The 65335-nt window shown below is 32.9% G+C and overlaps 7 protein-coding genes and 1 long non-coding RNA gene across 17 annotated transcripts; 4 read left to right on the forward strand and 4 right to left on the reverse strand.

Moving 5' to 3' along the window:
* Positions 1–4076: 4076 nt before the first annotated feature.
* On the forward strand, positions 4077–13671 carry LOC133679139 (probable leucine-rich repeat receptor-like serine/threonine-protein kinase At3g14840). The gene is made up of 24 exons (XM_062101648.1): positions 4077–4384; positions 4586–4760; positions 7317–7388; positions 7496–7564; positions 7666–7737; positions 7834–7905; positions 8025–8096; positions 8184–8255; positions 8352–8423; positions 8503–8580; positions 8678–8749; positions 8919–8990; positions 9167–9232; positions 9638–9691; positions 9803–9838; positions 9977–10020; positions 10314–10690; positions 10802–10997; positions 11433–11585; positions 11731–11849; positions 11969–12179; positions 12333–12570; positions 12812–12962; positions 13048–13671. The coding sequence occupies exons 1-24, from the start codon at positions 4294–4296 to the stop codon at positions 13435–13437; spliced, it is 3024 nt and encodes a 1007-aa protein (XP_061957632.1). The 5' UTR covers positions 4077–4293; the 3' UTR covers positions 13438–13671.
* Positions 13672–15475: 1804 nt separating this feature from the next.
* Positions 15476–19778, reverse strand: LOC133674917 (large ribosomal subunit protein uL13c-like). Its single transcript, XM_062096215.1, has 4 exons — positions 19415–19778; positions 19015–19200; positions 17429–17599; positions 15476–15907 (listed from the first exon to the last, which is right to left on the reverse strand). Exons 1-4 carry the CDS (start codon positions 19688–19690, stop codon positions 15791–15793), a joined length of 750 nt encoding a protein of 249 aa, XP_061952199.1. The 5' UTR covers positions 19691–19778; the 3' UTR covers positions 15476–15790.
* A 5751-nt stretch (positions 19779–25529) lies between these two features.
* LOC133686918 (protein VTE6, chloroplastic-like) lies at positions 25530–31289 on the forward strand. 6 transcript variants are annotated; one of them, XR_009840284.1, is made up of 6 exons: positions 25530–26085; positions 26724–26977; positions 28437–28560; positions 29528–29680; positions 29897–30001; positions 30793–30811. XR_009840284.1 is itself a non-coding variant. In XM_062107005.1 (6 exons), the coding sequence occupies exons 1-4, from the start codon at positions 25702–25704 to the stop codon at positions 29675–29677; spliced, it is 780 nt and encodes a 259-aa protein (XP_061962989.1). In that variant the 5' UTR covers positions 25530–25701; the 3' UTR covers positions 29678–29680; positions 29762–29798; positions 29897–29959. The 6 variants fall into 6 exon arrangements, 3 of the variants coding, with proteins under 3 accessions (XP_061962989.1, XP_061962987.1, XP_061962990.1); XR_009840306.1 differs by having other exon boundaries at positions 29660–29680; XR_009840290.1 differs by lacking the exon at positions 30793–30811 and adding an exon at positions 29762–29798 and having other exon boundaries at positions 29897–29986.
* A 115-nt stretch (positions 31290–31404) lies between these two features.
* LOC133686902 (protein ROOT INITIATION DEFECTIVE 3-like) lies at positions 31405–32910 on the reverse strand. Its single transcript, XM_062107002.1, has one exon. It carries the CDS (start codon positions 32863–32865, stop codon positions 31483–31485), a length of 1383 nt encoding a protein of 460 aa, XP_061962986.1. The 5' UTR covers positions 32866–32910; the 3' UTR covers positions 31405–31482.
* A 1981-nt stretch (positions 32911–34891) lies between these two features.
* Positions 34892–40160, forward strand: LOC133702660 (mechanosensitive ion channel protein 6-like). Its single transcript, XM_062126970.1, has 5 exons — positions 34892–37242; positions 37741–37864; positions 38415–38708; positions 38816–39018; positions 39644–40160. Exons 1-5 carry the CDS (start codon positions 35423–35425, stop codon positions 39921–39923), a joined length of 2721 nt encoding a protein of 906 aa, XP_061982954.1. The 5' UTR covers positions 34892–35422; the 3' UTR covers positions 39924–40160.
* A 3540-nt stretch (positions 40161–43700) lies between these two features.
* LOC133693914 (B-box zinc finger protein 22-like) lies at positions 43701–47978 on the reverse strand. Its single transcript, XM_062115299.1, has 3 exons — positions 47402–47978; positions 45572–46003; positions 43701–44282 (listed from the first exon to the last, which is right to left on the reverse strand). The coding sequence occupies exons 1-3, from the start codon at positions 47582–47584 to the stop codon at positions 44004–44006; spliced, it is 894 nt and encodes a 297-aa protein (XP_061971283.1). The 5' UTR covers positions 47585–47978; the 3' UTR covers positions 43701–44003.
* A 4036-nt stretch (positions 47979–52014) lies between these two features.
* Positions 52015–55232, forward strand: LOC133703977 (E3 ubiquitin-protein ligase CCNB1IP1 homolog). Of its 5 annotated transcripts, none has more exons than XM_062128734.1 (8): positions 52015–53041; positions 53135–53207; positions 53574–53619; positions 53784–53814; positions 54036–54291; positions 54382–54548; positions 54734–55019; positions 55152–55232. In XM_062128734.1, exons 1-8 carry the CDS (start codon positions 52972–52974, stop codon positions 55156–55158), a joined length of 936 nt encoding a protein of 311 aa, XP_061984718.1. In that variant the 5' UTR covers positions 52015–52971; the 3' UTR covers positions 55159–55232. The 5 variants fall into 5 exon arrangements, with proteins under 5 accessions (XP_061984718.1, XP_061984726.1, XP_061984742.1 ...); XM_062128742.1 differs by having other exon boundaries at positions 54752–55019; XM_062128758.1 differs by having other exon boundaries at positions 54782–55019.
* A 231-nt stretch (positions 55233–55463) lies between these two features.
* LOC133704013 (uncharacterized) lies at positions 55464–56413 on the reverse strand. Its single transcript, XR_009843980.1, has 3 exons — positions 56268–56413; positions 55973–56095; positions 55464–55599 (listed from the first exon to the last, which is right to left on the reverse strand). It is a non-coding gene; the product is annotated as an uncharacterized LOC133704013 (long non-coding RNA).
* Between the last annotated feature and the right edge of the window lie 8922 nt (positions 56414–65335).

The raw sequence follows: 65335 nt of genomic DNA on the forward strand, positions 1-65335 counted from the left end.
CGTTGTCGGCGGGTCAATTTTACAGACAAAATTCCAGACGGACCGCACGAATTTCAAAGGGTTGTGCATTAAATGCATCTCTGACCGCGTCATATTGCCGACGGATTTACCAACAGACCACGAAAAATATAGAAGGTCATTGAAAAATTTGGTGCAAAATTCAAAATTTACCGACGGATTTTTAACACCTCATCGACGAATTAAATTAAAATAATAATTAATTTTAAATCCGTCGGTAAAACTGGCATTTAAGTCCCCTCGACCGCCTCTTCAGTTCATTTTTTCTTCTCCTCAATTTTTCACCGATTCTTTTCCTCTCGGTTCTTCACTCCGTTCTTCAAAAGTTTCTTCAAAGGTTTCACCAGCGATCTCTAAAATCTTATCTCGTGAATCTCCATCAATTTAAAAGGTTTGTATTTCTTCTATTTCATTTTACTTTAAGGGTTTTTTTTTGCTATTTTTTTGTGATGTTTTTTGTTTTGGTGTATTTTTTGTAATGTAGATAAAGTCTATAGTTCTTTTTACAGAATTCATTGCTAAAGTCTATAGTTTTTTTTTTAATTTATTGAATATTTTTTATTGTTGTGTTGGCATAATTATTAATAGTTAATTTGTTGAATATTTATTGTTAATGTTGAATTTACCATAGAATTAGTAATTGAATATGTTGGAATAATTATTAATTTTACTCTATTATTGCATGCTTTGTGTTTAATTTTTTCCATTTATTTTGATTGTTATTCTAGAGTTTTTTTTTAATTTTTTGTTTTGTTGTATTGGCATAATTATTGAATAATTTGTTGAATTGTAATTCTTAATGTTGAATTTACCTTAGGATTAGTAATTGAATATGTTGGAATAATTATTAATTTTACTCTATTATTGCATGCTTTGTGTTTAATTTTTTCCATTTATTTTGATTGTTATTCTAGAGTTTTTTTTTAATTTTTTGTTTTGTTGTATTGGCATAATTATTGAATAATTTGTTGAATTGTAATTCTTAATGTTTAATTTACCTTAGGATTAGTAATTGATATGTTGGAATAACTAGTATAGATTAGGTAAATTGGTTGTGGTTATTGTTAACATGTGCATGTTTGTGGATTTGGGTAGTATTCGGTATAGGGGAGGTGCTGTCGATTTTTTTTTTACATTTGAATTTAACTATATAATTATTTGTATAAAAGTGTGTAAATGCGTAGAACGAAAATCAGAGTTGGTCGCTCAAGTACGGTCGCAGCTAGTTTGTCTAGCAGCGACGATGATATTTCCTTAGGTGCCTCTCAAGAAGAGGCACCTACACTACCTGCGCCGTCAACCGAAGCTGCCTCTTCTAGCGGTACTTCACAGTGCAGAGGTGGCGTGCCTTCGCAGCGGAATCAATTTACCTGTAAGTATAAGGCACAGTGGAAGGACGACCTTTCAATGTAAGTTTGTTAAGGTTTTAGTTTTTTTTAAAAAAAATTACAACATAATTTATGAAGTAATCACTATTGAATTTATTTCATTTATTTTTAGGTTCACAAACATTGAAACCGCCTGAGTAATATCATCGGCGTTTAAATCATCGATGGAGATTCCATTGTTTCAATGGAGTCAGATATCCAAGCATCCTAAATGGATGCCTCAAATCAATGCATGCCTCAAATCAATGCATGGTTTAACAGGTTTGAGGTTGGTATTAATTTATAATTTTCAGCTTATTAATATAATTGTAAATAAATTATTATTTTTATTTAAACTTGTTTATTTATACACAGCACAAATTCTGTTGGGACAGTGAACATAACACTGTTGTGAGGAGGGTGTGGGAAAATCACGCGGCACCTAGGTAAGATAAAAAACAATACAAGATTTTTTTTAGACAAAAATTTATGTTTTGAAATGTAATTTTTGGTTGCGTGAAGTAGGTTGCATGATTTTTGGTATGAAGCACAAAAAAAGGCAAAAAAAAACCGTGAGGGATAAGGGTTTCCAAGGCTGAAACGATGTTGCGGTTTGGAGGGATTTCAAACCGATATACATCCCGAAAGATATATGGCCGCACTATCTTGAGCATGTGACGTCTGAGTGGTTCACATGATGCTCAAAATCCGGTGCTAGCAACCGAAATCGGCCAACTCATGGCGTGGTGACAACACACACTGGTGGCTCCGTTCTGTTTGTTGCACATGCGAAATGGATGGTAAGATTAATTTAAATAAAATATATCGATAAATTCAGTTTTTGTTAATATATCTTTTTTCATTATAGGTTGCTTCTCTTGGACGTGAGCCGAGCCTGATGGAGCTGTTTGTAGAGACGCACGTGCGGAGTCAAGACTGCCAGAAGGGGGCGCAACAGTTCGTTGATAGCCGTGCTCAACATTTCGTGGTATGTTTGTTCAACCATTTTATTTTGTAAGTTATTATGTAAGTTATTATGTTTATTGTATTGAATATGATGATTATTTTTATTATTATTTTCAGGAGACCTATAATAATCAGTTGAGGGAGAGATGCAGGGACGATATTTTGACCCATCTGGAATTCGATCCGGATTTGTGGATGGAGGTTGGCTCGTCAGGTAGACCCGATAAAAATCGGGTTTACGGGCTCTCCAACACTACGGCCGACAACTTGCGGTCGACCCGTAGTGTTTCAACCGTTGGGAGCTCCCAATCAATATCGAGCTCCCAATCTAAGGAGTTCGTGGCCTTGCAGCAACACACGACTCAGCTCACCGAGAAATACGATAACCTATCAGCAGAGTACGCACAACTCAAAGCGTCTCATGCACAACAAAGAGCGGAAAAAAGAGTCGAGTCTGAGCAAATCAAAGCGTCTCAAGCACAACAAAAAACAGAGTATGAACAACAAAAAGCGGCTTATGAACAACAAAAAGCGGCTTATGAACAGCTTCGCGAAATGATTATGAACATGGCAAATAGTGGAACATGTGCGCCTAATCTTTTTTGGCCGTATAACCACCAGCCTCCTCCAGGATCTCCTTCTCCTCCTCCAGCTCCACCTTTATATTAATTTGTAATAAATATTATTTACCTTTAAAATTTCATTTAATATTTTTTTGAAACATATTCAGTTTGTAATGAATATTATTTAACTTTGTTTTTTTTATGTTTAATATAAATTTTATTTGCATAATTGGTTTGTATTACAATTAATTTATATAGTTTTATATTATATATCCTAAATAAATTTTTAAAAACAAATTCAGAAAAAAACTATTACCAAGGATTTTACCGACGGATTAATTCAGTCAGTATTTTAAACACTCACCGACAGACTTACCGACGGAATTAATCTGTTGGCATTTAACAGTAGCTGCCACTAGTACCGATGAATTTATAGACGGATATATTCGGTCGGTACACTCACCGACAAATTTACCGACGGTTAGTTTCCGTCGGTAAATCACAATATCACCGACGGACTACAACTCCGTCGGTATATTTCAAGCGGAAATCTTTTTTTTTACCGCGCAAATTCCGTCTGTAAACCCATCGGCAAATGGTTTTTTTGTTTTTCCGACCGATATAGCGATGGAAGGGGGAATCACCAACGAAAGGAAAGCCGACGAACGTAATCCGTCGGTGATGACGTCGGTAAAAAAATCACCGAAGAACTTCTAATCACACTCCGACGGAATAATTCCGTTGGTAAAACTATGAAATCTTGTAGTGTAATTATGTAAAGTCGTTAATATATTCATAATTCAATTATTTTGTGCATTTTTTTTCTTTTTTGATTAACGTGAGTGTCCAAGTCAACTTGCGTGCACCTCGACTAATTCAACGAGCTCTAAAATTAATGATCATGTAAGCCTCCAGTGACTCTGAGGTTTATAAGACTTAAACTGATGATCTTTAAAGGATAAATTTAAAACTTGACCAATTAAACTATACTTTTAAAAGTTATAATTGTTTTTTTTTTAATGGCAACCAGTGAAGTTTGGGTTACGCAATGAAAGTAATTCTCCTATTATATATAATAATGATATAAATTTAAATTATTAGAACTCAAATTTACTTTATAAAATAAAAAAAAATAGCATGAAGGATGGATAGTTGACTTGGTTTCTGTCACTTCTTGCTTAAAGCAAGCCTCTCTCTTTCTTTGTTTCCGTACTCCTTCCTCCCTTTCTTTCACACAAGATTCCAACTCCCAACATCATTTCCTACTGCAAATTATACCCATATCTGTATCAAAATCAGTCATATCTGACAATTCTGTCCACTGTATATTTTCTCTCGAATGTGACGAGGTTAATACGTCCAGCTCCTTAACAATTATCATGTCCTTCTCGAGGCTTCTTTTTGCTTCACTCGTTGCCTTTTGTCTCGCAACATTTGCTTCTGGGGCTACTCGTTTACCCGACGATGAAGGTATGTTCAAGGCAAGATTGAATTAGTGATTTTGGAGTTTTCTTGTTTTATATTATCTCGGTTGTTTCAATCATAGCTATGGAGATGAAGCTCTTCAATAATTTAATTATATATCATTATTCTGGAAAATAATAAACCTTGTAATATATATATATATATATATATATATATATATATATATATATATATATATTCTTACAGTTGAAGCTCTGCGTGACGTAGCAAAGACAATAGGCAAGACAAATTGGAATTTCAGTGCTGATCCTTGTGGTGGTCAATGGGGTTGGGTTGATCCAAATCCGGTGAAAGGGAATGAAAACGCCGTATCCTGCGACTGCACCTTCTCAAATGGCACCATCTGCCATGTCATTAGCATGTAAGAAATCTCTCTCTCTCTCTCTCTCTCTCTCTCTCTCTCTCTCTCTCAAAGTCTTTTGTTAGAAGGTGCGGATGGCCCTTGATTAATTATCCCAAGCCAAACTCTACCTCAGTAGATTATCTTCATCCTCTTAACTACATGGTAATAGTGCATCACTACGATATACCAATAATTTTATATTTACTATATATTGATAGAAACTTTAGAGATTTCTTTGAGACTCTGCATATTTGATTCCAAAATCTGCCTTAAAAAGACAAATTACTCACGAAAATTGTGCATCTGCAAGTTATGTGGGAGGTAAATATTTGAAAATATTGAACTTATTACAAACCTCGATATATATATATATATATATATATATATATATATATATATGAGCTCCATTGTAGTTCAGATAAGGAAAAAGAGAGGGTATTTTTAATATTCAATATGAGCTTGCTCAACCATATAAATATTATACTCTAATCTTTAAAAGCTGTTCTTCTGCATTTCCCGGAACAAGACTAACAAGAAAGATATTAAGATCCCAAGAATCAAGATATGATAAATGTCAAGAGTTGAATATTGGTTACGACACAAAAATCCCTTCCAATAACGACAAAACTTAAATTTCTTTTTAGAATAAGAAAACTAAATGCTAAATCAACTTTATTAATCAAACAGCGTGGAGAAGTGTACTTTTAGTAGCCGTTCGTTCAGTGGCCCTTTGTTTTTGCTGTTGAAACTAGGTTTTATGATTTTATAATTTTCTGTACTGCAAGATTGTTTTAATATATTAATGTTGGAAATAATTTTTAAAAATATAAAAAATATTATTTTTATATATCTTTAATTAAAAAAATAATTTAAAAAGTAACAAGGAACCCACTAACCACTACCTCACAAGTCAAACATGCTATAAGCAGGGTCTACCTTGACAAGACAACGTGGGCATGTGAAACGAAGGCTGTGCAAAATCAGATTGTTAATTAAGAAAAATGAGACACAGACAAGGAAGAGGGCTGTATATGTCGGCCCAGTGGCCAAGTTGTGTAGTAATTAATTTTAGTTTCCTGGTGTTGACTTTGACTTGTAAATGACAACCAACACTTACGATGGCAATATTAAATATTATATGTTATATGATGGCAATATTTTAAAAAAATACATATATTAAAATAATATTTTTTTATTTTTAAAATTTATTTTTAATATTAAAATTTCAAAACAATTCTAAAATAAAAAAATATTTTTAAATAAAAAATACTTTTTTAAAATTTTTAAAAACACCATTACGACACCGCTGTCCTGGATCCAAGCAGTAGAAATGTTGACATGATCTTGTGTTTATGTTTCGACCACACATTGTATTGATCAAGTAAGACTAAACACTTTATTTTTTTTATTGTTTTATTATTATTATTATAAAAAAACTCAGCACCTTTTCAAATACTATGTTGTAATGGATTTGAGGAGTTAATTTGGGATTATAGAAATAATTATTTTTAATAATATTTTTTTTATTTTAAAAATATGTTAAAATTATATATTTATTAATTTTTAAAAAATTATTTTTAATATAACATTTTAAAATAATATAAAAACATCAAATTAATATTAATTAAAAAAATTTAAACGCTTTTTAAACCCAAAAAAAAAAAACACGTTCTGTTTATTAAAAAGTAACAAGGCTCTTGTGCTTTTCAACTTTGTGATGTCGTTTCAAGTTATCAAGGGAGAAAAAAATTATGATGGTGTTTTAGGGTTCCAGCTTCTTTCAATTTAGTCTTTTATATATATATATATATATATATATATATATATACACGATTAATTATTTTGGTTTTTTATAAAAAAAATTCACTCTCTTTTGGCTCCCCATAAAATATTTTATAGAAAAATATTTTTTAAAATTCTTCTATTTTTATTTCCCAAAAATATTTTTCTGTGTTAATATCCCATTATTTATTTTACACAAAAAATCATCAATGAAAAATATCTTATAATCCTTTTAAATTTGATTTATTTACTAAAAAATATTTTCAGCTCAAAAAAATTCATATAATATTTTATCAATAATAATTCATTTATAATATAACCTAACTATTTCTACCACCATCACTATTTTTTTTCTACTATCATTTGTTTTTTCACCATCAAAACCACCTCATCTCCATGTTTTCCATCATTTCACGACATTACCCTCACAATTGTTTATTTCAATTTTTTTAATTTTTAAATTGCTTTATCATCAATGTATTTTAATTATTTTAGATTGATTTCTCCATATAGTTTTAAAAGTGATTCAATAAATACAATCAAACAATTAATGATAAAAAACTACTAGTTTAGTTGAGTCGATTTAGGTCATGAATTAATGATTAGAGGAAAAAAATCAAATTCGATAATGGATATAACAACAATCATCATGCATGTGTTTGTGTGTGTAAATATGTATATAAATTATTGAGAAATTATAAACCAATCATTAATGTTGCAGTTTCAATTTTAAAAAAAAATAAAATATTGTTTAAATAAAGGTTAAGATCCTTAAATATTGTTGAAGCACAGAGTTCTGAAGACCCAGAATCTTGAAGGCAGTCTTCCACGAGATTTGGGCAGGTTCCCTTACCTCCAAGAAATGTAAGCATTGCCTCTTAAGTTCTTTACCAAATTTAGCCCAAAATCATTGTTAAACATATGATATGGAATATTAATATCATTAAAAGTCATGGCTGCAACCTTTACAGTGACTTGTCACGTAACTACCTCAACGGTACCATCCCTGCAGAATGGGGAGCCACGCCACTGGCTACCATGTAAGATGCTTTTTCTGTCATATACATGCATGAGTTCTTGAACAATGATTAGTTGTACAGGAAATTAACTGAAAAAATGAGTTTATACATGTCATATGCAGTTCTATTATAGGAAATCGATTAACCGGCCCAATCCCAAAAGAAATTGGAAACATCAGCACTCTTGCAAACTTGTAAGACAAACAAGATCGATCCTTTTCTCCTTCAATCTATTTACTAAGTAATAGTTTTTTTATGGGTGTGATGTTTTGAGTGAAACAATCATGCAGCACTGTCGAGTTTAATCAGCTTTCAGGAGTTCTGCCACCAGAGCTTGGAAATTTAACTCGCTTAGAAAAAATGTAAGTCCTTTCGCTACAAGTTTGTGTGCTATGCAATTTTTAAGTTACTTGTTAGAGCTTTGCTTGAAAAACCAATGAAACTTTATTTAGTTATAATTGTTTTTGCTCTGATGTTATAGGCATCTATCCTCTAACAACTTTACTGGACAGTTGCCAGCAACATTTGAAAAGCTTACTACACTGAAGGATATGTAAGTTTTTGAAGTATTATTATAATTATGACACAAGTTAAATGTTCAGTTTTGAATCAAACTGCAAGATTTTATTGTTTTTTGCAGCCGAATTGGTGATAACAACTTCACAGGTCAGATACCGAATCTTATTCAGAAATGGACCAACCTGGAGAAACTGTAAGATTTTCTGTGGTTCGTAATTGTATGAATTATTTTACAGTTTGTGTGGCCTATCAGATTATTTATTTGAACCAATATTTAACTGCATGATAGAGTGATACAAGGCAGTGGTCTAAGCGGGCCGATTCCACCAGGCATTGCTCTTCTAGAAAAGATGGCTGATCTGTGAGTAAAGCTCTGTTGTTTGATAACTTACATAAGAACAATAATAAAAGCTCTTATCCTTAACCGTGCATATATGCAGGAGAATAAGTGATCTGCAGGGAAATGGAACTGAAGCCGCATTCCCACCATTAACTAATATGAAAAACCTAAAAACACTGTGAGCTAGATGCTTTCTTATCAATCATCATGTGATTATTGTTTTGCGTTGTTGTTTCTTCTTTATGTGATTCTGAAAATTAATGTTTATGTTGCAGGATACTGAGGAGTTGCAATATTATTGGACGACTACCTGACTTTGTTGGTGAATTGCCTAAATTGACAACCTTGTCAGTTCCTTCTATCAGCTTCTTTATATACCGTTTTGGACTTTGTTAGCATTTACCCTGTCTTGTATTTGCGTGCTTGGCAGTGATACACTGATGTTCTCTTAGTTATATGACCATTTTTCTTCATTTTCTAGTAGTATGCTGAGCTCTCTTTATGGTTTCTTTGCAGAGACCTCAGCTTTAACAAACTTATCGGAGAAATTCCAAGCAGCTTTAGTGGTCTAAGAAAAGCTGATTACATGTAAGCAAATGGCTTTATATTTGTTCCTTCTTACATTCAGCTTGAAGATCCCGAGCAGTTCTCATATTTCAAACCAAGTCTTGCAACTGTTCTATAAGCTACAGGAACACTTGTTCTATACGGTTTTGTTACCTTTGCTTGAAATCCACTTTCATTGATTCACTACTTCTTTCTAGATATTTAACGGGGAATCAGCTAAATGGAACCGTACCGGACTGGATATTCAAGGATGGAGAATCTGTGTAAGGTTTCTTTTCCTGTCTAGATTATTTCTGATACGTCTAAAAGTTATTTATTTAGTTTTACAAATATGCTACATAATTTACCTATTGTTCTCTTGATACCGCAGCCATTTGAGGAACACAATTCCATACCATCCCTAGATTGTGTTCAGAAGATAATAAACTTGGTTTGGGGTTTCGATTGCAGCTCACTGATGAATTATTGCATTTGGAAAACCAAGTCATCTAGCTACTTTTTCTAGATTTGATGCCTAAAACTAAAATCTCCATGCATTAAGGGGTAATGAGAACAGTAGAAGGGTTCATAGCCACTAAGAGTAATTAGGCACACTTAACCAAATATGCGATCAACAAATTGTTGATTGATTTACATTTTGAACTAAACATCTACCTTTCTTCTGGCAGTGATCTTTCCTACAACAATTTCAGAAATGAAAGCTCATGTCTACAGCGCAAAGTGTAAGAAAGTGAAGTTTTATGCTCTCCATTTCTTTTCTATCCCTCATTCCCCTGCATTCACTTGCAATTTGCGTAAGAGCTAATTTTTTTCACTTCTCTGATTTCCTACAGCAACTTATTTGGTAGCGCTTCAATGGGCAACGTCTCGTAAGTGTTTAGACTCCTGAAAACTCAATCTTATCTATTTCTAGAGAGATGTTTGATAATTTGGTCTAGGCCTTTCCTATTCTAAATTTTAATCAGATATGTTACTGTTTTTTATTTTTTTTTCTTTTTGTATCTCAGCGGAAGTACTGTTCCATGCTTAAGAAGCTTTCATTGTCCAAAACGTAAGTCAGGCTTATGATTGTGTTCTAGAAAATTATTTGCTCCTTTTGCGTACCAAATATCTATAAATCAGCAGTCTTGTTATGGAAGTTAAAGATCAAGTATACCATCTACCATGATGTCATGGTTTTTGTCATTACGAAGGAATAGAATTGCATAAGAAGCTTAACAAAATTAAGCTTCTACAAGGTAGCAATAATATTTTCAACATACAGAAGTTGTTCTTTGCAATGGTAGTTCGATTTGTGCATGTTAGTATTCCATGCTGATTGACATGTTGTTGCTTTGGCAACAGAATTCTATTCCCTCCACATAAATTGTGGAGGAAAAGAAGCAACTATTGATGGGAACATATACGAAGATGATACGGATCCAGCCGGACCATCAAGATTCTACCAGAGTAGAACTAACTGGGGAGTTAGTACCACTGGTCACTTCATGGACGATGCCCGTTCCTCAGATTCCTACACATGGACGAATGCAACCAAACTCTCCGCAAATACTTCATCACTTTACATGGATGCACGCCTTTCTCCAATCTCTCTGACTTATTATGGTTTCTGTATGGGAAGTGGGAGCTACACAGTTACCCTTCACTTCGCAGAGATAATGTTTACTGATGACAAGACACACAGCAGCCTTGGCAGGAGATTTTTTGATATCTATATCCAGGTGACTGATCAAAGTTTTATTCTGTCATTCAGTATTAAGGGTTTGAATGAAAATACAAAATTTCATTTTTCTTTCTGTTTTATTAATAGCAATCTGACAACAAAAATGTAGGAAAAGCTTGTACAAAAGGATTTCAGTATCCAGGAAGAAGCAGGCGGTGTTGGTAAGGCAATTATCAAAAATTTTACTGCCATTGTAACTGGAAATGCATTGGAGATACGCTTTTATTGGGCTGGAAAAGGGACAACTGGGCTGCCTGTTAGAGGAGTCTATGGACCTCTCATATCGGCTATTTCTGTGACACCTGGTAAGTTGAGGAGATTTTATGAACTTAATCATCAGGATTCTGTTCGTACAGTACAAAACCATCAATGTAGCTTGGTCTTGTCCAATTTGTGTACCCTCTCCATCCAAATGACCAATAAATCTGGGGGTGATCGTACAAATTTCCCGTTCTTATTTATTATTGAGATTTGGGAGATGCATTTAGCAATTTTCATGAGACCAAATGGAAAGCTTTCGTACTATACCTTTGCTTACTGATCTAATACAAAAATAAATTGCTTTATCTCTGAAAAGACGGAAACAATAAAAACTAATAATGTTTCCTTTTACCGCTATTTGAAGTTAGTCTGGATGGTACAATTTCTGCACTTACATACGAAAAATGTATTGTCCACCCAATTTGACTTACAATGTGATGTTATTTGTCTTTCTGTTATAAACTCTTTGCTTCCTGCAGATTTTGTACCTCCTTCAGAAAATAGCAGTAGTAATGGTATATCTGCTGGCACTGTGATTGGCATTGTGGCTGCAGTTGTAGTTGTCATCTTCCTGATTCTAGGAATTCTCTGGTGGAAAGGTTGTTTAGGACAGAAGATCAGTATGCGTCATGGTATTTTCTAAAGATTTATCTTTATTTTCCTATTTCTGCATACGATTTCTCCATATCAACTTTTTAGAACCAAATATATATATATATAGTGAAATTAATTCCAAGAAACGGATTCTTTTCTGAAACAAATTCGCTTCTCCAACAGATTTGAAGGGCCTAGAATTAAAAACAGGTTCATTTACATTGAGGCAAATTAAAGCTGCTACAAACAACTTCGATCCTGCTAATAAAATTGGAGAGGGTGGTTTTGGTCCTGTTTACAAGGTATTCAACATGAACTTTACTTGGTTTCTTAATGCATGGCCTTTGTAACATTTTTAAGATTCTTAGCTTGATGCAATACTTGTCTTGCGAAAGTTTTTTACATTATTTCCTTGATGCAGGGTGTTCTGTCAGATGGAACCATAATTGCTGTAAAGCAGCTTTCCTCCAAATCAAAACAAGGAAACCGTGAGTTTGTGAATGAGATTGGCATGATTTCTGCTCTGCAACACCCTCATCTTGTAAAGCTTCACGGATGTTGCATTGAAGGCAATCAATTATTGTTGGTGTACGAGTACATGGAAAATAACAGCCTTGCTCGTGCTTTGTTTGGTAAATTCAAAGAACATAATTTAAACATAATTTAATTGATTTCAAGCTCTTGGCTCTTAGATGTTTCCATACATGTAAAGGTATGCATGCTTGTATGGAACGAGACAAAATACTCACCTTATACTTAGCATCACTGTTGATCTTGTCTCAAAGGTCCTGAAGAATACCAGCTGAATTTGGATTGGGCAACAAGGCACAAGATTTGTGTTGGTATAGCAAGAGGTTTAGCTTATCTTCATGAAGAATCAAGATTGAAGATCGTGCATAGAGACATCAAGGCCACCAATGTGTTGCTTGATAAGAATCTAGACCCAAAGATATCTGACTTTGGGCTAGCCAAACTTGATGAAGAGGAAAACACCCACATAAGCACCCGAGTTGCCGGAACCCTGTGAGTCTGCTCTCTACTGTTGTATCTTGTTAATACTTTTTAGTTCTTATATTTTAAGTTGAATACAATGAAAAAAAAAAAAAAAAGAGTCCATCCTACAGCTTCAAACAGATTTGGTCAGCAACCAAAACTCATCCCACGTCCAATATATAAAAAAACTGAAAATGAGTCATCCACCATAAGATTTAAGTCTTTTGAATAGAACTCAGTCTAAGCTGTTTGATATTGGTTATTTTTGCAGCGGGTATATGGCTCCTGAATATGCAATGCGGGGTTATTTGACTGACAAAGCAGATGTGTACAGTTTTGGAATCGTTGCCTTGGAAATTGTCAGTGGGAAGAGCAATACTAGTCATCGAACAAAGGAGGACACTGTTTATCTTCTTGATTGGGTAGAAAGAGTTTCTCGCCGTCTTGATTTATTTATTTTTATTATTATCATTGTACTTAATTATATATATCTATCTTGTTTTCTAGGCATTGGTTTTGAAGGAGAAAGGGACTTTGCTGGAGCTCGTTGATCCAAAACTAGGCCAAGACTACAACAAAGAAGAGGCGATAACAATGATTAATGTGGCTCTCCTCTGCAGTAATGTCTCTGCAGCAGTTAGGCCTGCGATGTCTTCAGTAGTAAGCATGCTCGAAGGAAAGGCTGTTGTTCAAGATATTGACATTCCAGATAAAAGCATGTCAACGGATGAGAAGAAGATTGAACAAATGAGGAGGCATTTTCAAGTTATCAACGAACAGGAAATAAGCGAGACTCGTACTCTGTCAATGGATGGACCGTGGACTGCTGCTTCTACATCTGCTGGTGATCTTTATCCAGTCTCTTTGGATTCAGACTATTTGAAGGGTAGAGATTAGAGAAGTTTGCTCCAATTTGCCTCATCAACTGTCCATCCATCATCATCTTATTACTTTTGTTTTTAAGCATATTTCTTTGCCTTGTTATCATCATTTCTGTTCATACTTGTTAAACTTATTTGAGGGCTAATTACGTTAGTGGCATGTCATAACTTTTTCAAAACTTGCAATCGAATTTTCCTTCCACTTTCTGTAAGTTACTCAATAATTTGATGACATGTCCTTCAACCTTAATCCATTTTTGGTACACCAACTTAGGTTTTGTATCAATCGAATTCGTACATTTGATATTTTATTATGTTAATCTAGTACTTGTACCAATATCTCATTGTTTAATGAGGTTCTTTCTTGATAAAAGTATCTTTTTAAATAATTCTATATTTAATGGATTAAAATATTTTAAATTATAATAAATATTTTTAAAAAGAAATTGATATCCAAAAATTAAAATATATGTACTTGATTGAGAAAAGGTACAAAGTTGATGTCCTAATAATGCATTTATTCCATTTTTTTCTAATTTTCCATGTTATTTTCTAATCTTTAGAACTATTTCTGACCTATTATGTATGTTGCCTAGGATCCTATCTTTGTTTCTCGAGTTGGTTGTTGGTTTCTAATGCATTGTTTTTTCTCAGTGATGTAGTTTGCTTTTTTACCATTCATAACACCGATTTTTTTAGATTTTAATTTGCCCTATCTTGCTACATGTTCAGGATTTCAAGCATTCTTCCCCTGTGTTTTCCCCTATTTTCTCATGTGCTGCCTCTCTTTCTTCCCTGGAATTTTAATCCTCCTTGCCAAACCAACTAGCTTTGATGTATGGCAACCTAAAAAAACTATAAAACTGAGTTTTAATTAGAGAAAATATTCTATAATAAAATTTTAAATTAAAATTTCTTATATAAATGCTTTATATGACATAATTTTATGTTATTTTATGCTTGCTTTGTTTTTGTCTGTGTCATATTCACTCTTCTAATATAGAGGACCCCACAAATATTTTTATGATAGCTCACGATGTTTTTACCTCAATATTAACTCAAACTCTGCATAAGATGCATTAACCATAGCTATCACTTACAAAAGTTTGTGCCGTCCCATGCAAAAATTAGTTCCATATTAACCCAAGAAAAAACCTAGATGGTGTGGAAAAAGTATCATAGCAAAACGTTATTAATTGTAGATTAAAATTTTTGAAATTTTGCCTTTGTCCTTGTAAAAAAAAAAGTATAACTAATATTGAGTGCTAAGGTATTTTTTTAATGTCAACCACTCAATCACTTTCGGGCAGCACATGAGATTGACTTTAATGGTCAAAATTATTATTTCACCACGTCATTTGATTTTTCTCAACATTCTCTTTCTTTGTAAATGGCACGTGCATGGTGATTCCGTCCAGTTTGAAGCCATTTTGATTTTTTTGTGATTTCATCTTTTTTTTTTATCTATTGAGTTTGATTCTCATTTTTTTTATTGTTATTTTTCATATTTAACAAGATTTTTAGATTGATTTTTTTATTTATATTATTCTTCAACATTAAATTGATTGAGAATTAAACTTCTTAAGAAAATCCAAATCTAAAATTTCACAAGTTACAGTTTTGAAAAACTAATATGAATTTAGAAAATGTGTTTTTAATATTATTAAATTAAGGTTGTCTTGTTTTATGTTATTTAATTAACTAAACTTATTAAACTTAGTAGACACAATGATTTAGGTCTCAAATTTCTTTATACTTTTTAAAATTTATTTTTTTGTTTTACTTTCAACCTACCTTTGATATTTGATTTACTATAATTAACCTTTTTAATTTATTTTGATATAAATTTCATGATTTTATCAATATCTGTATCATAGGTTTCACAAATCTCAATATTTAAAATGTTATCAAATATATTATTATTTAAATATTTTAAAAGTGTTTCAGCCATTATTCATCAGTTTTTACTTCCTAAAATTTTAATATTTTTTTTAGGTTAGAAAAAAAACACCCAACTTGTCAAGCAGCACGGCCAAGAAGCTAGTCTCCAGCTATAATAAGAAGCAGTCTACTCCTTTCATTTAAGCAAATAATAAATCGTGACACAAAATACATTGTAGATTCAGGTAAAGTACATTTGAAACAACAGAAACCTACAAAATGAACTTCCTTGATTCCCCGACGAACCTTGGCAAAAGACAGGCAAGACCAATTCCAATTACCTCTATTGTCCAAGAGAAACGTGAACAAAAAGCTTTTCTTCATAGGAAGGCTATGCACGAAGCTATAATCTGATGCCACAAACATGGGAAACATTGTGGCAAAGATAGATTGATAGCCATATCTAAAGCCAGGGTTATGAAGCATATCTATCTCTCCATTTGTATTCTCTTGTCCCTTATCGGCAAGTCAATCGGCTTCTGAGCCTCGTGTGGATGAGTTGGGCCCGTGTAAACCTTAAGGTGGTTGAATAATGCTCTGCCAAGCTGCAGGAAACAGACGTTGAAACCACATAATTGGGAAACAAGCAGATACCCAATAATGCAGTCAGCATGAAGTAGAAGCATTTTGGACAAGACATCAAATAGATGTTAAAGGGGAAAATCATTCAGAAAAGAAATGAAATAGATCTATTAAACTAAAAATCATAAAGTTAACACAGTGTATCACAAGCATACCAGCACATGTAAATTTCACATGCATTTAATTGTTTATGAGAAAAAAATATTTGTCAGAGTTTCTCTTTTGATTTCTAATTGGACTCTGTAATTATCCTCACATATTTTACAGAGACTAGTGCCAAATCAACTGTCCTGCAATCCATCAGGCCATCACTCACAGAACTACTTGATGCCAGACTCCCCTGTCCTACTAACTACCCAAACATATAAAAGCTCTCATCTGACTTAAGTATCATCTAATGGCATATAAACTTACATCAGTTACGAACAAAACAAAAGCAAACAAATAATGGCAGCATAGGCAAAACGGCTAGCCAGGGGCGAAGCAAGAGCTTTTTCAGGTATAACACTGGCCTGCCAATGAACTCAGGAAAGCCAGATTGTTTTAGGAAGCATAACAAATTGATTCATCCAAAATCTGTTCTATAGTGACATGAGAAATTTAACCTTTTCATCCAAGTCAACAATGAGCATACAGTAAGCACTCTTCAATTCTCACTAAGCCATCCTTGTTACTTTTTCTTCTCAGCTGCATACATTTTCTAAAAGCTCAAAATCACTTATGCTTGACAATCCAAAATCATTAAGAGGGCATCACCAACTTATGCTCAACCTCTATGGCTACTCACTATCCTTTCAGCATTTTCACATTTTAGGCATATCCCCAAAGATCTTTCTGATCATGTGCATGCACATGCATTCACATGTTAGGTTATGCAGCCCATCAAAAAGGCAACGTGTCAGAGCATGCCAGCCCTGGCATCACGAGGACTGCATCCCCTCAATCTTTTAGCGTGAGCTAGTTTAGCATGCTGATCTTAGCAGCCCAATTACATGCAAAACCATAATTGAATAGGATATCAATAATGAGTTAGGCTTCTATCATTCCAACTTGTCCAATGACAGGCCAATGATTTAAATTCAAAGCATTTCAAATAAACTTGCTGCAAACCTATGTACACAAGATGCTTTTAGAGTGAGTGAGCAAAAAAGGCAAAACAACTGAAGAGTGAAGATCAAAGCACCTGAGAAAAAAAACTACAGCTCCTATGTTAAAATATGAATATTTAATAATTAATACTGCAGAGCAAAGCACCAAGGAAAACCAAGAATTTTTTAAATAAAGTAACAAAAATAAAAATATAGTCAGACTTCATGGAAAAACTTTGTTGTAAAAATACAGGCAAAACAGAAATACTAAAATATATAAAGGTCCAATATGTGTACTTCATTTTATAAGCAATTTTATTGAGAATGGGAAAAGAATTCGGTACAGCTAAGAGGATAGCTGGATAAGACATCCTGAGTCGGAACATAAGCACTCACCCTTCCTTTAGGAAGCATACCACGAACAGCATGTTCAATAATTCTTTCTGGAATCCTCTGTTGTAGCTGATCAAATGTCTCCACTGTCATACCACCTGGTCTTCCTGAATGCCTTCTGTATAACTTTTGGGTCCTCTTCTTACCAGATACAGCAACTTTCTCAGCATTTACCTTTTGAGATCAGATAAAGCATTAACTTTCAGAACTTTAGCACTAAAGTTAAATGTAATTGATACTATAAGAAGCCCTGTACAGAAATTGACATTCAGGGATGAAATAGAAATGTCCCACTAATCCTTGCATCAGAACCTCAACAAGCAGGTATAATTGCATGGAAATAATTACAATACCAATTATCCATTAAAGCTGTTGTGAGCAAATTATATCAGGTGAATCTCTAGATGACAATATTTATAGAAAAAAATGTTTGGTACACAAACTAAGGAAAAGATATAGAGATTAATGTTTTGGAAATCAAAACAGATATCGTTCAGAGAAATCCTGCAATGAGATATTATGAAGTCTAATTCTTCATCATACTTTTTCTAGATCAAATCAACAAACATGTGGATAAACTGTTGGCGGAATTTCAATTTCAAATTTTCAAGAAGTTCTCTCATGTCTGAAAATACCTGATGAAGTGAGACAAACCTCTATATGTATTAAGATTCTGGTACAAAACATGGTCATAGAACAACTAACACCTACTCTCTTCCTCATCCAAACCACATCAGTAATTCGTACTAAGCACTTTAAGTGAACGATGATCTTATCAATAGGAGTGTTAAGAGATACATTATATGATGCCACCATAATGATAAAATTAGTAAATAATCCATAATGTAACAAGATTTTTCTTAAGGAGGATAAACACTCAGCAACCTACGTGCGCTGCATGAAGCCTTCAGTATCAACCCACTTCCACCAACTGATGCTTATGGTACTAAATTGACTGGAAGATAATTGGTTTCCTTGAGGAAAACAACCTCAAAACCTATACATATAGAGCAGTACACTTGCTAATTGCTTTTGTCAATTGGGAATGCTAATTCTTTAAACAATTTTATAACTATCTATCTATGTTCATCGGAACATTCTTCTAATGCATTTCATAAGATTTTATGAACCATTCAACTCCAAATACACTGTAATCAAGCCTTAATGCATTTGATAAGATTTGATGAGCCATTCAACTCCAAGTATGCGGCAATGAGCTTGCAAGTTACACAATTAAGATAGAAACAAGTAAAAGCAGGTGAAACAAATAATATATCATGATCCATATTTGTCAGATTCACTTTTGACTGATGCAAAAGGTGCATTAGACACAAAGCTATTTGAGGTTTGAAACCATACCAGGAGCATTAAGGATAACATCTAGTAGAAACTAATCAAATGCAACGTAATGTGACACAATAAGAAATATATAACAGTTCTATCTACTTGAAAACAACAAAAGCTCCCAATTTCAGAAATATTTAGCAGATGAAAATAAAATGAAATAAAGTGAAACGTTACGCATTCAACATTCATTGCAAATGGTTAAAGAAAGGCATGGAACATGCGTCCTTATTCTATCCACATACCACGATCACAAAAGCCCCCATGTCCACACTAGGAGTGTAAGTCGCCAAATTCTTTCCACGAATGTAAATGGCAATTGTAGATGCCAGTCTTCCAAGAATCTTGTCAGTTGCATCAACAATATACCAAGTTTTCTCCGTGTTAATATGATCTGCAGCTTTAGGATACCATGTCGTATTCCAAATATCCTATTCAAAATAAAACCACAACAAAACAAAAAATTGAAATAAAGCAAAAGTGAATATCACACACCGCCAAAAGAATCTTACAAAGGGACTCAAAGCCTGGCAAATATCAGAAAGAAAAAAAAAACCCAGATAACCAAAAGAAATAAGATAATTATGCATCAGGAGTTGGAACAATTAAATTAAAGAAACTTGAGAAAGAAAGAGCGGAAATTACAGGGCCATTAAGTTCAGATTCTTCAAACAACCAGCGTTGGTCAAGAGGAACGCGAGTGACTACGTTTTTCTCTTTCTTCTCGCACCGAACCTCAACACTACGACTGCCATTATTCAAAGGAAATAAAGATGTTTTGACACATGGTTTTAATTTTGATTGTGAAAATGAGAACCCAGCAACAAAAGGGGTAGTACAAATACTAGTGCCGTTCCTTACTGAGTAAGAACAAGAGGGTTTTGTTGAAGTAAAAGAAGATGAGGCACAAAGCATTGCCATTCTCGTATCTCTCTCTCACTCACTCCCTCTCCCTGCCAAGTCCTTGCTGCTGTCCTCCTCTGGTCACGCGACTGGATAAGATGGGGTTCGTTTTTTCATTTGAGTTGTGTGGTTTGGGCTTGGATGAGCCCATGGAAGACGGATTTGAGTTTCGAGAGAGAGATTATCCAACCCCGCATTTTACGGAGCCCGGTATAAATTACGTGATGATTATAAATTATACATTACAAAAATAAACTAAATCACTATTTTCTATACACATACTCTACTCTCTTAATTGTCTTTGTTTGGTGCCCCTCTTAATTCTTCCACGCGTCTCATTATTGTCTATATTTTCTTAGTGTGTATTTGCTTTGCTTTTCAATTAGCTTTCGTTTGTGTTTAGGAATACAGTTTAAATTACAAAAAGCATTTTGAATCATAATTACTATTATATTCTTAAATACACCCTTCATCTGATCGAGATAGGTTTTTTCCTTGCCTTGTGCTTAGCTCATATATTGCTGGTATAGGTCTTGGCTTTTGTTCAGGTGTCGAATTAATCTCAACTTTAATTTATCAATGACAAGCTTGTGTATGTTATGTTTTCTTGTAAAAGATTGGTGCACAAAACTTATGCAAACTTACCTATCTCTTTTTTTTTAATAAGCGATAAGCTCTTATTAGTTTTTATTATAACTAACGTTATCTAAATCTTTCCTTTAATGTATCAATTCTACTTGTTGGGATTCTTGTTTTGCTTGGTTCCTTTCTAATTTATGTATATTGCTATTATAGATGTTGATTTTCTTCATATTTATTTGCTTTTCTTTTTCCTTGCCTTGCTAGCTTGTAGCAATTTGTTCTTGCCATGCCTTATGCTTGGTCCTTGTTTTTCCTGTGTAGATCTTTATCCTTTTATTGTTGACCACATTGATCTCAACTTTATTTCACCAATGACAAAGCTCAGGCAAGTTATTTTTCCTATTACTTCTTATATGGTCGATTCATTTAGTTGTCTTTAAGTCACTATTTTAGTTTTTTATTTATTTGGGGTTTTGAGTCTGTATTCCAATATGATTGATGCTTAATATGATGATGATCATTGTTTCATGATTTCCCTTTTTTTCCCCTCTCGTGAACCTATGACATCTTTTTTTTAATTGATGTTAACTCGAGTTTATTGATTTTTTCTTCTTTTGTTTTGCTTACTTCTTCTTTGGCTTCTCTTTTTTCACACTCTTTCTTCTATCGAATTTTTATCCTCTCTTATATATGCATTTGTTTTTTCTTTTATTTACAATGAGGGGCATTATCTCACTTTTAGCTCGATTTTATTGCTTAAGTATTTATTTTTTCTTAATGTTTTTTTTAAGTATTTATTTTTTCTTAAATTTGATGACAAATTAGGGACTTAATTGAAAAAATACAAAATCAAAGACCGAACTAAAAAAAGACATGTGATTGTAGAGACTGAAATTGACCAAATCAAGAGCTAAATTGAAGAAAATTAAAAGTTTGATGGTCATAAAGGGTCTAAGTGCACAAATTGAAAACCAATAACCAAGATGAAAATGACACTGAACTTTGAGGTTGATGATTAAGTTTGGCAAGGGTGAAGTTGCATAAAATTAAGAGTTTTAAAAGCAATCACGGTTGTAATTAAAAGCAATTAGAAAAACATAGACTAAAGTAAAAATTTTCAAATCCCTAATTAAAAACTCTAATTTCTAGGGTTTAACCTAGACAACGTGTTGTTTGGCCACTATTTAGTTTTTTTTTTTTTGACAATTTTGGCTTATCAAGTAAGCACCTTCAAGCGAATGAATGTGGTGTTTCTGACCACCTCTAGGGTTGTAATCGCTACCATTCAACTGAGAAACACCTTCTCTACAAAGATCAGTTACTCTTATCAAACGTTTACATCCTATTTTCTTCAATGAACTCAATAACATCATGTCCCTGATCATTATTTAAGGACATGGTTCTGTCAGTTTTCAATGCACAATAAACATATTGGAGAGAATAACAAACTTAAATCTAAGAACCCTTAAGACTCCTAAAAGTCTTATTTAGTCTTAATGTCTTCTTTACATCATTCCCTTGCATTCATATGTTTGTCATTCTTGAACTTCTTTCAAGATTGAACTTAGTTTTTCAACTTTAGATTGCTAAGATTTATATGGATTTGCTTGCATATAATGATTGGATGATTGGAAAGAGAAACAAACGGAAGTATGAAAGATCCTTGACTTTGAAAAGTTGTAATTTAAGGCTGAAGAAGCAAGCTAAAATGAAGGTTATTATTAATTAAGGTAAATCAGAGAGACACGATCCCTTGAACATAAAAAAAGGCTTCAAAGGTTTATATACATCAAATAACATAATGCTCTTAAACAAATATGATTTTCAAATTGTGTTTGGTTAGTGTTGTGAAAAGATAAAAATATATATTTGATTCTAGAGATAAGGCATGTAAGATAAATCATTTGAAACAGTGATGAATTTATATATTTTCAAAACATCAATGTATTTTTTTTATCTTTAGATAGTAACTAATAATTATCTCAAACATCAATAATCGAGTCACAAAAAATATCCACCAGGATATAAAGAGCTCATTTGATATTGTGCAATGAATTTGTAAAATTAGATGTTTGTTGCCAAAGAAGCCAAGGAGTATTCCTTGCTTAAATCTTTGTCATGATCATGGTAGGATGTTTTTTTGCCTTTTCATCTATGAGGACCAAGTACTCAATTTTTAATGGTTGATTCAGAAAAGAGTGTTTTGAGGATCACATGACTTTAAGTGAGATTCGTGTCAATTAACAAATTTGTTAGACTTTGATATGTTATGTGCAAAACTTGAAGCTGTGTTACTATATCAAGAAGTTGTCATGTCTACTTCTTTAACGAAAAAGAAAGTATTTTCATCATAATGCTCTTCTTTGCACTATACTAAATGTTTTTCTTACCCTGCTTTGTCTAGATCCTGTTGTAGAAATAAAAAATTTATGCTTGTCAAAATTTAGCATTGTCATTTCTATTTTATTTTTACATAAAAAAATTAAAATGAAATTGAAATAAATAACATGCAAAATAAAATGGGTCTTTATATATTTCTTGGTTAATGGAAGATTGACATATGGATGATATATTTAAGATATTTTGTCATAAATACAAGATCTTATAAATAAAATTCAACCAACAAAGTAATACCATGTGTCATTAGAAAAAAGACCTAGTACCCCTATAAATCTCTATAAATAAAGGGTCTCATCTTTAAAAAAAAAAAAAGAACTCTAGGAGATACAAAATTCTCTTCAAAACAAGTTCTTCAAGTAAGGAAGCTCTCTCAAAAGCTCTCAAGCTTCCTTTAGTTTACATTTGAAGTCTACAAGAAACAAAATTTTGTTAAATTAAGCTTAAATATTAATAAGAGTTCTTCAACAAAACTTTAAAGACAAATCAAATGTACTCTTCAAAGCATCAAATCACCAAGTATCACATCTAAATTCATGTTTTTGCAAAGCACAAGTCTTTGCTTGATTTCACAAATCAATCATATCACCATAAATCAAATTTAAGGAAAGAATTAGATGATTGGTTTATTTTTTTATAAGAATATTTTAAATAGAGATTATACCTAGTCATATATTTTAATAAAATCAAACATTTTATACATATGTGTTTATTTAATTTCCAAGTACTTAAATTTGTGTTCATAAATTCCTGGCAACTTCACTAAAAAGATCTTTATCTCTCACCTTTTTCTTTCAAGAAAAAATTTTCAACAACCTCTTAATAAAAATAAGAAGATCATGATCAATGTTGTTGTTTTCAAAGGCAATAAGATTGCTGAGTCAAGTCACCAATGATCCGTTGAAGATTCTTCAACCTTGTCATTGAAAATAAAATTCATCAACGAGTTATATATGCAACCTCAATCAATTCTTGAGCTAATGGCAAAGCCAAATACATAAGGGGTAAGATGACTCACTACTCCGAGGCTGAAACTACAAGTAACTCCATCATAAACGTAAAATAGGGGGTGTGGACTTTTTATTAACATTCAATGTGACTACATTAGTAATTCATATGTGGAGACTTCTCCATATCAACTAATATCACCGAGCAATGGTTTTGGCACAATGATAGTGATGATGGTTGAAACTACATCTTTGGAGGATTAAGTGGTTAATTTGACACCATTTGTTGAGGGGCTTTCAACTTCACTTAAGAAAAAAGACCATAAGATAACAAAGTTAATGAATAAACTCGAGGGTTTGAATAAGAGAGGATAAACTTCGAATACCATGGCTTTATAAAAATATCACTCAGGTGTTGTTGGGGATTTCGTAATTAGAGCTACAAGGAATAAACAGTGTATTACTAATGACACCTTCACCATGAGTCAACTGAAAGATCTCATCAAAAAGGCCATCATGGACCACGTAAAGAGTTCAATTCAACTTTTGTATTCTCATATGAAGTTGTACACCTAGAAGATCAACCTATTAAGGATGACTTTGAATTATCAACCACTAAAGTTTCAACAATGCGATAAGGGAATTCAAGGAAACATATGGCTTACTTTGTGGAGACTTATAACAATGTCAAAATTAATGATGATCTCGTTGTAAAATAATTTGTTTGTTCCTTAAAGGGCAATGTTTTCCACTAGTATACTGACTTCGAGTCTGGCTCAATTAATAGTTAGAAGTAATTAGAATGTAAGTTTCTTAACTACTTTTACAACACTCGTTATATGGTTAGTATGATTGAACTCACTAATACATATCAATAGACAAAGAAGCCTATCATCAACTACATTCATCAATGGAGAAACTTTAGTCTCAACTGTATGGATCGACTTACTAAAACTTCTACTTTAGACATGTGTATTAAGGAATGTATTAGAGACCATGTTATATTTTATAAGGTATCAAACTAAAATCTTTTGAAGAATTGGCTACTCGAGTATATGAAACTCATCATTGTTGTAGCCAAAAACTCAACATTACCCATGCAAATGCCTTAAGAAAAAGCCTGAGGGTTGTAAATTTGAAAAAAAAAAACACTTTAAAAGTAAAGAGAAAATAGTCTTTAGTAATTAACTAAACTCTTGTAAATTTACCAATTAATCTTAAAAGTAATAATCATGTAACACTGATTGCTTTTCAGAAGGGTAAAAAAAAAAGCCATTCTTAAAAGAGCAATAAGAAAAAAAAAGTATCAATTCCTCATCTTAAACATATCTAGGATGCTTAATGATTTACTTAAAACAAATCTCATAAGCTACTAGAGATGAAACGTCCCAAATAAGCAAATTAAAGGAATAACTCAAATTACTACAAATATCATATCTAATAAACCATCTCATAAATAAATATTTTGTGTTAAAAAAAATCATGAAACTATACAATAATAAGGACATCATTTTCAATAATGAAATAACAACTCTCAATAATAGTTAGTTTAGTCTCACATCAATCACTCTTTTAATCCTATAAGACATAGTGTTTTTTAACATATGATATTTTTATAGCATAACTTATGTGAGGAACATTATTATGAAGATTGAAATTTAGTCACTCATAAAAAGAGGAAGAAAAAAAATAAGCACAGATAATAAAGCCAATTATTATTTGAATCTTGATTGTAAAGTAAAAAATAATAATTTTTTTTTTAAAGTGTGACTACAGAGATAAACGAGACATAATAATAATTATATATATATAAAAAAAAAAATCGGAGGATCCACCTCCCAAAACGCTAGAGATTAGGAAGGACAGGCCTTAGATTGAGCCTTAACTGTCGGTAGAAATAATTTTCAGATAAAAGGAAGGTATTACTTACTTATCAGTTATTACCAGACTCGAACCTTAACCCCTAACCGAGAAATGGAATATTGGGTGAACCTGAATTTGATCGAAGCTCTAACCCAGTTTTGTTTGGAATTTGGATAGTCAAATGCTCATGCTTCTCACTTCGCCTTCACTTTCAACTAAAGTCAAACAGAACACACAAAAATGGCACTTTCGACACTCCTCCACATCAAACACCCAATTCTCCTCGCTCCTCTCTACTTCTCCAAATCTCAAATCCACCCCAGAAAACCATTAATCCCCACTTCCATCCCAACACTTAAATCCCACAACAAAATGCTCCCTCACAGACCAAATGCAATCTCGACGCAAGGAGTTCTATCGGAGGCTATGAGATTGATCCAATCAGCACCACCCACTTGGCAATCAGCGCTTTTCAGTAATCTCTCTATTTTTCTTGTTGGGTCTCCAATTTTGGTATCTGGGCTCTCTCTTTCTGGGATTTTTGCTGCTTTTTTGTTGGGTACTCTCACTTGGCGCGCTTTTGGTCCTTCTGGGTTCCTCCTTGTTGCCTCTTACTTTATTATTGTGAGTTTGAAAAGAAAAGGACTGAATCTTTACTTGCATTTAAATTGATTTATGTTTTGGGTTGTTTTTGTTGGGTTTTGGTGATTCGTTTTATTGGGTTTTTTTTTAATGGCTTATGTAATTGAATTCCTTTTGTTTTAGTGATTCAGGCGTTACATTTTATGCCCTTTTTGTCTTTTCTAGTTATTTGTTTAATATTTATGCATGTTTATGTTGCTTGAGCTTTTTTTGTGATTCTATTCAATTTAGATTTTGTCCATTTAATTTTGGTTCATTTTTTGTGTAAGAATTAATTTTCCAGTCTGCCATTGTGTTGGATTTTTTTAGTTATTTTGTTCTAAATTTCGGTCCTTTCTGGGTTTAATTTGTAATTCCTTTCATTTCTTTTAAATGGTTAAAAATATTATGTGGGATTTTGATTTCTCTTTTCTCCTTTCTCTTTCTCCAATCTTATATATTATTTTGTATTTCTAATGTGCAAGATCTGAATAGTAAAAGTTAGAGATTACTTTTAGCAACCGATTGTTTACAAAACAAAATGCCTGATTTAGAGGGTGGTTTATCAGTAATTGCAATTTTATTTTTTTTGTTATTTAAGACCTTGTTCTTAATAGGATTCAGTTAATTTATGCTGTTAGGGAACTGCAGCTACAAAAGTGAAAATGGCACAGAAGGAAGCTCAAGGAGTGGCTGAGAAGAGGAAGGGAAGAAGAGGACCAGGCAGTGTCATTGGTTCAAGTGCTGCCGGTTGTGTGTGTGCTTTTCTGTCAATATTTCAAGTAGGGGATGAGGCATTTCTTGCACTTTGGCGACTTGGGTTTATTGCCAGTTTCTGTACCAAGCTGAGTGATACAGTCTCAAGTGAGATAGGGAAGGCATATGGAAAAACCACGTAAGTATTGCTTTTCTTTTTGGTGAGGATGTGGCAGTTCATTCTGAATTTTTAGACTTTAATTCGATCATTCATGATTAAGAAGGATTTTGAATTCAGTGGCTTTAAATGGCATTAACCTATTGCTACTTATAGCATCAGTCATCAGCCAGTTTTATTTAGTTTTTCTTTATTTTATAGGTGATAGCTTCTCCAGAAATAACTTAGAAGCAGTACTTGTGGATGATTTAGAAGTTTGATCATGTAGTCAGATCTGAATTTGGAACATTGGTAGCAGTTGCACTAATGGTAGTCTTGTAAGCCTTGAGACAAGGACTATCTTGCTTAAGAAGGTAGCTGGGATAAGAAAACTAGGACTGATTTAAGAAACTAAGGTTTGACTTAGAAGGAAAAGATGGAATAGAAGATTTGTGTATGTGGTCTGCATTGTTTGGGTACACTTTAGATTGATGTACTAACCTTTTCAAGGAGGGCTGTTTATGCGAGGAAACTACGTAAGAAATAGACTGGTTATTTTGGAGATATGTTTGATTGACTAACTTTCCAATGATTAACTACCTTATTTTGATAATAATTTTCTGTTTGAGGTTTGCATTTCTTATTTTCAGATGGTTTTCAAAAGAATGAATCTGATATGTTCCCATTATGATTTACATTTTTTAACTGCAGGAATTTTGAAAAGAAAATGTATAAAATTTAGATAACAAAGCATGAATGATAGAGGAAGCGTAAATAAAGATATTATAAAGTTGGCTTTCTCAAAGCTTATGTAAGCTTAATTCTTATCTCATCCAATGGTCAAAGCAAGCTTTCAAATGGGCAGGTTTTCTATATGGTATCTAGGTAATTATGATGTCAAGCCTGTGCACTTCGCACAAGTACCTAATTCTAAATTTTTTTATGGAATGTCAGAGACATGTACAATAAGCATAATCAGATCATATGTTTATGTTTCATTCACTTGAAAAGAAAGCATGTAGTATTATGCCATCCCAATGACAATCAGCAGTATTGCATCATTTACCTGTAAAATGTGTTAGTGCTTTTGTTATATATGACTCATATCCAATGTATTTCATTTTTTACTATCCAATTTATAACTGATGAAAAAAAAAAGGAAAAAAATAAATAGAAACCTTCCTATGAGGCAACATGTTCTTGCACACTCCCAGACACAAGTGCACACACAAGTTGAGTAATTCCTTACATGCTGTAGTTACACTAGTTTATGAGGGTTAGCATTTTTATGAGAGCTTAACTTGATAATCTAGAAATGCTGGTTGGAATTATTTCTTGTTATTTGATCATTGCACTTTCAAGGGTTTCAGTGTTTAGTGAAGCTTGTATTTTATAGGAAAAAAATTGATTTTAATGAAATTCTTTGATGCCTTTCTCAATCTTTTGTTTTGTCTATGGACTGTAAGAAGTCTATAATTTCACTTTTATGTGGCTTGAGTAGGTACCTTGTTACAACATTTAAGGTAGTTCCAAGGGGAACAGAAGGGGCCGTCAGTGCTGAGGGAACACTAGCTGGATTGTTGGCCTCTATACTTCTTGCCTCCGTTGGTTGTCTCATGGGTGAGGTATTGTTTATCATCTTGTCTTTAATTATGCACAACCAATTTTATTGTTTAAATGACTCTTTATATGTATAATTTATTCTTCTTTAGGTTGACTTGTATTCTTTATAAGCATAAGAAAATAATTGTTGCATGTACAACCAAATGGCTGTTAGCACTATGAGCTTTTCTTTCCTGCCTCTTTCTTTTTCTTTCTCACATTGCTTTGGGGATCGTCACAGTGTTTCGTGACCTTATGCTAGTAGCGTTATCATAGTTTCATATTCGCAGATTTTGTTGTTATAGCAAGGTTAGTGCTGATAGTTACTGTCAAATGTAAAATCTAAAAACATGGTTTAGCTTGATCCATAGATCTTTATATTCTCCATTTAATTTCTGCCACCAATCCCACAGAATGCTATGAGAAAGTTAGCTATTTGTTGTGATCACCATTTTATTTCTGAAGCCTTGCCAAAAAAGATTAACTTGGTGGAAACCTTTCCAAAAACGATTTGGAAGAAACTTTGCCAAAAGAGATTTGGAAGGAACCTAGTATTATGGAGTCACTCCTGTTATCTGCGGAGGACGATTACCCCCTTTTTTTTGCAGTTCTTTTAGATATATTTCTTCACTATCCATTATGGAAGGTTTGAATTGAGCTTTTATGATGCTCATGGTCCAACTTATCCCTCAGTTAAACCTTCCTTCTCCCTATATTCGACATAAACAATTAAAATTTAAAGAATGAACAAAGTATATTTTAGTGAAAAACTTCCCTGTAAGAATTAGGAAGTTACTTGTTTTTGGAGGAAGCATTGTGCATTTATCAACATGAAAAGATGTTTTTGGTGAGTCAGCAGAGAACCCTTGGTCTATCTATTTGGCAGCCGCCTGTTTATTTTTGTGTTTCAAAAGCGCTTTTGAAAAAAATTGAAAATTTTTTATTTGCTTCAAATTAATATTTTTTTGGTGTTTTCATATTTTTCTTCAGCTGCTGATGTCAAAAATGATGTTTAAAAAATAAAAAAAATGATTTTGATATATTTCCAAGCGAAAAGCACTTTGAAAAGCAATCGCTACCATACTTCCAAACACCCTAACCGAGCATCCTCTGTCTGAACAGGATTCAAGGAGACTTTAACAGGTAGGTGCAACCATTTTGACAACATTTGCTTGCTGTTCCTTCAGATTATGTATTGATCTGAATTGTATGCTGTTTCTTCAGATTATTTATTGATCTGAATCAAATGCTGTTTCTTCAGGTTATTTATTAATCTCGGTCAGATCATGCCACACTATTTTATTGTGCAACTGCTTTGACATATTCCTGATCTTTCTCCTTTTCCTTTTTATGGATCAGATAAATGTACCTGAAGTAGTTATATGTGTGATAGCTTCCCAAATTGCTAATGTTGGTGAGAGCATAATAGGTGCTGCCTTCCAGGATAAAGAAGGGTTTCAATGGGTAAGCAAGCAAAAAACAGATCACTTAATTTCTCATATTGCACTCACAATCTTTCTTTTTTTTTCTCCTATGAGGGGGATTGGGGAGTTTAAAGGACTACTTACCCATAACTCACCCCCTTTTCCCTGTTCCAGGAGCCATAGAAGGCTCAAACTCAGCAGTCACTGGTGTGCCAACCTATGGAATACAGCCAGCAGTTGTACTTGTTATGTTTCTCTGCTATTGTCAATATATGTTCTGAATTCTGATCAGTTGTGTGGAAGAGTGGGTTGCACTTGATTGTCAATGACTGTTTGGAGACCATTAACCAGCTTGAACCTTAAATTTTAATTATTTTTGTTAGATTGTGGTTAGCTTTGAGTTCAAATTTGGATTCATGTAGCTTACCTGACTAGTTTGGGATTGAGGATTATCACCTGAGTTGAGATGAAGCATCTGGTTGGTTTTGGATTTACCTAATGGATATACATGCTGTATGTGTGGAACCTCTTTTAACCAGAGAGTAATAAAAAAATGAGGCCATTGTATGGCTCCTAGCTTGTCTGGACCCTCCACTATGAAATGGGCATGTTAAGAAAGAATATTCCACTTCTCAGTTTCTGCAGATTATTGGAATAATTCATCACCCTGTCGAGTATTGAAAACTCTATTGCAGCCAGTGTGTACCTGGTTTGATGTTGCTTAGGTTCAGGATTTCATCAATCATATGATAGGGTGTTTGAGTCTGTGTTCACCAATAAACTTCTGCATAGCACATTATATAGTTTGATGCTTCTGCTCCTTTTCCGCAGCTAAACAATGATGCTGTCAACGTCATCAACATATCCATGGGCAGCATTTTAGCAGTACTGATGCAGCTAGTCATTCTCCAAAAATGGGGTGCTTAAATCTATGAATCACCGGAATACAAATGCCTGAACATTTTGGATATTAGCATCAACATCATTCCAGCCACCCGCAAGTTCTATTGATAAACAAAGCATGATCAGGCGCTGATAAAGTTTAATGCCCTGTTTCACTTCGAGCTGTGAGATTGACTGTTTGGTGATCTGCATACAAAGCTCTCTGCTACTTCGCATCAGAGTGCCAAACAAGGAGGTATTTATAAGCACTTCTGGATCTGTTTGGGATAATATTCGTTGTATATTTGTTAGATACAAAATGTTACCATTTTTATTTGTATATTTATTCTTATTAGCTGATGCATTAATCCTTTGTTAAGAGATCAGACTGACAACTGAACAATGTGATTTTTTAATCTTCTTCATAGGCAATTTTCTGATGGAAACGATGTAATTTTGAATTCACAACCTCCAAAAGTATGAATAGCTGAAACAGTGACAAATAATTTAGGGGAACGTTTTACACACTAAGCTTTTATTAAGCAGCTAATATACCTAATTTAGCGCTGCTCACACATGACAAGTGCTATGGCCTATGGATTTCCTTACTCCATTTAGGTTTTGTAATTTCTAATCTGTTTACATGTCACCGTTGTCCTCATGGCTACTCCTGCTAGTGCCTCCCTTGGCTTCCTTAAGAATGAGTTCCAATAGTCTCTCGTACACTCCAATCGCAGACTCCAGCATATCAATGGCTTTCCTCCTATCTTTTGCTGCCACAGATAAGACATCCTCTATCTCTACTGTATCCTTTACTGATCTGGTAAACTCTTTTCCAGATAGCACAATACCTCCACCAACAGATTTATTCATGTTTTCGCCAACTCTAACACCTTGTCTTCTAGCATCACCAATCCCACTGGCGACAACTAGATCGCTTATGCTTTCCATGTTATTGCCAAGAACCATAATCACGTGCCCTCTTTCAACTTCCCACAAATACACCCTCCCATCTTCTGCAGCAGATACCAGATTCTTCCCCGCATTCATCATCACCGCAGATATGATTGCTGCACCATGTTTGTCAGCCAAGATCGCCAATTCAAGCGTGGGGCTCACTTGTTTTCTGCTTCCGACTTTCAAAAATCCCTTATAAATCAAACCATCTGCCCCTGCAGCATAGAATTCTGTCCCTGTTGGATCCAAAGCAATCCTTGAAATTGCACATGGAAATGTAATTCTGCGCAGGTTTGTTCCATCCAAAAGGCTCCACAACTTGCATGTGCAATCTGTTGAGCATGAAATTACAGTATAGTGGCAGAACCCAATACAAGTAATAGCCGTAACTGGACCATCATGTGCACCAAAGCTATGCAACATCAAGTCTTTACAATTCCCATCCGTTGTTTGCTCAACAAGTTGAAAGATTGGTACAAGAAGTATGGTACCATCATCACCACCAGAAATTAGGAGTGACCCGTCATTGCTGATTGTGAGGCAGGATACAGGTTTAGTGTGGGCAGGAAATGATTTCAGAATGTTACCTGAAGGGATGGAAAGAGCATAGACATTCCCAGAAACGCCACCAGCAAATAAAAATGACCCATCAGGAGTGGCAGCAAGTGGAGCCACAGGTTCAGGGACAGGCAGATGGTGAAAAGCTGTCGAGGACCACCACTTGTACAGGTGAATTGAGCCTGAGGCAGTGGCTGAGGAGATATGAGAGGCGGCAATATAAGCCTTCCCTGCAAGGACAAGGCCATGGCGTGGTGACCTGCTGCCAGAGAAGCGAGCTAGGGTGGTGCCTGAGAAGATGTCATAAGCAGTAATGGGGCCATCAGGAGAGCTAGTGAGGACAATCTCACGAGAAGAAGACATTTTCTTCAGGAGGGACTGCTGGCTACTGGGCATGCAATAAATAATATAAAGGATGTCTTGTGATTTTACTTGGGGCAAACGTGGATTCCATGTTAAGGTTGGATTTTTTGTCTTGGGCGTTGAAAACGAGGTTACTAATATCATCAGCAATTCGCTTTCCTTATACACCTGTTAAACTAGGAAGGTGGGTTGGTTCACGTGGCAAGAACAAGAACAAGACCATTTTCGCGTTCGGATATGATTTTTTTTTAACATGCACACACTATAAATTAAATTTTAAAATTCACGGGTAAAAAATATGCTATTTCGTGATTAAGCTAGCTACAATATTATATTAAAAAATATATATATTTTTGGTACGGTCAAATTTAATTTTTGACAATTAACTCGAGGGAGAATTTTTCCCAATTACAGGGGACTAACGAGGGATGCAATTTTTTTTTATTTTATGGCATAATGATATCTATTATAATATTTAATTAATTATTAAGATTTATAAGGATATGTCTAGTTTAGGAATCCTAATTCTAATCGGATCCTATTAGTATTAGCTATGTAACTTTCAATAAAAATCATTTTTTATAAAGATTTTTGGTCTAGATTGATATAAATAAAGATGCCTAACTCTTTTTTTCCCCATAAAGATTATGGAATTAAAGTTTTTTTATATATATAAATATAACATGGTTTTCTCTATAGTTTCTTTCTGTACAGCTTAGGATCCTAAAACTTCAGGGATTAAGAAACTCTAGTTGCTATCCACATTAAAAAAACATATTAGGAATCAAAATCACCATTGATAGCTAAAACCATCAATAACATTTCTTAATTTTTCTTATAGAATTATTTTTTTCAATTCAACAATAAAAGTATTCTTGGATCAACTTACATATTATCAGAGCTAAATCTCTTCTCGAAACAATTTTAAGAATGTATCCCTCACAATGATGTAGTATATTTGGATGAATTTAATATTTATCATTCAGAAAATTAAATAATAGAATAAATCTCTTTAACAATTAAATGAATTACTTAAAATTATAATCACTAGCATTTTGCATATCCCACTTTCCACACCATGCCTTTGAAAAAGAAAGGAAAAAAAAACAAGAATTGAGCGAAAAGACCATCCCACTTCAATTTCAAAATTCTTGGTTAGGTTTTCTAGCATGGTGGAGAAAAGAAAAGGAGGAAGAAGATATTGATATCCCATCCCTTTCTAGTGTCTTCTCTTGTCAGCATCACGAATATTGCTTTCTTGTAGCCGCTAGCATATAGAAGTGGAAGGTATTGTTTGGTTGTAGGAAATTGTTTGAAACATTATTTCTGGTTAAAATTATGTTTTTCTTTAAAAAAATTAAATTATTTTTTTATTTTAAATTGTTTTGATATACTGATGTGAAAAATAATTTTATCAAATAAAAAAATATTATTTTGATGTATTTCCAAACAAAAATACTTTAAATCACAACTGCTAGTATATTTGGGGTATTTGAAAGTGTCACAATGATTATTTTTTAAAGTATTTTTTATTTGAAAATATATTAAAATAAATTTATTTATTTTTAAAAAATTATTTTTAATATAAACATAATAGGGTGTGAAAATGTTAAAAATATTAATTTTTAAAAAGAAATTATTTTAAAATAACAATGGGTACGTAAACACCCCGGAAGCGCCACGGTTTCACACCATGAAAAACAGTAACCATTGCGAACTCGACACCAAGTCAAAAAATTCCCAAATCCCAATCATTTGTTCTTTTGTTTTGTCCTCTTATTACCGTCGTCGAGATTGCGAATTGTGTTGGGCGACATTAAATTATTAAAAGCATATCATAACTGCCCATCTGCATGGATTGTGTCCCCATTTGACCATCTCTTGCCCGAGACAAAATGCGTTTCTAGTGATCTTAAAGACATTGAATACGTTTCTGTAGATAATAATGAGTGTCACCATGCTGCATGCGGTTTGATGAACTTCCAATAACTCCCTTGTAATTTGCTTTCTCTTCCCGTGTAAGCTAATAAACATGGCTGCAGGTTGGTTTGGGATGGCTGCAGTTTCTTCTTCTTCTTCTTCTTCTTCTTGTTTCTACGGAGAAAAAATTGTTTGGTTTTTCGAATAATTTCTAGGATTTCACGTGTAATTGCATTTTGAATTTCAGGAGAATATACTTTTATAAACAAATTTAATGCGTTCTTCATCAAATATAAACTAAAGATTCACAGCTCTGGTTTAGGCATAAATTATAGAGTTAATTCTCCCAAAACCGAAAGAGAAGAGAAAACTTTCATAATTTCCTTTTTTAAAACCTAATGGCAACCTCATAATTTAGGAGGAAACTAGGGTTTTTGTTTAAGAACCCCACGACACAAAATCAATTCCCCCCCACATACAATCGCTTTCAGTCTTTGAAAGCTCAAAACCCAAGGGGCCACCTGTTACACTTCCTTCTTCCTCCCTCCGCTTCTCTCTGTCTTTTATAATTTTATTGTTTCTCTTTGCAGAATTCAACAGAAGTAGTTAACTTCAATGCTTTCTTTATTCACCCTATGAATACACGCGTCCTCACTGCTAAGAATCCTATAAAACAAAATTCCTTTCTCACAATTTCTCACGTTCCAAACACCACCTTCTTAGCTCCACATTATCACAGGATATTATTTATATTCTCACTGTTGAGTAATAATAACCCATCATGGCCCTCAATTCAACTGATCGGAAAGATGTGATTTTGAGTATGGACGAGTTCTGTGATGAAGGTGTTAACGTGGGGTCAAATAACAACAACACTGGAGGAGGAGGAGGAGGGAGGATTTGGAGGGAGTCAAGCTATGATTTCTTGAACAATGCAAATAACAAGGACAAGCGACCTCTCATGAATGGCGACAACAACAGTACCATTACTAATGGAAGTAGATGCTACAAACTTGATTTTAATGGTCATCAGAACAGTAACAGTGGTGTTACTGCTAGTGCTAGTGATAGCGGTTCAGTAATGGAGGAGGAAGATCCACCCTCGAAGCTGATTGGTCATTTCTTGCACAGACAGAAAGCATCAGGTGAGTTTTGTTTAGATATGGACTTAGAGATGATGACTCATCTTCAAAACGAGACTGTTGTTCCTCATAAGAATTTACCTCCTGTTTCTGAGTCTCCTACCACTAGTACGAATCGGGTTTCTTTTGACCCAAACCCACCCGGCTCAAGTGAGTCATTGAGGAGGAGAAGGGACTTCAAGAATTCTTCTCCACGTAATCAAAATAATGGTGATGGTGAGATTTTGAAGTGTAGTTCTAGCAACGACGGATCGTTTTGTAGCAACTCCTCGTTTAAGAGGAAGTCTAGTTTGTTGAAGGAGAAGACAAAGTCTAGATTGATGGACCCGCCGCCGCATCCACCGGAGAAGTCAGGGAGAGTGGTTGTTGGGAGGTCAGGGCAGTTGAAGTCTGGATTTTTAGGGAAAGGGAGTGTTGTTGATGAAGAGGAAGATGACCCTTTATTGGAAGAGGATTTGCCTGATGAGTATAAAAAAGATAAGCTTGATATTTGGATTTTACTTGAATGGTTGAGTTTGATTGTTATTATTGCTGCTTTAGTTTGTAGTCTTGCAATTCCATATTTGAGAACTAAGAATTTGTGGAGACTCCGGTTGTGGAAATGGGAGGTTTTGGTTTTGGTTTTGATTTGTGGGAGACTGGTTTCTGGTTGGGTTATTAAGATTATTGTGTTTTTCATCGAGAGAAATTTTCTTTTGCGAAAAAGGGTTTTATATTTTGTTTATGGAATTAGGAATGCTGTGCAGAATTGTTTGTGGTTAGGGCTTGTTTTGATTGCTTGGCACTACTTATTTGACAAAAGAGTTGAGAGGGAAACTAGGAGTACGACACTTACGTTTGTGACTAAGGTTTTGGTGTGTCTAGTGGTGGGTACCTTGCTGTGGTTGGTGAAGACCTTAGTGGTTAAAGTACTTGCATCTTCATTTCATGTGAGCACTTACTTTGATCGGATTCAGGAGTCGCTGTTTAATCAGTATGTGATCGAAACCTTATCTGGCCCCCCTTTGGTTGAAATGAAAAGAAATGAAGAGGAGGAAGAGAGACTTCTTGCAGAGGTAAAAAAGTTGCAGAATGCAGGTGCCACCGTGCCCCCTGGCCTTAAGGCAACAATGAGCCCATCACCACCACTGAGTGCAAAGGTGATAGGAAGTGGTAGTTTCCAGAAAAGCCCTCGAATTGGTACCCCCAAGCTTTCTCGTGCACTTTCCAACAAAGTTGTTGAGGGAGATGAGGGGATAACAATCAACCACTTGCACAAATTGAATCCTAAGAATGTTTCTGCTTGGAATATGAAGAGGCTAGTGAATATAATTCGACATGGTGCTCTGTCCACACTGGATGAGCAGATACAAAATTCTAATCACGGTGATGAAGAGTCAGCTACAAAGATTAGAAGCGAATTTGAGGCAAAAGCTGCAGCAAGGAACATATTCACAAATGTTGCTAGGCAAGGGTCTCGGTAAGTCATTATTTCCACCCAAATTTTCATATTTTGAGTCCTTTGTTAAATGCTGTCTAGTCAGGTCTTGCTTTTCTCTGCATTTACAATCTAGTTAGTGTGTTTGATTTAATCTATTTTCACTCTATTCTAGTATCTGACTTGCTCCACGAGTCTCAGCTTCTTGTTGGATAATTTGGGCATTGCTATATGAAATTTAACTGATTTCCAAGTTTCGTTAGGATTTATCTTTGATATGAAAGTAGTCATTTTGATGTGAACGATGCAATATGTATTGTTCTGTACAGTTTTGCTTGAAAAAATCTATGTAATTTTTTTTATCAACGGATCATAGAATGTCTTCTAGGACAAGGAACACTAGAGATACTTGATATGTGTTTATGATGACAGGTGCTTGATAATTATAAAGAAACTGTTTGAGTTTTTCTATGATGGTGTTCTTCTCTGTGGTACCATTGTCATCCTGTATTGATCCTCTGTCATTACTTTACCATGCAGGTATATCTACCTGGATGACATCATGCGTTTCATGCAAGAAGATGAGGCTTCAAAAGCCATGAGTCTCTTTGAGGGAGCATCTGAAAGCAACAAAATCAGCAAAAAATGTTTGAAAAATTGGGTGGTAAGAACAAAGTAATAATATTTTTTCTTTTTTCTTTTTTCTCCTTGTAATTTGTATTCCTCATTAGGTTCTAGAATCTTCTTTTGCTTGTAGAGTTTACAAATATCCCAAGGTATCTAAATGTGTAGTAAGTGCACCTGAACTCGTAAATTTATGGGATTGGACTGGGAACCTTTTAACAATCCATAGGTCTATAAGAACGTCAAAGTGTGGACATGATTTTTCTAGATGTTTGTCTTTGAAATAATGTAAAATTTTAATGGTTCTATGCACTTTTCACGTTAAACTAAGATTGTGATTTCCTAGAAGCATAACTTTCTTTTCAGTTGGATGATCTCCTCTCTTAAATGAGGATTTTCTTGTCATGGATTATGCAAAAAGTAAGCCTGCTTTGCAGACTCATATTTGATTGGATAATTGTGAAGTTTGTCTGCTTCCATATTTTCTTGACATGGGATTGTAATTGTTCAAACTACTGTCATGTGTAGGCATATTCTTGCATGATTTTTATTTTATGGTCATATGACAAGGCGCTGTATGATTCTGTCAGGTCAATGCTTTCAGAGAACGGAGAGCACTTGCTTTGACACTCAATGACACAAAAACAGCTGTGAACAAACTGCATCGTATGGTGAACTTTCTGGTTGGGATTGTAATAGCAATTATTTGGCTTCTTATACTAGGAATTGCTACAAGCAAGTTTCTCCTCTTTCTAAGTTCACAACTTCTTCTCGTGGCTTTCATATTTGGAAACACCTGCAAAACCGTGTTTGAATCTATTATTTTCTTGTTTGTGATCCATCCATTTGATGTGGGCGATCGCTGTGAAATAGATGGAGTTCAGGTATGTAAGCTAACATATGAACTGAATCCCAATTTCATGGATTTACCATGACAGAAATTTTGACTTCTATATATTATGGGCCTAATTTTGTTTTCAACAAATTTCAGATGGTGGTAGAAGAGATGAACATTTTAACTACTGTCTTTTTAAGATTTGACAACCAGAAGATAATAATCACAAACAGTGTTCTCGCTACCAAAGCCATTGGCAACTACTACCGTAGCCCTGATATGGGGGATGCAGTTGAGTTCCTCATCCACCTAGCTACTCCAGCTGAAAAGATCGCCATTGTGAAACAAAGAATAAGCAGGTAAGCACATAAATGGGAGGCCTTTTTTTGCCTTGTCAAGTTTTCTTTACTGAAGTGATAATGGTATTTTAACATTTGATTGGACAACAGTTTGTTCTCTTAAATCCAAACACATTAATAAAGTTACATCAAAAAATAAATCATGCTATGCAACATGAAAACCTTGGCAAAAAATAATCACAGCCCTTGCTTTCTGGGATCCACATGTGGAGCCCACAAATTCAATGGCTGCGGTTCTTTCAGGTTGTGGTTTTGTTCCGAAAGCACTTTTCCCTTGTAAATTTATGCCTTCTGGAAGATTAAATCCAATATAATTGTCTTTTGAATGAGTTGGAGATTATTGTACAGCTGGATACTATCTATGAAAAATTAGTTATTGTTGATTGACTGACTGGAACCTAGAAACTTGGTAAACAGCAGATACACACAAGTACTGTTACATATATGCATGATTGCGTGTTCATATAAAGAGAATCTTTGTTTTTAATTTTCTTTTCTGTTAAGATTCTTGGTTCAATTATCTATTGTTCTTTCATTAGTTTATACAGGCACGCATTTAGTTCAATAGATATTTTCTTTTAATTGATTATCTATGCTAAGAATAACCTTGCATCTGTCACTGCAGTTATATTGAAAGCAAAAAGGACCACTGGTATCCTTCCCCCTTGATTATATTCAAGGATGCAGAAGACTTGACCCGGGTGCGGATAGCAGTTTGGTTGACACATAGGATGAACCACCAAGACATGGGAGAGAGGTTTATAAGACGATCTCTCTTGCTGGATGAGATGATGAAGATTTTCAGGGAGCTTGACATTCAATATCGCTTGCTTCCTCTTGACATCAATGTTCGTGCCTTGCCTCCTGTTATGTCTGACCGCCTTCCTGCCAATTGGACCAGCTGACAGATGAAACAAAAATATTAGATATATGCAATCACTCTGACACTGAAGCTCTGTTTTGGGGACAAACTAGCATCTGGGAGACAGAGTAAGTTACAATGAGATTTTCCAAAGTATTATATCGTTTTATACGACAAGAAGCTCTTATTAGTACACAGTGACATTTTCAAACAAGATGCTATTATAGAACCACATTCCAATTCATATTGTTATATAATTAGCTACTGTAGAGTTGGTGAATCCTTGTAGAGTTATATTATGATTCTCATGGCAGCTGCCCTCGCTAATAATCTGATAATTGACCCACCTTCTGGCTAGCAAATTTTGTAACTTCTAGTTAAAGAGATTATGCCAGTATGGTGATTTAAGTTCATTGGTTACCTGTAGCCACTTAGCATGTGATACACTGCTTTGTTTGAGGCATCATTGCCGTTTTACATCCCAAGCCTGTCTGGGAATTCTTAGGTTCTCAAGCCTGCATGAGAATTCTTTGGTGAATAGATAGTTAGCAAATTTATATCACTTGCTGGTCTATCACGAGGTTTTATACTTGGGTGCGAAAAGATGGCCGGATTGATTTGATCCCATTTTGTGTGGTTGTAGTTGGTGAAGAATTGTGTTGTAAATGGCGCATCCTTGAAATTTTTTGCAAGACTAGTAATTGAACACCTGTATTGCTTTTACGACATAACCTCGTTTCTGCAAGTGGAGATAGGTTCATTGATGATGTTATGTAGCAAAAGAAACGAAAATAACAAGAGTGTCAGGTCATGAGGAGTTGGCATTCCTGTTTTTTCTAACGTATTCCGTGCGACTCATGATGCATTTTTAAGGGTGGGGACTGGGGAACCTATCATCATGTAGAGAGACATCCCAGACAATATTGACTGTCATGAAAAGTTGGAGCAAGCTGGAGAATGCCCCATGAAGAAGCATCTGGAGCATTCTTCCCTGTCTGTCCATAGATGTGGTCTCGATTAGGTAGAGTTTGGAAACAGCTCGAGTCATCTGGGCCATTCCCAAGCCGAACGAACACAGGGACAGTTTTAGATATCCGCGATGGGCTTAAAGATTTTCATGGAAGAATTGCTGGTTCAATGAACTGGGGATCATTTTATTATTTAATGGAAAAGGTAAACTAATTTCCAGGGGACTGGTTAAAATCTTGAAAACAATAGTTTCATGAAAGTAACTAAAGTAAAAAAAGAAAAATCAATATTTTTCCTCTTGAATTTCATTTTAAGCTTCATGGGACAGGCCAGTTCTAGTCGTAGCAATATTGTCGTTATCATTGGTAGGATAGAAACAGCTGTGCTGCAGTATTTCGGAACACTTCTTGCTTGTTGTCATCCATGAATGCTAGCAGACAATGCATGGTTGGACTTTTGGCCTCCAATCTTTCAACTCTCGTGGATCACGAGAACTTGGAGTTGCAGGCTAAATTGTCACACGCTAATAGGCTAAAGAAGGTTAAATAAGCTTCTCTGAGAAATCAGATTAAGAAGCTGATATGCACCTGAGCCTGCTGCTGCAACACAAGGGACACCATTTGCCTTCTCCTGGAGATTAAGAATATTAATTATTAACATTAACATTAACCTCACTGTGCGTCTCCTCTTCATTCTCTCATTCATAGCACTGTTTATTGGATTAATTTTCCTTCTAGATCCCTCAAATTGTTAATCTTTTTTGTTTGATAATTGACTTCATTTTTTTTTTTAATTTAGTCCTAGTGGTGTCATGGTTTTATATTTTTTTTCATTTGTTTTAGATTTCATACCATCACCGAGATGTCAAAAAAATTCTAACATTAAATAAGAGGTCAATTTTACATAATAGAACTTTTAGTTGTTGTGAGAAAATTAAAAGAACAAGGACATAAATTAATAAGAACAAAAAAAACCCAACCTTTTCCTCATCCATCTGTAATGTTCAAAAGGCATGTAAAACTACACTTTGATTCTTTAATTTTTAATTTTTTTATATTGGTCCCTGGTATTTCAGTATATTATGTTTCGTTCAAAGGGAAAACACTTTCCTATAAACCAAACCAAATTTTTCTTTGACTGGAAAGTGTTTTTTGTTGACCGAAAAGTGTTTTCCATTGACCAACTTTTTTAATGGCAAACAAACATAGAAAAATTTGGAAAGTAGTTCCCGGAAAATGAATTTCGAGAAACAAACATGGCCCTAAGCTTCATTTTTTTACATTCAACCAATGTTCATGTCTATGGGTTTGTCTTTGGAAAGAGAGTTCAATGAATTTATTGTTTCTCGGGAACATGCTGAAAAAAGTAGAAAACTCGTAAAATAGTTTTAATTTCAATTTTTTTTATTTTATTTTTAGAGTAATTATAAAGAGTTTTGATGGTTAGAAAATGATTTATTGAGGTTCTCAAGTGTCATCCACTCATTTAATTGGCTAAATTGTCCACTTATTTTTTTATTTTTAGAGTAAAATGATTTATTAAAAATAATAATTGGATGGAGGACATGTCATCCACTCATTTAAAAAAATAGACATTGCGTTTTAGATCTTACTGCATTTGAGGTCTATCATGCCCAGCAGCCCTTAACCCTTTTAAAATTTGTTTTTTTTTTATTTTTTTAAATTAATATCCTCTTTTATTTTTAATTGTTTTTAATTATTTTTTAAATCTCAATTAATCAAATATTAAAGGATAAAATTGAAATAAAAATTTTAATTACACAAAAAGATTTAAAACAAAAAAAATAGCAATTAAAATAGTAAGAATCAAAATTGAAATTCAAAATAAATTTTATATTTGATTCAAGGATAAAATTCAAAAGAAAAATCAATTTAGTAAAAAAATAAAAATAAAATCAAAAGAATGAAGATTAAAATTGACATAAAAATAAAAATAATTTTTTAATTGAAGGATGAAATTAAAAAGAAAAATAACTTTAAAAAAAATTAAGAATCAAATTAGTAAAAATAATGTACCATAAATTTAGATTGAATGATAAAATTAAAAATAATTAAAACTTTTATAAAATAATAAAAAAATAGAAATCAAAACAATAAAAACTATATTGGAAAAAAATATACCATAAATTTAAATTGAATAATAAAATCAAAAACCAATAAAATTTTTCCAAAATAACCATGAGAAAAAATTAAAAATCAAAATGTTATGTGTTGAAATTTAAATATCAACAACAAAAAAGGTTAAATGATAATTTTCAAATTAAATAAATAAATAAATAAATAAAGGATTACTAATGATAAACCACCCTACTACTATTAACACAACACAGTAGGAGTGATCATTTTCGGTTCATTTTGATTTTTATCAAAAAAAAATCAAACTTAAACTTTTTTATAAAAAAACCGAAACCGAACCAAATCTGGTTCAAACCGACCGGTTTTAAGTTCGGTTTTTTAGAACAAAGACTGGTTCAAATCTATTTGACTCGGTTTTTGCTTTTTCTATTTAGCTTGATTTTTTCAGCTTGGCTCGGTTTTTTCTAGTTTAGCTCAGTTTTTTTCGGTTTAAATTCGATTTAGTTTTTTCAATTTCAGACTTATAAAACCATAACCGAACCAAACCGATTTTTTCTAATCGATTTAATTGGGTTTTTTTTACAGTTTAATTTTTACAGTTATTTTTTTTAAAATTTTTTTAATTTAATTAATTTTTTAGTTTTTTTACTCAACCTCCTACATGCTTTCAACAATACACGTCAAATAACCATCCCAAGTCTTACAGAAGATTTAATAAAAAAACACTCGGCGTGCTCCCATCTTTGGATTCACAGTTTTGTGAAACATAGATTTTCATCACGTCATTGAATTATTTCTTGAACAAACTTTCTAACTCGTACAGATATCAAATGTCTTAGGTTAATGAATTATAGAGTCAAGTACATATGCCTTTTATCTTACAAGCTCCCAAGCAGCCGCGGTGGAATGGAGTAGCTCTAATGTCACAAGAGAAAGCTACACGAATCAAACCAGTAAGTCCTCTAAACCAACTTCTAGAATAGCAGGAAGATTTCATTGAAAACATGCCATCAAACTCCTGGACATCGCACTTGATGATATAGGTGACAAAGACAATTCTAGAGTTGCTGCCGCCATTTGGAAACAGTGCCACGCCGCTGACAGTGACGATGGTTTTGCACAGCTGAGCCACATATATCAGGCACAAAAATTGCTGTATCAGAATGATGAATACTTTTTGGCCAGTAGAGCCCTGAGGCCGTAGGTGGGGAAGGGATTTGGGGCACTGCCCAGGAGCTATCTGGCACCTGACCCAAGCATTCTTCATCATCTACCTCTTCTTCGGCAGATCTTGAAATTGCAGAGCTGTCAGAATCCCCTTGTTTGCCACTATCAGCCTAACTAGCAAGAAAGAAGCCAAAATTACAAACAGTGTAGGACACCAAGTAGGGAAAAGTCACAAAATGTTGCAAACAACAAAATCATTTGGAAGTAATTCTGAAAAACAAGTAAAAAACACTAGCTCAATATGTACAGAACAACCTTGTGTGTGCCCACTCTTTTGTGACAAATGCAACGAATCCCAAGTTTTGAAAATACACAACAGACACCAAGCAATATCGAATCCAATTTTAACATTGGATGGAAAAATGTTACCCACACATATACATATACATTAGATGATCCAGATTAAATCATCATAATCAAGAAAATGCAAGCGTCTGTGGATGAGAGGGAGGAAGGAGGGGGTTCAAGGACTTAGTTATCTGATTCAGTTTTCACAACACATCAGTTCCTTTTTCTCAATCATAATTCTATAATCTCCATGAACCAGTGGATAAGAACTTGGCACGCAATAAAAAAGAACAGAGATTTTGAAAGATAGACAAGAGAGGTAGATGAAAGAAAATGGAGAGACATTGATCCGACACGCTGAATTTTATTTCTCTACAACTCAATTACCAAACTTGAAAACAGTCCCTGCCTTGTTTTTTTGGAAAGTTCTTGAGCTAACATTCTGATAATTTTAAAAGTGCATGAGGATAAAAAAATGAAAAAAAAAAAAGAAGCTCAGAGCCTCAAAGAAATCAACTTCTAAACAAATGGCCTTACTTCTAACAGCAACAATACATCGAAAATCAATAGTATTACAAGGGCTGGCAATTTTTGGTACAAGGCAAGCCTAAGATCCCTGGTTCTTGGTAAACCAACCTTTGTGAGAACCTTGGGAAGAAGGGCCCATGATGTTACAATTGTACTCAAACAAGTTACAATTATTAATTACTGTACAATTATTCATGTGAAAATATGTAGTCATATTTTCCTTTAATGATTTTTGGATAGGAAGAACCTTTAGAAGTATGTAAATCCCAACCACTTAAACAAGAATTAGATTAAACTTCATTGTAATACCACTGGATCCAGTATGGTTAAGATCTTTACTCTCAAGCAGTACATCTGTGTTTGATTAAACTACAATCGTACCTTAGATGATCCATTATGCAGCATATAACCATTATTCTCATTAACCCAGCCAGTTCAAGAAATTCATCTAACAATAATATGTATACTGTAGGTATGATTTAATTCATGTTCTGCTAGTTGCGATGTAACGTAAATCCCAACCAGCTGAACATGAATTAGATCACAATCAGCCTGTGTTTGCCGCGTGAATCTGCATGCGTACCTTAGATGATCCATTATCCATATAGCCATAATGTTGATTAAACTCAGCCAGTTCAAGAAATTCATCTATTTGCCACTGTGAAACGCTGGAAGCTGCTGAACCTCCAGAATAGGGCAGTTTTGCAGGTCCAAATTCTCCAACTCCACAAACATTTGCAGGAAAAACTTGATTGCATGGACTAGCCAAGGGCATTGACGTGCCTCTTCTAGAAACAGGACGTGATTTCATTTCCAAGGTTGTTTTTTCCCCTGAAGGCGACTTCCCTGGGGTAGAGGATGCACCGGGATCAGTAGATTCTAGACCTACCTTTACTCCAGTTAGCAGAAACCTCTGATGAGCAGACACATGGGTATTTGCTGTGTGTATGGCAACATCACATTTCCTGCAGAGCAATGCTCGATCTTCTAGACAAAAGAAAAAACCGGCAGCCTCCTGTAATAAGCGACAGGTTCACTAGTTAATAAACAACAAGAAAAAAAAATCATAATTCATATACCAATAAACTCAATATGGTTCCAACCAAGATGCAAAGCACAAGAAAAGATACAATGTATGATTAAAAAAGCGGGGGCAGGAGACAAGCCTATCGCAAGTTGAGCACTAACTCCTCACTTTTTTAAACCCATTGAAAAGAACATCCTGCTATAGGAAACTGAAAAGCTAGAAGCTACAAAGCATGAATTCTGACTAAAATGAGCATATGTCAGTATGGAGAATCAGAAAAACTGGTTATGAAAATGACAAAGAAATTTAGAAGTATGCATATGGTATTTTTTAAGTTACTAACCCTTTTCTTGTTCAAGAATAGATGAGAGTACAACTGGACAACTGCCCCCAAAGAGCAAAATGTAGATTTCAAAAACAGAACTTCAAAGTTCTAAAGAATTAGATTTTCTGAAAGGAAATGATATGTTTAGAACAACCTAAGCCATGAAAAAGAATAAAGTTGCTCTTTGATGGTAAGTACCCAGACAAGCAAATCAATGGGTCATCTTCAGGCTCTTAAGTAATGAAACATACTGGTAGCTAGCTACTTAGCTCTGAACCTTATAGACTCTTTCATGTGGGAAAATGCTAAGCAGGCTGCCTGCATGAAGCATAACTAGCTGATATGTAAAAGTTTGCTGCCAAACCCAGAGAGTGATTCTTCTTCTCCTTTCTTTCCAATTGTTTTGCTTTATCTTTTCCCTCAGAATATGTGTTAGATCTAGTCTTCCATAACATTAATTTACTTCAGAAGGTGACCTTGAAAAGCCAGCAGTTATCACACTTGTTCACATCTAACTATCCTAGTCTGCCTATTTGAGATTGAGACTTTATTAAATTCCACCGGGCGTAGAAGAAACTGAGAATGTTTAGACATAAACTTGTATAAGAAATCGAAAAACCAAGTTAGTTCAATATATTTGAGAGTGTTCGCAGAATTCGAAGGAAAAAGAAACTAAAATTGCCCTTATTTTGGAGTATTAAGCAAAAACTCCAATACCCTCAACTCTTAGGTTGGATATTAGGCAATAACCTTATGAACTTGGTCTTAAGAAGTCGTCAGAGACCATTCCACTAAACCCTAAACCCGGAATCATATTGGGTTTGCAATTAATTAAAAATATAGAAGGGAAATCTAGGCATACATTTCTGATGAAGTAAGCACACTTTACAATTTTTTTCCCTTCCTATTACTTTCACAAACTCAAAATCAAAATTCTAAACCCTTCCACTCCAAGTATGCTTAAAACACCTCCCAGAAGTCCATAACCACAAGCAACACTAGAGACGTCAAAACCAAAATCTGAAATAAAACCATCAAATTTAAAAATAAAAAATAATTACCTGACAAATATCACATTTAGGTATCTGAGGGGAAGAAGTAGAAAGAGGAACCCTCTGGTGTTTACTAGCAAGCTTGTTAGCTGCATGAACCGTCTCGTCACATGCCCGGCACAACGCCGCCTCGTCCGCACAACACAGCACGTTCGCCACCGCTGCCTCACAAACGTTGCACTGTATCTTCATCTCCCCTCTCTTTCTCTCTAAGGACTCCCAGTATTCTTTTTTGTTTCTCACTCAAATCCTCTGTTTCACTATCTCCACATAAAAAGAAAACACAGTAGTTTCTATTATTCTACAACCTTACACTCCTCTCCCTCTTTCTTTTTTTTTTCCTTCCACTCCTTGAATCTGGCTTTCTCCTCCCTTATAACGAAAACCCAGTTCGTGTTCCCTAATCACTCTTCCTACAAGGAAAAAAAAAATCCGAAAGAAGAAGAAAGAATAGTTTCTTAGTGTAGGGTGAGAGAGCAATAAAGAAAGAGAGGAAGAGATCTTTTTAGTGAAAAAAGAAGAGGATGAAATGGAGCCACAAGAGCTGATTTGATTTATAATAACAGTTTGGACTTCAAGAAAAAAAAAAAACAAAAAAAGAAAGAGCGATCCATTCATTCATTCCTTTCCGAAGTTTGAATCTTTCTTCGTGTTGGGCGATATTTTTTAGCGGCGCCCGTCGTTTTTGTTTTTTTGTTGTACACGTGGCAGGTTTCGATTATGTCTTGATTTAAGGAGACCTTGCTTCGGGGAGAATTTTTATATATAAGATGGAACTAGAATGCCATGTCATCGTCCATGTCCGTGTTTCCAAAGACAAATTTATTTCTCTCTTTTCTTCCCTCAGACTTTCCAATTCTCACTTTTCTTTGCTTGATGATGACATGATATATTATTTAAGTAGCTGTGGGTTAATTATTTTTTATATTTTAAAAATAATTAAGATTTAAAAATATTATTAGGTTTTTTTACAAAGTTATACCTAAGAATCTCAGGTTTGGTTGCAACGCTTGATCCAAAAATATATTAATAATAACATTAAACTTGGGTTAACCTTTAGCATAAAAGTGTCTGGACTGTAATACCAGACCTAATAGCATTGGACGTGGGTCTGGCTGCAAGGTCATCATAAAAATGTGATAATTAAATAGATTAGTTAAAAAAAACCAACAGGAAAAAAAAACTAATGAAAAAAAAATATGAATTAATCAGGTTAACCCTTCAAACCAGGTTAACCCGTCGCATCGTGAAAGTTTGATAATTAAAAAGAAAAAAGCAAATTAATGGGTTAACCCAGAATTAACTGGGCTAACTCGTCAAACCAGGTCACCCTGTCAAACCCGGAATCCGTGTAATAAAAGTTTGATAACTAAATAGAAAAAAATTTAACATTAACAATTTAAATTAAACGAAAAAAATTAATTAAAAATAAAAAAACAAAAGGTATCAGCCTTTTCACTATGGACTGTGTAGTTCACAGTCAAAGGCATAAAAAAAACTAAAGGCATCAGCCGAGAACTACTTAGAAAAAAATTTAATATTAATAAACTAAATTAAATAAATAAAATTAATTAAAAAGAAAAAAAATTAAATAGAAAGAAATTTAACATTGATAAACTAAACTAAACGAAAAAAATAATTAAAAAGAAAAAAAAAGCAAAAAATAAAATAAAATTCAAGTTAACTCGTCAAATCAAGTTAACCCGTTAAACCCGGGATCCGTATCTTGAATGTCTAGTAACTAAATAAATAAAAAAGTGAATATTAACAAACTGAACTAAACAAAAAAAATTATTTAAAAAGAAAAAAATTCGGGTTAACTCGTCAAACTATGTTAACCTGTTAAACCCAGTATTTGTGTCATGAAAGTCTGATAACTAAATAAAAAAAATTCACATTAACAAACTAAATTAAACAAAAATATTTATGAAAATAATAAAAAAAAAATTGACGGGTCAACCTGGAATTAACTGGGTTCACCCGTGAAACCAGGTTAATCCGTGAAACTCGGGATATGTATCATGAAAGTCTAATAACTAAATAGAAAGAAATTTAACATTAACAAACTAAACTAAACAAAAAAAAATTAATTAAAAAACCAAAGAAAGAAGCAAAAAAAATCTCAAAAAGCATAAAAAAATAGCTAAAAAAACTTAGACAACTTTTTTTTAAAAAAAAAAAAAACAAAAACGCCTAAAGAATCAGTGTTTTATTGTGGATTGCACTGTGCAGTCCACGGTAAAACACTAATTCCTTTTAGCTATTGTTATAATAGGAGTAATTAGATATTTTTTAAAAAAATACGTTAATGTTACATATTTATTTTCAAGTATAATGATTTTTTTAAATTGAAAAATACAAAGTTGTTTGAACTTAATAAAATAAATTAAAAAATATATAAATTTATAAACTAATAAAGAAATATTAGTGCTGATTAACTACTAAAATAAAAGGGTAATTCTTCTTAAAAGTGATAGATGAGTATGCAAATATTTAATCTTGATTTTTTTTTAATTTAAATATTTTTATTTATTTTATCTCAGAGGCTTTTTTTCTTACCAAGAGTAAATTATTTTAATTTTTAAAACACATCATGCAAATATAGTTTATTTATATAAAAAAAATTTAAACATAAATCACAATAATCTCTTTGAAATGTTATAAAATTATTAAAAATATATATTATTTTTTAAAAAATGAACTAGACAATTTAAAATGTAAGAGAAAGTGTATTAACTAAGATATAAATATAAAAAAAATTAATGCAACGTAAACAATACATAAAAAGAGTGAATTATTTAAAAAAATTAATGAAATGTTTTTTTTTAAAATAAATTAATGCAACGTAAACAATACATACAAATTTATTCACACTAATATCACAATCTTAATGGCTTGAATGTCAACGTCTAATTTTTTTTTCACTCTTCCATATTTTTCAATAACTTTCATTCTTCTCTCTCAATTTCTACGGATTGAGATGGAAAACGAATGATATTTTGGACCGAAATGTGAAATTTTAAAATAATAGGGACTACACAACAAATAAATTAAGAATTATAGGGAGCAAATTAAAGTTTTCCATGCCAAATTCAAAATGGGGTTTGTTTGATTTTTTTGTTAAGTTTGGTCTTTCTATTAATTTTTATGTGTAATTACAGATAAATCCTTGTTAAGTTTGCTCTTCAGCTAATCACCAAAATACCATCAACACTTTATGTCTATGAAAAAATACAAATTAAAAGGCATCTTAGCGTATAAAACTATGTTAATGTAACTTGAAAGGATAAAATTATAATTAAAAAGTTAAAGGACTAAAATGAAAAAAAGAAATGGTTACAATTCGTATAAACAGTAACCTTACCCCAAATATTTTAGTGTTTTTTTTATATATAATAATAGCAATTCTTCTAAATATAAATCTAATTTTTCTACTATACTTTTAAATTCCACATGGCAGATCCTAGAGTATAGGTCCCAAGCCAAACTCCCAAAACGTCTGATTTTTTTATTTTTTTTTTCTTCTTAAAACTAGTTATCTAAATACCCTTTCTTTTTTGTCCCACAAAGATTCTAGTAACCTTAAAATATATTTCTTATTTTTTATTTAAACCCAAACTTTCTACATAAAAAATTAATATTATGACATTTAAATTTTATTTTTAAAATTTAAAATTAATTACATAGAAGAAATGTAAAATAGATTGGTTAGGTTAAAGGTTATTGAAGTTGAGGATATTTAAATTATATTTTTAATTATATATATAAAATATGGAAGGTATCTTGAAAAAATAATTGAGGGATTTGGAAGGTGTTTGAGAATGTGATAATAATTGTTTTTTCACTCATAATGTATTAAAATAATATATTTTTTTATTTTTTAAAATTTATTTTTGATATTAACACATCAAAGCAATCTGAAAAATAAAAAAAAAATGAATTTGGGTTAACTTTTGTTTGGACTACACTCTCAAATGAGGAGGCTTAATTTTTTTTTTTTTATTAATATAAGCATTTAAATAAAAAAATTTAAAATTTAGTAGTTGTACTTTTTTACTTCACAAGGTTAAAAGACAAGCATGTTATTTCATGCTCTTTAATAGAAAATATTGTTTTAACATTCATTACCGTCATGTTATTATCACTTATATTTTTTTTTATTATTATCGTTATATCATTATTATCATTCACCAAACCATTTCATCATTATTTTTTTTTTTTTAACTATCATGATCATTTTTTTTTATCATCATTATCATTTAATCATCATCATCATCTCATCATCATTATGATCATCTTATTATTATTTTTTCTATCATCGTTACCATTACCACTATAGAATATTTTACCATTACCATTACCATTACCACTATCATAATTAAAAAAGTTTAAATATAAAATATTTTATGAAAAAATACTTTTCAAAGCAAACATTAAAATATTTTATAGAAAATATTTTCCATTTAATATATATATATATATATATATATATATATATATATATCCAACCTATTTGGAAAAAAAAATTATTTATAATTTATAAAATATCAAAAATCAGTTTGTTATAATTATGACCAAAACCGACCATACTATATCCATCTTCTAAAACTATATTACTTGAAAAAAATCAAGTTGCCGCCATTTCTCTCCTTCAAATCTTTCGCACACAACCAAGAAGAGAAAAAAAAACATTTGAAGCCACAACTCTTTCAGGTTATGGATTCACATTTCTCTCTCTTTCAATTCAAGTTTCACTGTTACGATTTTTCTTTCCAAAGTAATATATAAATTTGATTTCACAATAGAAATTGCTTCTCTTTTTTTGTTAGTTGCTTTATTCGTCCAAGTGAGCGAAGACTGAGCATATTACGATTTTAGGGATTGATTTGTGATTCTGATTAAGGAGAACGCGAAGGCGAGTAATTCTAAGCTTTTTGCTCGGATTTTCATCAATTCGCAGATAAACCCTAATTTTACAAGATTTTGTTTATGCGTTTTCTGTTCTGTCGACGAGAAAAAATTGAGAAATGGAAAGGAGTTTCATAAATTTGAATAATAAGGCTTCACTGTTTGGAACGCCAGAAAAATTGGTGATTTTGATGGACATTTGAGGGCTGTGCGGACTCTTTTGCTCAGTACCAAACTGAGGGTGTCTATGGACATTTTGGAAATCTTGACTGATTTTTTCTTGATTATTGGCTAACCACTACCTTAATCAATATTTTTACACTTGAAAATCTGATTAGTAACTATGGGAATTTGACACTTTGTATCTTTTAATGATGTGATGGAAAAGTGTTATGTGGTTCATAAGATGCTTCTTTATTTCACAAATTATGCATCTCAATCAATTTGAAGAATTTACTGGAAATCGGAAATTCTATATATTTACAGCTGATGATTTTCTGCCAATATTGTCTTTCAGAAACATGTGGCTGCTTGCTACAGTGATGCAGATCGGTCTGAATCTATGCGTCTGCATGTATTATTGCAGTTGATGCTAACGCTATGAACCTCCTTTTAATAGGTTCAGATTATGCATATTATATTTGGATAGAAGTCTCATATTGAAGGTCAAAATGAGATGCAATGCGTGCTGGCGAGAATTGGAAGGGCGAGCTGTTTCTACTACTTGTGGTCACCTCTTATGTATCCTAGTGCAGATTATAATTATGCCTTTTCAGTTCTATGCTTTCTGGATTATTATTACATTTGCATAGATTCCCTTAACGGAGTAAACAGGTACTGAAGATGCAAGCAAGATCCTTAATAGTGATGCAGCATGTCCAATCTGTGATCAAGTGCTTTCTGAGAGGTCAGTACTCTATGATAATGCCCAGTCTTTGAAATGCTTGTGGCTGTGTTCTGTAAAAAATGGTTGCTAAATCACATGGAAGTTCTAGGAATCATGATTAGTGAATAAAGATAATGTATTCTAAATTTGCATAGTAAGGAATTGTTTCTTAACAAAAAGAATTTATTTGAAGTTATTGACTGATCTTCGATTTCATCCTTGATTGTATATTTTGTTGAATGCCCACAAGATCATGCAGCAATTTGAATATATCAGCCAATTTTATTAAACTCCTTTAATACGAACTAATGATTAGGGTAATCTTTACTAATGTTTCTTGCTCATGATATTCTGATTTTGGTTTTAACTTTGGTTTCCGCTTGACAGCCTTATGAAACCTGTGGAGATCAATCCAAATGACGAATGGATAAATGTAAGTAAGGACTTGGCTTGGAATATTATGAATAGCTTGCTTTTCTTTTACACCTTATCATGGTTAAATCCGACAATGCTTTCATTATTTGATCAAACATTGCTAATTTCTTGTTTTTCTGGTTGCTTTTTTCCTTTTATTTGCAATGCATTTTTTTTTGGCAGATGGCAATGGCTGGAATATCTCCACAGATATGTATCCTCTATAAATTAATACCATTTTTTCCTTAAATCCATCCACTAGTTTGAATAGAACTAGAAAATTTGAAACGATAAGATAATTTGGTGGTACACAATACTTCTTCTAGTTCATTTGAGAGAGATCCCAGACTGAATAAACAGAATGGTTCTTAGCATTCCCTGGGAAACATGCAAAAACAGTATTTTAATCTATGCATCTTCCTCAAATCAATTCAGTGATGAAAAGTGCATACAGAAGCGTGATGTTTTATATTGGGCAAAGGGAACTTGAGATGCAATACAAGATGAATAGAGTTGTAGCTCAGTGCCGGCAGAAATGTGAATCCATGCAAGAAAAGTTTACAGAAAAACTGGAGCAGCTGCATACTGCATATCAGAAAATAGCCAGAAGGTGTCAGATGATGGAACAAGAGATTGATAGTTTGTCAAAGGATAAGCAAGAGCTCGAGGAAAAATTTTCAGAGAAATCCAGGTCAGTGAATATATTGTTCAAAGCCTTTATTCGCTTTATCAGGTTATGTTGTGAGTCTGGATCCTCTAATAAACACCAGTAATTTCCCAGGCAGAAGAGGAAACTTGATGAAATGTACGATCAGTTGAGGAATGAGTACGATTCAATGAAAAGATCAGCCATCCAACAGGCAAACAATTTCTTTTCAAGAAATGAGCCTGATTTGTTCTCAAACCATGCTGCTACCATGATGGATAACAGAAACCCTATCTGGAAAGGTAAAGATTTCCATTTTAAAATGACAATAGGACAGCATAGGCTCTGGTTGGTGCCATAGAAAGTTATTGTTTCTTCAGCATTAGAGTCCTTGTTAAGCTTACAGCAGCGGAAAATGTGTGCTTTGCAATGATATTGTCACACTATTGCATAATAATGCTTTTTGCTTAAATATCTCCAAATGCAGTTGACCTAATTCCTGCAGATTGGACGGTTTCCACTCCTCCAACTCCAGGGCCTCGGGAGGATATATGGCCAGCAAGACAGAACAGCCCTAATTCTAGTCCTTTTGACATCTCTGATGGCTCACCAGCAAAACAAGCAGCCATGCCAGTTGATTTTGGAAATAGAAGACCTGGTGCTGTCCATGCCTTTGGAGCTGGATCCGGCAACCCCTCAATGACGTTAAGGAACTTGATTCTATCCCCGATAAAGCGCCCTCAGCTTTCTCGTAGCCGCCCTCAAATGTTCACGTAAGTGCTGGACTTAGGTTGCACTAACCAGTCTTAATAGTAGCCTAGCTCAATATTGGTATTCTGATTCAATTTGCTAGATTTTTTTTTTTATAGTTCTGAGTATTCTACCTTTGATATTTGCCTTTCCAGTTTGTAGCCTACAAGGCAAGGCGTGCAGTTTACCCGGACTAGTCTGGTATAGTTGGTTCTGGTATAGCTGTGAGATTCCTATGCTTTTTCTTGTTTTTCTTTCATGTTTTTCAGTTAAAAAAGAACAAAAAAAGGATAGGAGAAAAGGGATGATGCAACACAAACAAGAAAGCGTAATCCTGATATCATGCAAGTGTAGATTTTAGGTTCCTTTGCTTACTTGTGATCCACCTCAGGTTTAGTGACTAGCAACAGACATCCGTGCAATTGTAGATGTTGGATTTTGCGGTGATATATAATTAAAGAGGGTACATAGAAGTTGTTAAAGTGTGATGCACAACTATAAAGAGGCACGTGTTTCAATACTAGAACCTCAGCTACTCTTGGTTCTTAAAACCCTTGGGAATACTGTTTTGTTTTTCCTTGCACTTGTAAGAGCAGGCATCCTCTGCAGTATCAAAGTTTGTAAGCATAAATTAGAATACTAGACTAGTGAGAAGGGATGTTTAGTTTACCATAATAAAGCATGATTAACGTAGTTAAACATGCATAAGCCAGCAAAAGACTAGAGCTCGCATTAGACACATGCGCAAGCAGAGTTCAAAAAGAAGAGAAAGGATAGTCAGAATTATTAGAGACAAACTGGGACCAAAAGAACAAAACAATATAGCAAAATCAACGAAAGCAAAAAACAACGCAACACTGCTATAAAAGCGCAAGAAACAAAAATAAAAAACAAACAGGAAAGAACAAACAACAGAAGGGAAATTCTTAGCAAAGACATCAATAATTATAGTAGCACAGAGATTTGAAAGGAGCACCTAAATCGAATCCCTAAGTCCTCAAAGACCCGTAGAACAAAAGTTGATCCAAACGAAAGGGAAACAACAACTCCAAAAAAGGAGGCCAACCCCCACACCTGCCAATAAACATGATCAAAACACCTGAAAAAGAGCAGGAAAGGCATCATCACCAAACAATAAAGAATCTATTGATTGAGAATGACAAAGAACAAACAGAGTAGCTAACAAATAAATAAATAAAACTACACATAGCTCAAACTAATGTAACAAAGAAGAAGAAAAAAAACAAAAAAAAACTCTCTCCAAAGCAGACTTTATATTGGCTGTTGTGAGAGAGACTAGAAAGGAGGTGCACCAATCCGAGAACGCTCAAACATGGCAGGGCTAGAGGCAACAAATAGACATAGGATATGAAAACAATCATTTAGAGAAAAAACAAACAAAGTGGTAACAAAAAAAGAGAAAGGGTGAAGCTTATCTAGTTTTAAATGCTGGGTTCTCGAATATCATATATGTAATAAAAACAATAAAATAAAATTATTCAGGAGTTGTTAGACAAATCTAGAGTTGTTTAGAGATTTATTATCTAAAGATCTGATCTTCTCCTGCTTTGAATAATTCTTTAAAAGTTGGGTTGTCACAAACCACAAAACATTCAATTATCCAGCTTTTAATGGTAATCCACACGAATCACTAAATCTCTATTTAGAAGATAGTGATTGTTATACCTAGAGTGCTACCTCTCTATTTATTCTGTGACTTACATAGTTTTTTTTATGTCTAACAGACAACCTCATTAAAAATAAAAGGCATAATTTTATATTTATAGGGAATCCTAAAAATAATAAAATAATTCTTTCTTAGTTTTTTTTTTTTTTATAATCACACTTATATAATATAAAAAATATGTCTATATGTGAATCACACACACACACATATGTGTGTGTGTGTGAATCTACATATAAAAAAATTCAATTTACAATTTTATTGATAAAGTAAGAGATTGAAGATCTAGATTATGTGTTGTCCTATGATGTCTATAATATGATTATAATATTATTTTTCAGGTTTATTCAATTATCTATTGTAATAACCTAACAGTTCATATAATTTAAAATACATCTAGCAATTATATTCATGTAAACTAGGCTTTTTTTGAAATTTCAATAGAGTTTCTCTTTATACAGGCTCTACCAAAAATAAAATCAAGTATTTGTTCATCATAACAAAGATGGTCCGAGGCTCACCATTCATCACATATACGTACACAATGTTTAGACACATCACATATATTAATTACAAACATTACCAAAAAGTCTCCCCCTTCTTCATTATAATCCATAACTTTGTTTACATTACATGTATTACTCTTTACAAAAGTCTACCCAGTGAAAAACTAGGAGAAATGGAAATGTAGTATCAAGATATCGATATGGACATGAGGTACCTGCAAAAACACTTGGAATTTTAATGTTTATAATTATCTATTACTGTAAATATTTCCTTTAATGAATTTAAAAGCAGACATCATATTTATGATTCATTTTGAACATGTCATATAATACTTCAAAACCTTTCGTTTTTCATAATGAAAATTTATTATCCCTTTAATTTAATCACATGAATTGTATCATTCTCTTGATATATTAATTCCATCTTATTGCTTGCGTAACCATTTACCCCATTTAATCACTTAACTTGTCTTTCTCAAAACATTTCTGAATTTATATCAGTTTGATTGTTGCATCTTTACAGCTTGATCTTTATCGTTATAATTGACATGTTTTTCACTTATTAATCTTCACCATTGCAGGAAACTTTTTAATGTAATAGTCATCGGTATTATGACCGACTTATTATCACATTATAGTCCCCGTTATTGAAGTTGACTTATTACCATATCATAGTCCCTAGCCGATTTATTACTACGTTATAGTCTCCGTCATTGCAACCAACTTATTTAACGTAATAGTTTCACCATTGCAACTGACTTATTTATACATTATAGTCCTTGTTATTGCAACCAACTTATTTAATAAAATAGTCATCATTATTGCTGCCGACTTCTTTAATGTATTAGTCTCCACCATTACAACCAACTTATTACCACAATATGTATACTTGCATTTTTGCTCATTGATGTACAAAATAGTTATGTAAATTCTCTTCCATCCAATAACAAGTATAAGATTAAGAGCACACATCTTGCCTTCTTTCCATATGTGCTCCTCCAGCAACGGTTCCCACATTAGATGTCCCTTTTAATATTCAAGAAGGCATCCAAGTCAGTATCTCATTCATTTTTTATCCACTATCACAACTATTTATTCACATTAACATCCATTTTTTTTTTGTAATAATTCATGGATATACCACTTTTTGTTCACCAATTCTATTCATTTATTTAAACATCTGTTTTTAACTTACCAACTCCATTCATTTACTTAAACATCCTATTAAGTCATTTTATCTTAACAATGTATTTATTCTTTTTCAAGCATTATTTATATCATATTTTGGCTACAAGTCTATTTATTTAATCTTTCATTTACTCATTAATAATGCCATTTTTTGCTACTAACTCAATCATCTCAATCAATATTTATTTTTCCATTTAAGCTACTCATTCATTCATTTCATTTTAAGTTTCATATGCCATATTTGGCTTCTAATTTATCCATTTTGTCATAACCCAATTTTAGGTTTCCCCCAAAATCATCTTTTTTCTTTTAAGTAAAAAAATAAAATGAAAGAAAAAAAATAAAAAAAAAGACTGGCAACTTGGCAAGAACAGGTTGAGAGGGGTTTTAAACGCATGGAGAAACCAAATTTAGGTTTTGAACGAAATTGGAAACCTAATTGTACCCAGTATTGAGAAATAATGCAAATTAAAGGTTATATTAAATGATTATTAAATAAATTTACATAAAAAATAAGTATGAGGATTTAATTAGACTTTAATAGGCCAATTTGAATTAATCATAGTCCCAATTAAAGATCTAACTAAGTTTAAGAATTAATATAGGCCAAATTAAAAGAATTAATTAAGTGTGAGGACTTAATTAGACTTTTAATTAGTCAAATTAAGTTTGAAAGCCTAATTCAGGGTTAATTGAGAAGATTGGAATTTTAGAGGACCAAATTTAATTTTTACAAGCTCAATCGAATAAAATCAAGAGTAAATTTTAAGAAATTCAAGACCAAAGACCTTTATACAAAAGGCGCGTGAATTCAGGGACCAAATTCAGTTCAAAATAGGAGTGAAATCGAAGAAATTAGAATTTTGAAAGTCAATTGATGACTCAATTGAAAAGTCTCAAGAGTGTAGGGACCAAATTGAAAATAGACAAGTTAGGCAAAAAACCTAATCTCCCCCCCCCCCAATGGATAACGAGTCGTTTAATTTTTATGCCTAGACTCTGAATGGCATGTCATTCAGGTACTGCTATTTATTGTCTTCTTTCAAAAGAAAAAGGATGTTCAAGTACCTATTTTTTAGCTTTATTTTCTCCTTCATCTCTGCACCACACAACACAAATGTTATGCCAATTTATACCCTAGCACTTGCACTTCACTTTAAGCCAGAATTCTGGCTCTGATTGCACCAAAAACACATGCAAATTCTCTTCCAAAAACATTACCCCCCATTGCTCTCCTTGTAAAAACAACCTTGTGTCCTCCCTTTGCTAGTTGCAAAGCAGGACAAATATTTGTCCTGAGCTTCAATGAATAACTGAGATTTATTCTTCAATATTAAAAGTTGAGATTCCATCAACCCATAAGCCCTAGAACCTTCTCATTTCTCCTATAAAAACCTCATTAAACCCTAACCCAACCAGCCTAGAGAGAGAAACATTGCCATGAATATTGCCTCCCAGCCAAGACTGAAACATCCATGAAAAGTCCAACCAAAACACCATAAAGTGTACCCCAAACCATACAAAGCTTCAACCACTAAAACACCATCCAAGCAACCATTTTCCATTCCAGAAAAGTCCATTTCCAAGTCACCCCAAAACAACCCTCAAATCATCACAAAACAATCCTTACAAGCAATGACAGAAGTAACCAACTGTAAAGGGAAAAAAAGGAGCAGACATCAAACTTCAATGTAGCAGAGCTCCCTCTACAGAAATCCATTTGTGTCATTGCTAGTGGAGAATCCAAGAGAGGATGTAGTATTTTCAAACCTTGTAAAATTCTCTCATACCAGTAGCAACATTAAAACGTAATAGTAAAGAGAAAAGACAAATATGGGCTGAAAATAAGAGTAGACATTGAACTTCAAACGTAGCAAATCCTCCTCTAAAGAGATCTGTTCACAGCTCAGCCAATGGGAAATTGAATAGATGATGTATTTAGTTATAGACCTAGTAATATATTTTTTTTCTAGAAGCAGTAGGAATAACATTTGGCAGTAGGAAGAAGAAACAGATTTGGAATGAAAAAAGAAAGCAGACATGCAACTTCAACAAAGCAGAGCTCTCTCTACATGTGTCTTTTTCCTACACCGTCAGTGAGCAATTAAAGACGAGACATAGGAGTTTCAGATTCACCCAGTGCTCCTCCACCAGCACCGACAACGTGTAATTCCTTAAGCTTGCAGTGGTGGTGGTGTTGCATGGTACACACACCACCGTCATTCTAGTAGCCCCTTCAACATGATTCTAGAAATGTTTGGACACACTAAACACCTTAAAAGGTCAATTCATCACCTCAAATTATTTTTCTAATAAATTGCTAAAATGTTGTGATTTTTAGAATAAATTGCTCATTGTTGTGTATATATTTAGACTGCTCGGATACAATTAGTTTGGATTGATATGTGTTTTTGGTTTGAGATAATTTGGTAATTTATGTTGATTAGTGAGTTTATTTTTAAGGTTGTGATTGATATTTGAACATCAAATGTTAATGCATGAATTATGTTTAGGTTAGTGTTGATTCGCTTGAATTAGTGTGTGATTTGAATATAATTTGTTAAATTAACAAGATTTGATGTTTGATTGTTTGTTTGTTGGATTATTAAGTTGGTGAATGATGAAAAAATATCTTGTTTTGAATTGGTATCTTGTTTGATTTAAAACACATTATTGTGTTTTGCCAAACAAACCCCAAATGATTTCTAGAAATTCTAGAAAAAAATTCAGGAATCATTTTAGAATTATTCGTGGGTCCTTCGTATGTTTTTCCAACCATTTCACTTAATATCGTGATTGTAGATTTATACTGGAAGATACTGACTAGGTATTAAAAATATTTGTTTTTCTTCAAATTTTTTTTTAAAAAATACAAAAATTCCTTATTTTAAAAAAAACAAAACTATTTTTTTATTTGTGTGCATACGGTAAAATTCTAAAAAAATATTTCATGCATATTTTATATAATATAAAAAAACATATTTTTATCATACTTTAAAAAATACAAAAAATCAGTCAATGGGTATCATAACCAGTTTATGATTATCTATTAGGATTTGATCAAAATTTAAAAAAAAAACCACAAAAATTAATTTGTTTAATTAATATTTGGGGTATAAGTTTTACAATATAATGCATACTCCTGGTATTAAATCAAATGAATTGACAAAAATAAAATGTTATGAATTAATTGCAGGCTTTAATATTTAGGGGTATTAAATTACATTGTAAAGTATATTATCAGGTATTAAAGATACAAAATAAAAATAAATACACTATTAAAATTTAAACTTTAGAATGGTTAGGTTTTAGCCTGATAAGATAGAGATCTTCTTACCAATGAGAAACTTTCTTGAACCTTAGATGGACCAATGAATAGAAACAGAACTTAGAAGAAAAAAAATCAACAATGCAGCTTACAATTGGTATGGTACATTAGAGGTGATGGTATTCTCTATGCACAACTAGTTCCTTTACCCAAACTTTCACAGACTATTAGGTTTTCTAGTGACTATAATACTAGATGACGACTTCTAAACTTTTTAAATTATAATTTTATGATTTATCTCATCACATCAAAAACCCCCTCAATCCAGGAGGAAAACTCTTCATTCGATGACTTTCATGTCACGACACATCTCATTCAAGCATTCATAGTGTCATTTAGTTACTATTTTATTTTTTAAAAAGCATTTAATTCAAATACTTATCTATTAACTTACCCATCTCAATCAACCTTTCTTGCCCTTTCTAGCAACCTATTCATTCATTTTATTGTAACACCTAATATGCTATTTTTAGCTTATAATTTATTCATTTCATTCAAACATTCATAATGTCATTTAATTACTAATTCATTCATTCATTCAAGTATTTAATCAAACACTTTATATGCATTTTAATCCACCTTTTTTTTTTCCATAAGAATCTCACATTCCTAACCTCCTTAAACTCATTAACAATGAGTTACACTTCATAACTAAATTTAAAAATAATATATTTAAATCTAAAATATGTAAATCATCATCATGACATATAATACCAACTCAAACACATCATTAACACCATTTATATTCAAAGTTTAAAATTTCTTAAACTAAATTACTCATGGTTGGCCACCCATGGTTCAAACAATCCATAGCTAGCCTCAAATTCATCCTTTTGTTTATTAATAACACCATTTCAAAGCACAAATCTATAGAATTTCATGAAAACTAATAATTTCATAATCCACCAATACCCTAACACACAATCCACTTTACCATTTCAATTTTTTTCACCTAGTTAATTTTATTTCTAACATAAAATCCATAAGAATACAATCAATTTATATTTCCATAATCAAAACTCAATTAACCCCAAAAAACCTAAATTAGGTATTTTCTTTCAATCTTTAATTACAAAGAAAAGTATAAAATCAATTAAAATTACACCTTTTACCACTTATAATCAACTAAAACAAATGTATTTTGGACAATGAACTTTACCTTTCTTCCTCCAATGCTACTACTTTTTCATTAACAACCCTACTTTTTTTTCCCTCTCTAACTACTTACATTTTCTTACTTCTCACTAATTTTAGAAGCTTTTTTTATTTAATTTTTTGTCCATAATGACCCCTTAACTCTCCCATTGCAATTCCTCTTTGCAAAAACATGTAACAAGCAAAAAAATATGCTAACTTCCTCTCTTCCTTCTCTCTCTAGCCGATAGTTTTAAAAAGTGCAGTTTTTATTAAATTACCATTTTACCCTTGTTATCAAGTTGCTAAAATTGTTATTTTCTGTTAGACCCTCGACCATAGGTATTTTCTTCATGTCTTCTGCAATTTTTTTTGGGTCAAAATTTACACTACTAATCTTGAGATTTACATACTAAAACTTGTTATTTTATGTTAAGCCATCAATATTAGATATTTTATTATATTTACTTGGTATTTCTTGTGAAAATTTACACTATTAAACATGGAGTTTACATTTATTCTTGATAGCACTAACAAGAATATAGTTGGTAAAATTATAAGTTGACTTGTAAAATCATATAATTTTACAAGTTAAAATATACTTAGCTTACAAAAACACTTTAAAAACTTGAAATCTGATAAACTCATACTAAAAACATAAACTTGGTACTAAAATGGGTAAAATCATGATTTTAGTATGAAGTTTACGTTTTCATTTGAAATATAAATATTATAGCAGACTGGTAGCCCTTTTTTCTCTTCGTCATTTCGCAACAAACCATAACCCATCTCTTCACCAAAACCCAGAGATGATCTCCTCCTAGACCACTAAACATAGCAGTCTGAAACACTCCCATAAACAACCATAAACTCATAGTCTTCTTCTCACCGAGATTAATCTATAAACAACCCAAAATCATGGTAGTGGTCGCCCCTCATCTTTCACTGACTATCATTTAAATAACTCATCAGCGTTGACCTTCTAGCAACCTATATATCTCTTCCTCACCTTCCATACCTACCACGCCAAACTACCAGCCACTTCATCCCTTCTCCCCATCTCCGCCATACTTTTCCAGCCTCGAACAAAATCAAAAACAATACCTCTCTATTTTTTTCAGTCATTGTCGAAACCTTTATCGCTGACCGGCACCACCAAACTCAACCTCTATATCAGCAGTAGTAACCACTGTCATGTAGCCTCTTTTTTTCTTCACCATTGATTGAGGAAAAAAATCCAAAATCACTCTTTTTCCATGTGCTACCTTCAAACCCATTTCACAAATTTCACATATCTATAATCCTGTTTTTACATTTGCCTTTCATGACATCATTTGTTCATTATAGCAGGACTTATGCATTAATATTTAAAATAAACTAATATGGGGTTAAGAAGATTTTTTTTCAAAAGTGGCCTGAAGGATGGGATTTTGGTCACTTGGAGATGAATCAATGGCAAATAATGTGGGAAAAGAGAGAGAACCAAGTGGATATCTCTACTGCAGAGGTATTTTATTGAATTCTGTATACTTTGTTGTTGTTGTTTTTTTTTTTTTTGTAATTGACAATCCTTTTCATGGTGGCTATGGTCTAAATTGTGTTTTTTGTAAAATCAATTGGGTGGGTTTATCTTTGTTATCTAGAAATGATCCCTAGTAATTATTATTATTATGTTTATGCCTGATTGTGCTCATTATCTTTGCTTAATTATGTATAATAAGCATTATCTGAATCCGTCATCATTTCATTGTATTCTTGTCTCAATGTAATACTTGTGAAGATGATAAACTTAGATTGTTACTATAAAATTGAGGTATTATCATCGTGAAATTCAAAGCTAATACCATGTTGTACCTTACGTGTTGACCATGATCATTGATATATGTTAGTAATTATTAGCACTAGAAATCAATAATCAAATATGGAGTTTCTTCTTCTTCTTGTGGGAGATGAAATGCAAAAGATAAAATATTTATTTTATTGTTATTTTCTTTCAACTTTTATTTATTAGTTTATTGTCCTGATGTCAAGGCATCGAATGTTTTAAGAAATGTTGAAGTGCAACTAAGTTCTATATTCTTTTCTGAACTTGGGGCTTGATACAAGGGTGTTGGGAAAAAGAGAATCATGAAAATGTTTGGTATTTTGATTCTTTGTATATTTTTGTTGAAATTTGCTGATATCAAGTTGTTAGAGATATTTTTTTTCATGTAATAGAGCCATGAAATTTGTTAAAACAAAAATTACTAATGATTTTATAATCCAATTTTCCATTATATTTTTCAATTTAAGTTAAAAATGTGTTTTTAACACCATTTAACAAGAGTAAAACATACTAATTTTTTAACAAGATTAAGAGGGTGTATGAGAATATGATAATGATTGATTTTTAAAATGTTTTTATTTTTTAAAATTATTTTTGATATGAGCACATCAAAATGATCTGAAAATACAAAAAAATATTGATTTAAAATAAAAAAAAAAGAATTTTTTTTTTAA

This window comes from Populus nigra, chromosome 1 (genome assembly GCF_951802175.1).
Source record: "Populus nigra chromosome 1, ddPopNigr1.1, whole genome shotgun sequence".
Lineage (NCBI taxonomy): Eukaryota > Viridiplantae > Streptophyta > Magnoliopsida > Malpighiales > Salicaceae > Populus > Populus nigra.

Bases quoted from the DNA above. Each gene is read 5' to 3' on its own strand.
- LOC133679139 (XM_062101648.1), top strand. From the start codon at position 4,294: ATGTCCTTCTCGAGGCTTCTTTTTGCTTCACTCGTTGCCTTTTGTCTC. The intron at 7,738-7,833 runs GTAAGACAAACA...ACAATCATGCAG, and splicing joins ATCAGCACTCTTGCAAACTT to CACTGTCGAGTTTAATCAGC. The intron at 11,850-11,968 runs GTATTCAACATG...TCCTTGATGCAG, and splicing joins GTTTTGGTCCTGTTTACAAG to GGTGTTCTGTCAGATGGAAC.
- LOC133674917 (XM_062096215.1), bottom strand. From the start codon at position 19,690: ATGGCAATGCTTTGTGCCTCATCTTCTTTTACTTCAACAAAACCCTCT. The intron at 17,600-19,014 runs GTATGTGGATAG...TGATCTCAAAAG, and splicing joins TGGGGGCTTTTGTGATCGTG to GTAAATGCTGAGAAAGTTGC. The intron at 15,908-17,428 runs GTGAGTGCTTAT...TGTTTCCTGCAG, and splicing joins GTATGCTTCCTAAAGGAAGG to CTTGGCAGAGCATTATTCAA.
- LOC133686918 (XM_062107003.1), top strand. From the start codon at position 25,702: ATGGCACTTTCGACACTCCTCCACATCAAACACCCAATTCTCCTCGCT. The intron at 28,561-29,896 runs GTATTGTTTATC...TTTATGGATCAG, and splicing joins TTGGTTGTCTCATGGGTGAG to ATAAATGTACCTGAAGTAGT. The intron at 30,002-30,792 runs GTAAGCAAGCAA...CCTTTTCCGCAG, and splicing joins ATAAAGAAGGGTTTCAATGG to CTAAACAATGATGCTGTCAA.
- LOC133686902 (XM_062107002.1), bottom strand. From the start codon at position 32,865: ATGATATTAGTAACCTCGTTTTCAACGCCCAAGACAAAAAATCCAACC.
- LOC133702660 (XM_062126970.1), top strand. From the start codon at position 35,423: ATGGCCCTCAATTCAACTGATCGGAAAGATGTGATTTTGAGTATGGAC. The intron at 37,243-37,740 runs GTAAGTCATTAT...TTTACCATGCAG, and splicing joins GTTGCTAGGCAAGGGTCTCG to GTATATCTACCTGGATGACA. The intron at 37,865-38,414 runs GTAAGAACAAAG...TGATTCTGTCAG, and splicing joins AATGTTTGAAAAATTGGGTG to GTCAATGCTTTCAGAGAACG.
- LOC133693914 (XM_062115299.1), bottom strand. From the start codon at position 47,584: ATGAAGATACAGTGCAACGTTTGTGAGGCAGCGGTGGCGAACGTGCTG. The intron at 46,004-47,401 runs GTAATTATTTTT...CGCTTATTACAG, and splicing joins CTAAATGTGATATTTGTCAG to GAGGCTGCCGGTTTTTTCTT. The intron at 44,283-45,571 runs GTACGCATGCAG...CTTGCTAGTTAG, and splicing joins TGGATAATGGATCATCTAAG to GCTGATAGTGGCAAACAAGG.
- LOC133703977 (XM_062128734.1), top strand. From the start codon at position 52,972: ATGAGATGCAATGCGTGCTGGCGAGAATTGGAAGGGCGAGCTGTTTCT. The intron at 53,042-53,134 runs GTATCCTAGTGC...CGGAGTAAACAG, and splicing joins TACTTGTGGTCACCTCTTAT to GTACTGAAGATGCAAGCAAG. The intron at 53,620-53,783 runs GTAAGTAAGGAC...TTTTTTTGGCAG, and splicing joins CAAATGACGAATGGATAAAT to ATGGCAATGGCTGGAATATC.